This window comes from Rousettus aegyptiacus, unplaced genomic scaffold, assembly GCF_014176215.1.
Source record: "Rousettus aegyptiacus isolate mRouAeg1 unplaced genomic scaffold, mRouAeg1.p scaffold_m13_p_9, whole genome shotgun sequence".
Lineage (NCBI taxonomy): Eukaryota > Metazoa > Chordata > Mammalia > Chiroptera > Pteropodidae > Rousettus > Rousettus aegyptiacus.
The window spans coordinates 101972878-102033825 of NW_023416312.1; the positions used below are offsets into that span (position 1 = coordinate 101972878).

A 60948-nucleotide genomic window follows, 5' to 3' on the forward strand; every position below is an offset into this window, starting at 1 on the left:
CTGGAGGAGCTGCACGCTTGGAGTGCAAATGTCAAAGGTCCGGGGCGAATGGGGGGGGGCTGAGAGTGAAGGACACAAACCTCACGGAGATGGGAATCATGCGGCAGAGCTTAAGAGGACTGCCGAGTGGAGGACTTTGTGGAGGAGTGTCCATTTTATTTGAGGACACGCTGACTGCACGGAAGCAGGTGTCTGGGCGGGTGAGAGGTGGGGGAGAAATGTGGGGGAAGCCATGGCGGGCTGAGGAGACGCATCACCTCCCGGGTCTCTCTTCATGTCTCCTTCCCCGGCATCCTCAGGAATGCGACGCGGTTGTGCTGCGCATGCGCAAGGGCAAAAGTGGTTCATTCTTCAGCACGGCTCCGAGAGGATGTGTTTGCTTTAAAGATATTAAAATGGCTTTGTTGGGTGTTTGGTCTTAAATTTCCTTCCCCCACCCCCACCCCGAAAATTCGTCAAATGGTTTATCTCGGTGATCATGTCACCTTGTAGGGCTCTGAGTCGGGCTCATAGAGTGTCTATGCCCCCAGTATGCCTGTGAGTGGGGGAGGAAGGCCTGCTCTCTTACTCAGCAAATCTGTCACTCCTGCCCTCCAAGGTGGCCTAAATAGAGGTGGTTATGGGGGGGGGAGGACCGGTCATTTCTATCTTTTGCACATGTTAAACCCTTAGGATCGCCTGGAAGAAACGTGAGATCTTGTCTAAAACAACTTTTAAATGTGTCCCTGTCAGGACAAAGCTGGGACCGCGATTTGGTGAACTTTCTTCTGGAACAGCATTGTAAAGACCACCCCAGAAATGCAGTTGGCCAGAGTCCTTGGAATTGATTATTAACACCCCTTCGGATTTACAGATATGATGCTTAAAAATGCCCTAGGGGGCTCTGTTTCGACAGGTGACACCCGAGTCGACCGTTTCCATACACTAATTGTAGGCAACCTCGTCTTCTTTTTGAATCATCCCTTCGGGGTTACCTTGAGAGAATGTTTGTCCCCGCGAAAAAGGATCAGAGTTATTGTTCGGCAGTCTTCCCCCTACCACCAAAAACCATCTTTGGGCCCACCCCGACCTCGGGAAGATACGGAAGCAGCGACATTCGTCTTTGTCTTGTGAGTGACCACAAGTCGACCTTCGGAGGGACTCTGGAAATTCTAAGATCGCCTAATGTCCCGTGGAAATTCGATGGGAACGTGGGTGTGGGGGAGGGGCAAACCAGAGCACCCAGAGTCCAGACTGAGTAAATACGATTTATTGGTGTCACGGAGATTGTGTCTCCCTCTGGGGCACCCCCCAACCCCCCCCCCCCCTACCCCTCGTAGGTATGGTTTCGCACCCCCAGCCCCCAACCCTGGAGCGAGCCGGGCTGTCACTTGGCAGCGAGGGTGCTTGCGGGGCCCTCGGAGCTGGTGCTCTGCTCCCCACTGCTGCTCTGCTCCCCACTGCTGCTCCGCTCCCCACTGCTGCTCTGCTCCCCACTGCTGCTCCGCTCCCCACTGCTGCTCTGCTCCTCACTCGGTGGAGCAGGGGTCTCTGCACGCCGTGCTTGGATCTCCTCCTTCCCCTTGGGGTCGCGGGCCTGGGGCTCGGGTGGCGACTGTGGGCGGCAGCGCAGGCCCCTGCAGGCACTGGGTCCGTAGCGCATCACTGGTATGCACTGCAGGGTACCGGCGTCCCAGCATCTCCCCACGACCCGCGCTACGGGCTTGTGGCCGGTACCCGCTGCGCCCCGGGGCCCCGGGATGGTGTTGCGCCACGGTGCCTGACACGGCCAGGCGTAGCCGGGGACCGGGCCCCCGCGCGGTAGCCCCGCGGGCGGGGCGGACCAGGGATGGTGAGCTGCGCGCGGGCCGCAGGGGGGACGAGAGCGGCGGTACTCTGCGGGCGCCCTGCGCGGCGGTGGGAAGCGGCGCGCGTCTTGCTCTTGGGCCTTGTCGGGCGCCCGGCGGCGAGGGCCCTGGGCCGTGGCGCCGCTGTCTTCGCCGGCGTGCGCGACGGGCTCGGCCTTGGCGGCGCCCGCGGGCCGCTGCGTGCGCCCGCGCGGGCGCATGGCGAAGGCCCGCGGGTAGTGGCGGCTCTCGGCGGCGGCGGCGGCCTGCTCCCCGCCGCGGTCGCTGGGCCAGCGGGGGCCGCGCGGGGCCGCGCGGCGGCGGACGTCGGAGCTGCAGCGGAAGCTCGCCGAGTCCTGCGGGGCCCGGTCCTGGTCGGGGGCGCGATGGAGTGCGCTCCTGGGACCGCCCGAGGACGCGCGGCCGCGGCCGGCGGCGATGGCCCACTCGGGGCGCAGGGGGCGCTCGGCGTCCCGGGCGCCCTCGTCGCGCGCCGCCTGCGGGCCCTTGGCGCTGTGGGCGCAGCGGTAGGTGACGCGGCGCTGGCCGGTGCAGCCGCGGGGCGCGCGCGGGCGGTCCGCGGCGTCTTTGTCCTCGTTCGTGTCCTCGGCGCCCCGAGGGGCGCGCGCGGGCGCGCGGCGGGGCCCGGGCGGGCCGCGGGGGCGCGGGGCGCGGTCGGCGGGCGCGCGGCCGTGGTCGTCCGCCTCGGGGTGCTCTCGTCCGCGGGGGCCGCGCGCGCGGGCGCGCCGGCAGCTGGGCGACCTCGAGGGGCGGCGCGCGCGGCCGCCGTCGGCCCGGCGGTCCGGCCGCTCCGGCTCCCTGCCCGGGCGGCCCGGCGCGGGCGCGGGCGCGGGCGCGGGCGCGGGGTAGCGGCCGCGGGAGCCGTGGCGGGCCCGGGCGCGGTCGCGGTCGCGGTCGCGGTCGCGGTCGCGGGCGTAGCGGCTGCCCTCCACCTCGGAGCCCGCCGGCCCCGTCACCGCGGCGGCCTCGGTGCCGCGCTCGCTCTGCACCAGGTCGAACTCGACGGTCTCGCCTTCGCCCACGCTGCGCCGCGACTTGAGACGGCCGTTCCGGGAGATGGCGGACTGATGAACGAACACCTCTGCGTGGGTATCGCTCCTGATGATGAAGCCATACCCCTCCTTGACGTTGAACCACTTCACCGTGCCCGTCATGCGCCTGGCGAGGACCTTCGCCTCCGCTCGCTCGCCGCCCGCGGCCTCCGCCGCCTTGGGGACCACGTCGCCGTCCACAGGGGCTGCGGCTGCGGCCTGCGGAGGCTCGGCGCCGCTCGAGGCCCCCGGGCGCTGCGGCGCGGCCGGGGGGCAGGTGGAGGCCGGAGGCGCCCCCGCGGGGGTCGCCCGGTCCGCCTCGCTCATGAGGTCGCCTTCTCGCTCTGGCGGACGAGAGTCGCCGGCGCGGTCAGCCCTCCACTGCCGGGGTGGCGGCGGGGGGCGAGCGATCTCAAGCCTGGGCCCTCGGCCCCGGAGGGCGGCAGCTGGGGGACCCGCACGCCGAGGCCGGAGTGGTCACCGGGGGCAACGGCGCGAGCGGTACTGGACACCGCGGTGACGTCTCAATGAGGTCCTAGCCCTGGCCGGGGGGAGGGGCGGGGGCGGTGCCACGGGCTCCAGACCCCTCGCGACCACGCCCCCGGCCCCTCGGAGGAGTGGCCGCCCCGGCGCGGGGGGGGGGGGGGGGGGGCGCCTGGGCCCTTTCAGGACCCTCGGGGTGGAGGCCGCGTGGACGGGGGCCCCGCGCCGCATCCCTCTCCCGAGGCTCGGGTGGTCCGCACGGGGCACTGTCACGACGCCCTCTCGCATAGCCGTCCGGGTCTTCTGGTCCCGCAGGCTCGTGGCCTCCAGGTGGATGGGGCGTCTTGCGTCCCACGGAGTTGACACAAGACGACAGCCACCTGGACCGGAGACTCAAACAGGGAGGCTCTCTTCCTCGGAGGGGCAGGGCCGCCCTCCCGGAGCACGAACGCCACCGAGACGGCGCCGAACCCGCACGGGCGCATCCAGGCTCGGGCCGCTCTCCTGGTGTGGGACGGCTTCGTGGGAGTCTTGCTGCGACTAGAGCACTCCGAAGCCCCTTCCCGCTACTGCCGTCTTGCTTGCGTACAGAACGCAAGGTGTGAGCAGAGTGAACGTGAACTTGGATTGGTCCTTCTGATGAATGCCGAAGCGAAACTTTCTCTTCTTTTCCAAATAGCTTATGACTCTTTGATCTTCATCCCAAATTGGGGTTTCGCTTTCATGATATTTGCTCCCCGAGAATTCACACTTAATTGCAGCATTGATATTGTGCTCGGGCACAGCCAGGGCTCTGAAATATCAACTTTCCGAAGTCATAGATCGTGTTAATAGATATTTTACATATATAAGTGAATAGGCATTTACTGGTCGGAAAACTCAGTTCCACGTATCAGTAAGAGACAGAAAGACAAGCTGAGTTGGTCTCGCATTTGATACAGTAAAGACTTTTCCCATTTTGTGTTTGATCCTTGCAATAAACCCCTTCTGTAGGATATGAGGCAGATGCTGATTTAACTTGAGTTTAGCTCATGAGGAAGCTAGAAACACATGGTAATTTTGGGTGAATCCCTAAGTCTTTCCAGAAAGATTTCACCCAAGATGCAGGTCTCTTCCCTAATGTACAGTCCTGTCTTTTGTTTCATCTGATGTTAGAAGCCTGAAACTTCTCACATAGACATCATTTTTTGGCACATTACAGCACAGCACCAAGAACCACCTCTGTCTGGATTGTCTCTCCTGCTCAAACTCTCCATGGGGATAAAAATTGCCTTCTCACCCCTTAATCAGCTCCTGCCCCCTCACATTGCAGGAGACTTCTGCCTTCGGCAGACAAGAAAGCAAACCCTGTTGTGGACCCTGGAAGATTTTCCTCATCATGCTCATGCATTACAAAATGGGAAAAGGGGGGGTCTAATATTTGATTTTATTAAGACACATTTTTTTTCAGGCATCATCTTTTCTGGTTTTTATAACATGAAATAAATTGGCTCTTATCACTATCCCCATTTGAATGTGACTAAGCCAGGACTGTGATTAAATGATGTAATTGTGGCCACCACCTAGGCCACCTACTGAGGGCAGAAACAGAAAAGTTCCTGAAGCCTCGGGTCCTCTGGGTTCCAACCCACTTTGCTCCCCTATGGCAGCCCCTATCATGTCTTCAAAGTTTCTTCTTCCTGTCCACGTAGTTCCCTTTGCTGCTTCCCATCCAGGCCATGCTCGTCCTCATCTCTACACTATTGTTCACCTTTCCATCATTTTGCCTTTATCCTCTCCTATGTTTGTGTAAAACCCCCCTGCCTTTGTAGGCTTAGTTTTACAACCCCCTCCTACTACCTTTCCAAATGCTCCAATCCATGTTGATCCCTTTTCTCTCAAAATAAGTTTTATGATTCCTGTTCAAGGTAGCTAATTAGGTGAACACTGTGCTTGCCTCCTTCCATGACTATATCAAAATTGCAACTAAATTATAGAACAACCATCATTGAGAATCACCCGAAGACTAAGTAAAGAGAAATCCTATAAGGATATATAGAAGCCAAGTTGAGACTGGTTGTGGGGGATGGAGTTGTGGAACATGGTGTGGTGATTAAGAATCAGGATGGAGGAGGGCTTTCTAAGCTGTGGAAGTCCTGGCCCCTGAGGAGCAAGGGGTCCCAGCTCTGCACCAGGGTCCCAGTCTGAGTCACCAGTGCGAAAAAGAGGAGTCCCTATAACATCTGGCTATGAAAACCAGTGGGGATTGCATACTTAAAACAATAAGAAAATACATATATGAAAAATTATTCATTGAAACCTTGTTTCCAATGGCAAGATATTAGAAACAACCTCAGTTATCATACATAGGAGAGTGATGGTGTAAAATGTGGTACATCAGCTAAGTGGAGTACTACATAGCTGTCAAAGAAGAAAGGGGCTCTTTACGAACTAACATGGAGTGATTTCCAGGATATATTGTTAAGTGAAAAATGTTCTGTTAAAAAAGAATATGTTATTTATACTTTATATAAGAAAAAAGAGGAAAGAGGCAAATATATGAGTATGTACTCACGTGTACAAAAATGTAGAAATGATAAATTAGAATCTTGTGTGATTGATTGCCTGCATGGTTTTTGTAGGAATGAAAAGTGTAGAAAGAAGGGAGGGCCTCAGTATTTTTTACAGAATTTTCACTTACTGTGCCGCATTAAATTTTTACATTCTTCACATATTTAAATACATAAGTAAAAGCAAGGAGGATAGGAGAAACTCTAAAATGGAATATAACCAGATAGGATAAACTGGATCATATTTAAAATAATAGTAAACCATTGCAGAACCACAACAGAAGTTTGGGTGGCGGTGGTGGAGAATAACCTAAATCATTAGAGCACATTATATGGACTATATGTCCCCCAGAATAAAGAATTAATAACTTCAAATAAATTATTGGATATTATTGTGTGGGTTTATCATGGAGTCATGCTTGGCAAATCTGAAACTACATGATATGTATTTTAAGACTGAGCAAATAAATATGTAGTGAATAATAGGAGCCAGGTTTCTCACTGTCAGAGAAAGGAATCAGAAATATGGAGGAGAAAGGAAAAATATACCCTTTGATGGTATCTGATAATTGGAGATAACAGTTGGCACTCATAACCAATACAACTGTCCCAGGCCAGCTTTCTTAGAATGCAGACCCTGAGATGGAGATTTGTATGCAGGAAAATCCGGGTGTACTTTTGGGATGAACACCTCTGGGGAAATGAAGGACATGTGGTGGGTAAGAAATATGTCACTGCTCTGATGCAGTTATAGCTGAAGTCTCAGCCAAATCCACAGGGACCCCTGACCTCTGATTCTGTCATGAAGAGCATCCAGCCTTTGCACCACCCCTTCGCCATCCACCAATATTCGCATGTACGCTGTCCCAGGTATGAGTTTTATCCTTGGAGGTAAGCAGATTCTGTGACCCAGGACAATTATGTTTACTTAAACACCAGTAATTTCCATCAAATTTAATACTTCAGTTGTTAAAAATGAGATGTTTGACATCATTGGTCTGATGTCATGTCAATTTAAATGTGATCTTAATAACTTAAAAAACTGCAAAATGACCTAGGTGATACAAAGCAGGAATAATACAGGACACATCTCAGCATATGGAATCTTATTCGTGGCTTTCATGAAAAGAATATTAGATTTGTCACAGCAGTCCTGTACACTGTTGAACACAGCTTTGAAAGAATACATTCTTTTCAAATTTAGTTAAATTAGGGTCTGAGTCAATAGTCGCTAATTGTGGTAAAATAGCCCAGTATTTATACAAGTATGAATAGTTTCTATTGTTTGATATGCTTGTGAATGTAAGTATAGAAAAGACTATTAAACGTATACTGCTATAAAAATTGAAGTCAGCCCATGTTGAGAAGCAGACTGTGGTGGGCAGATGTTTAAAGGTGGCCCACCCAAGATTCCTGTCTCCTAGTTACTCAACCAAACACTAATGGAGGTATTGCTCTGAAAAGATTTTAGATGTAATTAAAGTCCCAAATCATTTAAATTTAAAATACTGAGATGATCCTTTGTGGAACTGATCTATTCACATGAACCCTTTAAAAGATAAGGGAAGTTAGGTAGAAATTGGAGTGTGAGAAGGACTCAATACATCTTTGCTGGTTTGAAGATGGAAAGACTCATGAGGGAAGACAGCTGAGAGAGGCCCCTGGCTATGTGCGGGGTACCTCAGTCCTACAATGAAAAGAAACTAAATTCTGCCAATTAAGTTTGGAAGAGGACTCTGAAGCCCAGACAAGAAGCAGAGTCAGCTAACATGTTTAGTGTGAGATTCTGAGTAGAAAACATAGCTAAGCCATGATATCCTCTTGTCCCACAGACTATAAGATAATAAACTTGTGCTAAGTCACTAAGTCACAATGCTGTCACTCATTCCCACAAATCTGCTTCCATAACTCTTAAACTTGTTTGGTAATATAACAGTGTTTTTATTTTTCTCCTGTTCCAACTAGTATTCATCAAACCAAGGGGTGGCTTTCTCGCCAGGTTTCACTTTGATGTGGAACTGTGCCAGTATCTCTTCAAGCTGAGTTTGATTGCCAGTAGAATAAGCATAAATGGCATTATGAAAAAGAATTAGCTGACTGCGCAATACTTTAACCTATGAATAAGGATAGAGAGAGAAAAGTAAAACATTAACATTACAATGGACACTGAAATTTAAGATTATGTACTTCTAGTTTACCTCTCCAAAAGCTAAGTTCTATTATAGAGTATTTCACATACATCAGTTGTAAACTGCTTGCAGGATTACTGAGTCTATGATAACATTTTAATCCCCCACCTTACTTACGGTGAAAAAAATAAATATGAGTCAATTTAAAAAGCTAAATGTAGTACAATTTCCAAACATTAATTAATGCATTAGTTTAAAAAGATCACCAAATTCTCCTATCAAACCAACTGTATACAAGATAATGCAGAAGATGTAAAATTATATAATTTACCATCTGTGCTATAAAAATTAGGACATTATTAAAATCAGGCTATATGTAAAATCCATGAGATGAATTATTTCAAATACAGAATTACTCTGTATATAGTTTATAGAGAATCAAACAAGTAGCAATGTGAATTTCTCAGAAATTTAATTTACTTAAAGCTAATATGACACACATTTTCAATTGTTTAAAACTTCTTTCATGTTAAGAGATATAATTTAACAGGGTAACAGAAGAACAGCTTCATTTACTGTGATAGCCTTAAGCATGTTGTGTGGAAAAGCACAATCATTTACAGTTATAAGATTTTAGGTTTTAAAAATATTAATTATACTATGATTAAGTAGAAAGTATATAATGTTTTTGTTACAATTCCCTTGTATATGTAGCTTAAAAATAAGTAATTAAATAATTCACGTATGTGATTCTCTGTCACTATTAACTCAGTTTAATTTTTATTCAGCTCAAATTTAAGAAAACAAGAAAAACTTGGTTTTGAGTTAATGCAATACAGACTGAGGAAAGCAACCAATATGACAGTCAGGTTTTAGGCTTAAAGACGTGCTTCTTTTCTGTACCCTCATCTTTAAAGGTAGTAAATACGAATGGTAAAAGTTGCTGAACAATGTCAAAAAACAAAGATAAACTATGCAATAATAACAAGTAGTTAAAGCCCTGACCACTCACCCAAACTTTAAACCCATATTTTTAACCTCTTACTAGTTGTTTCCACTTGAATATCTTCTCATTATTTCAAACTCAATAAATGTCGAGTAGAACAATTTTTTGTCCCTTCTCCTTACACCCCAAGTGCCACTCTTACGAAAGCTAAATCGGAGTCCTATTTTGATTTCCCAGTCTCCATCAGCGGTAATATTGTGTTCCCAGTTAGGCATATTGGAAATAAATCACCATCTATATCTGTCCTTTTATTTGCCATTGTAATTACCCCAGGTCTGTGTCTTAATCATTTGATCCTGCTGTCAAAGATTTTCACTAGTTTTTGTGCTCATACTTTCTTTATTCTTCTAAACTATGGTGCATACCAATAGCCTGGAGAGTATTTCCAGAATAAAATATTTTCTGTCACAAGGCGGTACTATGAGGTCCCAAGGAAGTGTAGTATTCTGACGGGGAAAGTGCAGATATTATGACAGTGAGCAGGCTTTAATGAAATAGAAGAGAAAACTGAGGATATTGGCAGATAATTTCTTGGGAATTTCACGTGATAAAGTGTTATAAACATTGCTACCTTTGGGTATACGCAGCAAAAGTTTTGAGAATATTTACTGGCAGAAACTGTGGCTGAAGGCATGTGATGACTTTAAAAGGGTTTAAGGAGTACAAATTTGTAGTTACGAGTAGTTTTGGGGATGTAAAGTAAAGCATAAGAAATACAGTCAACAATAATGTAATAACTATGTACAGTGCAAGGAGGGAACTAGATTAATCAGAGTGATCACTTTGTAAGTTATATAAATGTGTAATTATCATGCTATACACCTGAAACTAAGATAGTACCTCCTTGGGACTATGCTCTCCTAACTTTTATAGCACTCGCTTTTAGCTCTTTCATTCTTATGACTGAAGGCTTCATATAAAACAGAGAATGCATGAAATGACAGAAAAAACCCTCTGCCTATATAGTAACCCAGGAGCTGGACATTAAGCCATCTCTTGGTAAAGCCTATAAAAGTTATATCAGAGCCCATCACTTCATATGCTTAAGAAATGTTTATGGAACATCAAAACCACGTTGACAGTTAATTTTTGAATGTGTGCTTTAGAGGATAGCTGATTATGTTCTTGCAAGTTAGACCACTTGGCCATTCCTCATTTAGCAGTAACTGGAAAGAATGCTTTACTTTTTCTCAAATCTGCATTGATCCATTACATGAACTATAACAAGCTTTAAGATTTTAAAATATTATTTAGAATACGGTTTGGCATTATTAAAAATTTTGAAGTAATTGCTACTGAGTCCACATTTAATATCAGATTTTTTTTTTTTGCTAACTGTCAAATATAAAAGTGTGGAGAGTGGAGCTGGTGATTTCTTTTTGGACAGAAAGGAAAGCATAGTTTGTGTACTTTTAATGACCCATTAATTGTGACTGGGATTCTTTACTGTGAATCTCATAAAGGAGAATAACAGAACCATCAGATTTTTCTATTTAGTCTCCTTTGTCATGGCAACCTCATTTTAAATCTCTCAGAAAGATCTTGGAAGTTAAAAAATAAATTTACCTTGTTTTCTTCTAGAAACTTGAGTTTGATAATAACATCATTGCGCAGCTGTTCATATTTTTCCTTATATGTCTGGAAGAGAAGCTTTGATTCCTCAATCTTTGGCAAGCTGTGTGGGCCCAGTGGTCCACGATTCAGTTCCTCTAAATCAGTGCGATATGCATCATATTCAATCCTTAAAGGAGAAAAAGTGAAGTATCACAGAAACAGAGTACAATATATTTAGTAGAGAGGAAAAAGACTCATACTGATTTATTCATACATATGGTATACCAGGGATCTTTTTAAGTCATTTATTTCTGTGACTACAGCAGTTATTAACATGGTAAAGATAAAAGACTATTTTTCTTGTTTCATAACTACCCCTTCTCTACATAATAGTATTAAATGACAAGTGAAAAATCAAAAAATTTAGTATACTACATTAAAATAAATTACTGTATTCAATAGAATCTAAAATTTATTTCATGTCTTCTATTTTAGAAGGAAATAAAAAGTGTGAGTATATTTCTATTTGAAAAAAACTAGTTTTAATGACTGGACTTGAAAATCTAAGAGTTATAGTCATGTAATCAATCCCAACTTGGTGGAATAGGTAATTTTAAGGAAGCTAAAGCAGGTGTGAACTGTGGGGTAGCAAAATGGTACCACTAAAATATCTGCTAGAAGGAAAATCATATTTAAGTTACACTGAGGGTCAAATAAATTACCTGTGTCACACATAATAAGTGATATGTAAAGTATTACCTATGGATTCTCATGAAATTGGCATTTACGCTATGAAAGTAACATGTGTTGTAACTGAATTATCATCTCCTCCCTGAGAAAGCTCCACTTCTATTTTCCCATCAGCACCCAGTCTATCACTCTGTCTTAGCACATGTGAAAGTGCCATATTAACTTATTTAAGAGAAAAAACTTCAAAGTAGTCATTATAAATATATTTAAAAAACTAAAGAAAATCATTCATCACGTGGTTAAAAGACAAGAAGCAGAAACACCTCCAGTTTAGTAAAACCAGTGTTACAAAGTTCATGCTGTAAAGGTGATGTTTATTCAAATATTTATACTATAGTTTTTATACCCTATTTTTAATCAACCATTCATTAAACAACAAAAAGAAATAACATTGTAAATGTAATTTGTGAATAAATTTATCAGTCTATCACATGGAATGAGTTACAATGCTAGAAACTGAAACTATAAATGGATTTACTTCAGTGTGAAGAGAAACATGGACTTGATCCTCAGTAAAAATGGTGAAAATTATTTAACAAAACCAATAAAACAACCACTTAAAGGCTCTGAAAATTGTCCTAAGGGCATACAGCAAATAAAGAAATATTTATTCAAGAAATCTATGAAAATGTGGTTAAAAAGTAAGAGTATGATATTTTAACAAAGACCATTCCCATTCTCCTCCCTCCTGATTGAGTAAGCCATAGACTCCATTCAAGACTGTTATAGCCAAGAACATAGACCTTTCCAGTGGAAAGGTAGAGGACTTTCTTTCTGGGAGTAGTTATTATCTTGCTCCCAACTACCTGTTACTGAAACTAAGTTCTGGGTGAGTATGGTCAAGAGGTGAGGGTTCCCTTCTTCTTCCCAATCTCCATAATGAAATGAAGACTCTAACTTAGGCACAGAAAATACTGGGACCTGATCCTCTCTTCCCTGGCTCCTAAGGTTGTGCCTCTACTCCAGGAGATACAGGTCAGGAAGGCCTCAGTTTACCACCTTTACTCCACTGAGAAAATTTGTTTCTGGCAGAACTACCTCACAAGAAATATTAAAGTACTTCAGGCTGAAAGAATGATCCCATATGAAAATCTGAATCCACATGACAAAGAGCACCAATAAGGGTACATTTGTAATTATATTTAAAAAAAAGTATAAATATATTTTTTCTTCTTTCTTCTGTTAAATGATTTTAAAGTATTGTATAAAATATCTATATATAGGGTTGTTGGACCCATAAGATACTGAAATGTAATATATTTGCCAACAATAGTGCAAAGGAGCTAGGTGAGAGCAAAGGTGTATTCGGCTAAGGAAATCACTACAGATGCTAAAGCAACAATTATAACAATTCATTCTTGAGTTTTTAACATTAATATATATAATATGTATTACAATAATACCACAAGAGAAAAAGGAATAGAGCTACATAGAATTAGCATATTTATGTTGTACTAGAATTCAGCTAGTAGAAATCTGAAGCTGATTCTGATAAGTTAAGATGTATATGGACAGCCCCAGAGCAACCACTAAAAATAACTTAAAGAGTAGTGAAAAATTCAATAGTAAGATTAAATGCCATATTAGAAAATACCGAATGATGTAAAATAATGTGGTAAGGTAAGATAGAACAAAAAGATATGAGACACAAAACAAACAAAAATAAAATGGCATGTGTAAATCAAACTATTTAATAAAACATTAAATATGGATCAATAAATATAATCACATGTAGAGATTGTCACACTGGATTAAAAAATCCAACTATATTTTGTTTTTTGGAAATAAATTTAGATTCAAAGATATGTATATTTTGAAAGTAAAAGATTTTAACAGATAGACCATGGAAACAAAAAATATTTAAAAAGTTTAGCTATACTAATATTAGACAAAGGAGACTTTAAAATAAAATATATTACTAAAGATAGTGACATTTTATAATGATAAAATGTTATTTATCAGAGAGAAATAATGCTGTATCAAAAATATGAAAATTATAAACATATATGTATCTAAAACCAGAACATAAATACATAAAGCTAAAACTGACAGCAATGAAGGGAGAAATAGACAACTCAAAAATAATAGTTGTTGACTTTAATACCCCAATTTCAATAATGAATAGAACAACTAGGCAGAAGATAACAAAGAAATAGAAAGCTTGATTAATACTATAAATCAACTAGACCAAAAGATGACCATAGAACATTTCAAACAGCAATAACAGAATATACATTCTTCTGAAAGGCACAGGGAATATTCTACAGGGTAGACAATATGCTATGTTATAAAGCATGTTTCAATTAATCAAAAAAGGAAATAACACTATTTTCTTTGAACATGGGAAAAATCAATTTAGAAAGAAGTCAATTGATTTTGACTAAAATCTATTGATTTGGAATAAAATTATAAATCAATAACAGAAAAAATATTGGGAAACTCACAAATGTGGAAATTAAACAACACATTCCTAAATAATCTGTGAGTCAAAGAAGAAATCAAAATAAAAATCAGAAATTTGTTACGAAAGAAAAATAAAACAGAATAACAAACATATGGAATATAGCTAAAGCAATGTGTGGAAGAAATTTATCTCTGGGCATGCCTACATTGGAAAGAAATATCACAAATGAATAAACTAACCTTCCATCCTAGAACACTGAAAAAATGACAAAATTAAATTTAAAGAAATTAGAATAAAGGAATTATTTAAGATTACATCAGAGATAAACTAAATGAAAATAATAACCAATGGTAGAACAAGTTTGTTTTTTGAAAAGATGAACAAAATTGACAAGCCTTTAGTAAAACTGAACAAGAGAAAAGAGCAGACTGAAAAATTGATCTAGGTGAGAGAGGAGACATTACTACCAACCTTATATAAATAAAAAGTACTATGAAGAAATGCTAAGTGTCAACCAGGCCCATGTCACATTCCTGCCTATTGTTTCTTATCCTAAGCAGGTAAAGCTCTTGGGATTATGTACTTCCCAGAGCCTGCAGTGATTGCAGGCATTGCAGACATGCACATTGGTCAGCTGCATTAATATGGCTGTAAATCAACCCAATGCTGAGGACCTGAATCCATGTGGAAACTGTTCTTCTCTGCTGTCAAGCCCAAGAATCATATAGACATTTTAGTGGCATTGAGTATATTGTTGAAAAGAAAAAATTGTGGCATTCTAATTTCAGATAAATCAGTCTAAATCATGCTGTGTTAACTGCTAACGTTTTTGTAACCAATCTGAGTCAAACAGATGAAATTCCTATGTTGACAATAAAAGATACAGTCATGCACTGTTTAATGACAGCGATATGTTTTGAGAAATGTGTTGGCAGGTGATTTTGTCATTGTGTAAACATCATAGAATGCACTTACACAACCCTAGATGGTATAACCTACTACAATATCTATATGGTATAGCTTATTGCTCCTAGGCTACAAACCTGTACAGCATGAGACTATATTGACTACTGTTGGTAGTTGTAACACAATGGTATTTGTGCATCTAAACATATCTAAATGTAGAAAAGGTAAGTAAAAATATGGTATAAAAGATGAGACACTCCCGTAGAGGACACTGACCATGAATGGAGCTTGCAAGGCTGGAAGCTGCTCTGGGCGAGTCAGTGAGTGAGTGGTGGGTGAGTGAATGTCAAGGCCTAGGACATGACTGTGCACTACTGTAGATGTTATAAACACTGAAATCTTAGGCTACACTAAATTTATAAAAAAATATTTTTTTTCTATCTTTAACCTTAGTTTAACCTTAGTTTACTATAACATTTTTATTATATAGACTTTAATTTTTTAACTTTCAACTTTTTTTGTAATATAGCTTAATACACAAACACATTGTACAGCTGTACAAAAATATTTTTTCTCTATGTCCTTATTCTATAAGCTTTTTTATATTTTTATTATTATTTACTTTTAAATTTGTTTTTTTTTTTGGTGAGAACTAAATCACACACACATTAGCCTTAGGACAACACAGGATCAGGGTCATTAATATCACTGTTTTCCACTTCCACATCTTTTCACACTGGAAGCTCTTCAGGGGTAATAATACACATAGAACAGTCATTTCTTATGATAGGCAATTGAAGACATGCACGCAATATTTATAAGCATCACATGAACTGTTTTATCTATGAGATGTTTTATGTAAGCCTTATGGTAGCACAAAACAACAAACTACAGATTTACACAACATAAAAATGGGAGACAGAGTAGGTCATCATGAAAAACTACCAATTTACAAAGATAGGTAGAAACAGAGGGAAAAAATAAATATACAAAACAAGCAGGAGGCAAACAATAAGATGGGAGAACTAAGTCCTTATATCTCAATAAACGAAACAAACAGATTCATATATACAAAGAACAAACTAATGGTTGCCAGATGGGAGGTGGGTTGGGGGGCTGGGTCAAAAAGGTGAAGGGATTAAGAAGTACAAATTGGTAGTTGTAAAATAGTCGTGGGGGTGTAAAGTACAGCATAGGGAATATAGTCAATATTGTAATAACTATGTTGAATCCCAGGTGGATACCAGACTTATTGAGGTGATCATTTTGTAAGTTATATAAATATCTAACCACTATGCTGCACATATGAAACTGATATTGAATGCCAACTGTAATTGAAATTAAAATTGAAGGAAAAGTGAAGACCAATGTCCCTAATGAGCAAAGATACAAAAATTTACAACAAAATATTATAAAACCAAGTTTAGTAATACAGTAAGAGAATCATACACTATGACCGAGTAGGATTTATTCTGGGGTGCAAAGAGGATACAATTTTCAAAACGCAATCAGCGTGCTACACTATATTAACGACAATGACAAAAAAGATAAAAATCATATGATTATACAGATATATGCAGAAAAACATTTGACAAAATACAAGATTCGTTTATGATAAAAACTCTCAATGAAGCTGAATAAAGGGAACATATCTCAACATAATAAAGGTTATATAGGTTATATATGACAAGCCTACAGCTAACATCACACTCTGGTTAAAAGCTGACAGCTTTGCCCCTAATATCAGGAACATGACAACAATGCCTGATATTACAGCTTTTATTAAACATAGTATTTGAAGTCTTGTCTACAGCAATCAGAGATAAAAAATATGTAAAGTTCTTCATAATTGGAAAGGAAGAGATAAAACTCTCTATTTACAGATACCATAATACTATATGTAGAAAACCCTAAAGACCCCACCAGAAAGCTATTAGAACTAATAAATAAATTTAGTTAAGTTGCAGGATACAAATTAATATACAAAAACCAGTGGCATTTCTAAACACTAATAGCAAGTTATAAAAAAAAGGAATTAAGAAACAATCCTATTTACCATTGTATTAAAAGAAATAAAATTCTTAGGAATACATTTAACCAAGGAGGCCAAAACCTCTACTCTGAAAACTGTAAGACATTGATGAAAGAAATAGAAGACTCAAAAATTGAAGGATATATCATGCTTATGGATTGGAATAATTAATATCTTTAAAATGTCCATACTACCTAAAGCAATCTACAGATTCAATGCAATCCTCATCTAAATACCAATGGAAGTTTTCACAGAACTAGGACAAATTATCCTAGACTTTATATGGAACCAAAAAAGGACACCAAATAGCCAAAACAATCTTGAGAAAAACAGAGCTGGAGTCATCACACTCCCTGACTTTAAACTGTACTACGAAACTATCGTAATCAAAACAGTATGTCACTGGCACAAAAACACACAGATGAATGGAACAGAATAATAAGCCCAGAAATAAACCCATGCTTATATGGTCAGTTAATCTACAACATAGTGTAAAAGTGGAAAATTCTCCAGTAAGCTAGTCCCAAGGACAAGACAGGGAGTGATATCTTCAGGCATCAGCTCCCAAGAGAAAAGACAACATTGCCTCCGGGGTGCAGATAACAAAACTATCTACCAGACCCCTTTTGCTACAAGATTTAGGAGTCCCCCTGACACAATATATCTTTGTGCTAAAAGCTAACAGCCATTTTCTGTTTTTTGTAATCTGCTTGCTTGATCAAGGCCACCAAGACATAGTTTCAGGCTTTATAAGCTGCCCCCTCCGGAAGAGAAAATCCCCACTGGAGAATCTGTTGCTGGCCAGCTAATAAAGGCTCAAAATTAATCTCAATTGGCTCCATGAGTCTTAGATTTGAACATGCCACAACAATAGGAGGCAGGGGTTTGCAATGGGGAAAACAAAGTCTCTTCAATAAATGATGTTGGAAAAACTGGACAGACACATGCTAAAAATTGAAGATGGACCATTTTCTTACACCATATACCAAAATAAAAAGGAATTATACATTTACATGTAAAACAAGAAATCATAAAATTCTTAAACAAAAAACAGGTAGTATGCATTTTGACATTGGTCTTAGCAATATATATATATATATATATATATATATGATATATATATCATATATATATATGATATATAGGATATGGCTTTTCAGGCATGGGCAACAAAAGAAAAAATATGCCAATTGTATATTCAATAGGGGTTAATATCTAAAATATATACACCTCAACACCAAAAAAAACAATCTATTTAAAAAATGGACAGAGGTTCTGAATAGACATTTTTCCAAAAAAAGACATACAAACTGCCAGTAGACATATGAAAAGATGTTCAACAAAACTAATCACCAGAGAAATTTAAATCACAACTACAATGTGATCACCTCATACCCATCAGAATATCCATCATCGATAAATAAAAAAACAACAAGGGTTGGCAAGGATGTGGAGAAAAGGGAACCCTTATGCACAGTTGGTGGGGTTTAAAATTGGTGCAGCCACTATGGAAAACAGTTTGGGAGTTCCTCAAAAAATTAAAAATAGAACTGCATTATGACCCAATATTTTCACTTCTGGATATTTATCCAAAGAAATCTAAAACACTAATTCAAAAAGATACATGCAATCCTTTGTTCATTTGATCATTTGTTTTTAAAAATCTTTTCTATGCACAAAACACCAGAATTTTGTGCGTTATAAATTTGCATTATACACAGTGCATAACAGGAAAGACTAAAAGGGCTTCCAGGTATTTGCTTTTATTAGCACTTTTTAAAATCCTGATCAAACAGATGACTTCACCCTAAAAGTCAGTGTATTCTGTCTTTCACAAAGAAGAAAATACAACTACTGAGAAATTTTCAATGTGGAATTTTTATATCTTTGTCATTCAGTAAGCAGCATTTCAGTCTGGGTGTTATCTTCGGTTTTGCATCAAGTCAATTCTACAGCTAGTTCATAAGCAGAAAATGTCATCAAATCCAAAATTAAGTTATTGGATGAAACCATAAAGAGAATTTTAAATGAAAAATGATTATTTATAAGATGAGATGGCAATCTGCATTTTTAAGTGAGTTTCCCTTACTTAACAGCTATGAAGAACATATAACATATAACTTGATCTATAATTTACTTCATAAGGTTTACATAAATCTATATCATATGAATTGAAAGGATTTATTCCACATTGTACTTTAACAGATTTCTCATAATAAGATGTGAAATTATTTCTTATAAATGGGTACAAATAAACTATCTAGTTCATCTGTTTCAGAATTAAGGTCAGTTGAATAATAATAGAAAGTAGGATGTGCCCACATTCTATCTTGGTTCTAAAAAGTGACTAAAATTATGCAAATCATGGAACCTCTCCTGGGCTCATTATTTTATTCTGTAAATTGGAAGGTTGATCTCTTGGGGCACTAACAGCTATAAAATTTGATAAATCTAAGTGTTATCTACTTTGAATAATGTACATAAACAATAATTTTCTGTTAAATCTAGCAATTTTTATATATTTTAATTTTAAAAAGTATTCAGGGTGCTAGAGGGCTGAAGAGAAGGGATTCACTACCTGCTGTATAACTAAAACATTTCACAATAGATAGCCAATTTCAAAAGGATAAATTGGGGATAGGTTCACACAGCCCTAATCTGGGATGCTCTGGCCTTTTCACCCATGAGAGAGGGACATTTGAAAGCGTATATTTAAAATAATCAGAAAGTTTTTTTTAATAGTCAGAAGCCACAAGTATTAAATCATTTTGAACACCTAGAAAAGAATAATATTTAAAATAACTAATTAGAGTAGTTAAAAGAAAGGTATCTATCATGAATGCCTAGAATTTTAGCAAAATAGAAGCAGATTTGAGAAAGACTCAAGTAGAACTTTTAACGATAAAAAATTAAATGTAGATAAGGAAACCTTTCAGAAATATAATGTCCATGGAGATGTATAAGCAGAGATCAGAAAACTAATTTCTGGGAGTAATATAAAATAGGTTCCTTTGTGGGTGGCCATTCCTGTTTCTTCTTTTATTTCTACCTCTGATTTTTAAATGTACTGACTGTAAAGATTTCAAACCATAAAGGAGAATAAAACAATAATCTCAAATTGTCCATAATTTCTCTATGCAATTTCACTCCTCCTTCCTCCCACTAGACAGGACTGTTGTTTGGATCAAACTTCTTTTCAAAAAATGATGAATTAGTATATCATAAATTAATGCTTAAATAGCTGATAATGACTGTATGGAACATAAACATCTAATTCATGTGAAAACATAAAAACTTAACTTTTCTGAGTAACTTTGGATTTTACTTATTTAGGAAATAAAACAACATGCACTACAAAAAATCAGATAAAATTAACATTTCCATAATCACTTATTATCTAGAGCAGGAGGCCAGAAAGTCAAGTTACACTTTCTAAATATAAAATTTTCCCTTTATACGATAGCACTTTAAAAATAAGGATTTTAGGAATTTAGAGCAAAAAGAATTCATCAGAAATCAGAGTAATTAAATGAATGAGACATCATGAATGGAGAATAGTAGGATCAGGTGTTAAAATTTGAGAATGTTATTTATATTGAGTGTGCTACTTTCTAGTGGCACGTAACAATTTCTCTACACCTCACTTTCTCCATTTATAAAACACACATACAGTCAATATGTGTGTATATATAAATATGTAATATATAGCATATATCTCATAAAACAATACATATATACATATAATGAATTACATTAAAATACCTTTAAAATATTGTTATAGTCCTATGTTGAAATGTTACTATGTTAAAGGTAAAACTCTAAAGGGGTTGAAAGCTGAGTATAACTTGGATAAAAAAAAGATGAGAGAATTAATGCCCACAACATGAGGAAAAACCCGGAGGCAAAATGATCTTTATATATGCAAGATAGATTAAAATAGTGAATTTGGATATCGTGGAAGGGTGACATTTGCAAGCAGTGAGAAATCAGGTTGAAAGGTAGCTTAGAGCAGATTGTAGAAGGTCACCTAGCATCCAGCTAGTAAGACAAGGAGCACTGGTACTCTCTGGGAATATAGTTGGGGGATTTTCCATCTCCCCATGCCCTTTCAGGAAGGGCATGAGCACATGACCTGGGCTCAACTTATTAGACACTATCCCTCAGGACTATACATTTCCAAATAATTATAAAGAGATTCAGGAGTTACTTTAGAAATCATTTTAGAAATTAGTCACAATTGCCATGGTAAAATTAAGTACTAGTGGTATCCAGCATCATCTGAATATGGCATGTCCTTGGCTCTAATTGCTGCCTATTTTCTAAGGTTTGGTTTTTAACCTTCTTTAACTCCATAAGCTATCAAAGGTAATAACTATAAATTAACCTGCCTTTATCAGTCTGAGATAGTTTCTGTTGTCTGAAAACAAAAACGTTTAATTATTTCATGTCGAAAAAGAGATCATAAAGTGAAAATGTATACCTACCTGGCAGTTTCATACTGCTTCACAGTCAGCAAGGTGTCTTTAATTGTTTTGTTTACTAAAGTATTGACATTTTCAATGAAAGAATTAATGGCCACACAAAGAATTTCGCCATTTTTTGCCACCATCTTCTGAGTATCTGCATTTCTGCCAAATTCTTTCTACAATAAAGAAAAAAAATACTTATTTACAATTGTATTAGCAAATACAACTAAAAAGTGTGTCCCTAATTGGAAATTATTTAATACAGAGACTTAACTTTAAGATTTTGTGATAATTTTTTTTTTCAATTACACTCTTTAAATAATTGAGAGTTAAAATAAATCGAGACTACCTAAATCATTGTTGGAAAAAAACAGGTAAAGCAAAATTATTTTTAGCTCAAAAAAATAGCTGTGTTCAAAGCCCATGTTTTTCACTGCTATAAAAATTCTGCTTTAAAAACTCATTGAATTGTACAATTTAAATATGAGCAACTGATTGCCTATTATACTTCAATAAAGCTGGGGGAAAATCTGCTTTAAAAAATGTCACCTATGAGGTTTTCTGAACTGGAAATTTATTTACCAGAGAAGAAAGGTGAGAGGAGGGGTATTGTAAACATACATAGTCAAATGGTAAGCAGTTTTGTATATCATGGTGGTAAAATGCAGGAACACTAATGCAAGATTGTTTGGGTTCAAGTTCCAGTTATATCACTTGTTAACTATGTAACCTCTCTGCCCCTCCTTTCCACTTCTGTAAAAGGAGGATCATAATAGGACATATCCTCTAATATTGTTGTGAGCATTGAAGTATAATAAATATAGATCTCTTTCACAATCACAATCAAAATACTCAGAACAGCATTCAATTTTAAACTTACAAATTACTTCTAGAATTTCTCACGTAATATTTTTAGACTGTTTTTGATTGTAGGTAACTAAAACTGCAAAAAAGGGAAATCACAGATATACAAACAGCCAACAGACATATGAAAAGGTGCTCAACTTCACTAGCTATTAGGGAAATGCAAATCAAAAGCACAGTGAGACATCACTTCACACCTGTTAGAATGGCTGTCATCAACAGGACAAGTCAAAACAAGTGTTGGAGAGGGTGTGGGGAAAAAGAACCCTCATATACTGCTGGTGGGAATGTAAATTGGTACAGCAACTACGGAGAAGAGTATGGAGGTTCCTCAAAAAATTAAGAATAGAGTTACCATATTCCTCTTCTGGCTATCTATTCAAAAACTTTGAAAAGATTTATTCAGAAAGATATATGTACCCCTATGTTCATTGTAGCACTATTCATGGTGGCCAAGACATGGAAAATAACGGAAGCATCCTTTGATTGATGATTGGATAAAGAAGTGGTACATAGAGAAAATAGAATATTAGTTAGCCATAGAAAAAAATAAAATACTGTTCTTTGAAACAGCAAGGATCGATCTTGAGAATAAATGCTAAGCAAATAAGTCAGATGACAAAATTCAAGAGCTTTATGATTTTACTCATATGTGGAAAATAACCAAAAGCAACAAATGAACAAGATAAACAAACAAACAAAACTTATAGACACAGACAACAGTTTAGTGGTTACCAGAGGGTAAGTGGGGAGAGGGAAAGTAAAGAGGATCCACTATATGGTGACAGAAGGAGATTTGACTTTGGGTAGTGAACACATAATGTAATCTATAGATGTTGTATTATAGAATGGTACACTTGAAACCTGTATAATTTTAAAATAATAAAATTAAAAAATAACACTTAGAAACAATGTATCAAAGAAGAAATCAAAATTAAAACCAAAACCACAACATATCAGAACTCCCATGATTTTGCAAGAGTATTACCCAGAGGGAAATTTGTAGCTGAAAATGTCCACATTAGAAAGAGAAATATTTCAAATTAATTACCTAACTTTCTAATTTATAGAAATAGAGGAAGAACAAATTAAATCTAAAATTACCAGAGAAAAGAAAATAATAGAAATTAAAGCAGAAATTTTAAAAATGGAGAATTAAAAAACAATAAAATAATTTTAAAAACTGAAAAGTTGGCTCTTCGAAAAGACTCACAAAATTGATAAAACTTTAGCTACACTAGGAAAATATAGAGAAGACTGACATTTCTAAATCAGAAATAATAGTGGAGCATTACTCCAACCTTAAAGAAATAAAGATAATTAGAAGAGAATACTATGAGCAATTTTATGCCAAAATTAAATAAACTGAATGGAATTAACAAATTTCTAGAAGCACAAATACTACTAAAACTGACTGAAGAAGAAATAGAAAATCTGAATAGACCAATAACGAGATTAAATAATTAACTTAAAACTCCCTCCCCCAAAAGTCCTGAGCCAGACAGATGTCTTAACCGGTAAATTGTAATTTAAATAATTGACACCAATTCTTCTTAAATTCTTCCAAAAAATAGAAGGATGGGGGGACATTTCTTTACTAATTCTATGGGACTAGAATTACCTTAATATCAAAGCCAGTCAAAGGTATCACAAAAAAATAAAAGTAGAGACCGATATCCCTTATGAGTGTAAATGAAAACAGCCTAACCAAAATGCTAGCAAAATTCAGCAGCGTATGAAAGGATTAGACTGTGATAAAGGATTTATAGTAGGAATGAAAAGGTGACACAACACAGAAAAATAACACTGCAATATACAGCATTCATACAATTAAGTAAAAAGAAAAAAGACATAATCATTTCAAATGTACAGGTAGTGTTTGACAAAATGCAGCAGTGTTTCATGATAAAAAGTGTCAAAATCTAGGAATAAAAGGGGAGCTTTTCAACAAGATAAGGGCTATATATGAAAAACTTACAACTAAGATCATACTCAATGGTGAAAAACTAAAAGTTCTCAACCTAAAATCAGAAATAAGATGTTGACTTTCCACATTTTTATTTAACATTATACTAGAAGTTCTACGTAGAGATTAGGAAATAAAAAGAAATAAGGCATCCAAGTGAGAAGGAATGAATAAAACTATGTCTATTTATAGAAGACATAATCTTATATGTAGAAAAGCTTAAATAATTCATGAAAAAACTTATAGGGATAATAAATTTAGCAAAGTTTCAGGGTACAAAAGCAACACACAAAATCAGTTGTATTTGTATACACTATCAATTAAAATTCTGAGAAAAAAATTAAGAAATTTATTTACAGTAGTATCAAATTTTATAAAATATTTTGAAATACATTTAGCAAAGAGGTAGGTACAAGCTTTACATGGAAAACTATACAACAAACATCTGAATAAATCGATGATCTAAAAAAATGAAAAGACATTCCATGTTCATAGATTAGAAGACTTAAAACTGTTAAGATAGTAATACTTCCAAAAGTGATCTAACAGGTTTAATATATTTCTTATAAAAATCCCAATAGCATGTTTTTCATAAAAGAAAAATCCAATACTAAAATTTGGGTAAAATTGCAAAAAAAAATGAGAAAGAAGAGTGAAGCTGGAATACTCTTAGCTCCCAATTTTATAGTTTACTATAAATCTACAGTAATTAGAACAGTCTGTTACTGGCATAAGACAAGACATATAAATCAATGAAATGCAATTGAAAATCCAGACATAAACTCACATACATCTATGGCCAATTGATTTTACACAAGAATGTCAAGATTATTTAATAAGTAAGAACAGTTAAATGGCAGAAAAAATTAGACATCCATCTGCAAAAGGAAAAATAAATAAAGCTGACTATTTTCTCAGTTATATACAAAGATTAACTCAAAAATTTAAAATTATAAAACACATAGGAAAAAACACTGGGGTAAATCTTTATGACAGCATATTTGCAATTGTTTCTTATGTATGACATGCAAAGCACAAACAGCAAAAGAAAAAATACATAAGTTAAACCATCAAAATTAAAAAGCTTAGTATTTCAAAGGACACAATGAATAAGGTAACAAAAACAATATACAGAATGGGAAAGTATTTTCGAATCATATACAGTAAGTCTTCACGTCATCGATAGGTTCTTGAAAACTGCAACTAAGCAAAACAAGGTATCATGAAACCAATTTTACTATAGGCTAATTAATATAAACATGAGTGAAGTTTCTATGGTATATTTCTGGCCACAAAAACATCACCAAATTTCAAAATAAAGACCCACAATACTTCTTATATTAAACATTGAAATAAATGTGAGCTATACAAACATTTAAGAAAGATTAATAAAAACAAGTAAGATAATAATTTTTCAATTCTGTTGTTCTAGCTCAGGGTTGAAGGTGGCTGGAGCCTATCCCAAAAGCTTAGGGAGGAAGGTGGGAACCTACTCTGGTTCAGATACCATTTTATCTCGGGGTACACTCACATACACACCCCCACTCACTCCTACTGAGACAATTAAGACCCACAAATTACCCTAATGTGCACATATTTGGGATGTGGGAGGAAACCAGAGTACCCATAGAAAACCCACACATATGTGGGTAGAATGTGTAAACTCCACACAGACAGTGGCTCTGGCTGGAAATTATTATGTTTCTTACGCATCAATGTTATAACAAAATCCAATTATAGCCCACGTACATTAAGATTTCATATTTATTAAATATGCAGAATGGACAAATCTATTGATACAGAAAGTAGTTTTGATTTCTGAGGTCTTGAAGAACAGGAAAATGGGAAATGATTGCTTAATCATTATGGGGTGTCATTTTAGGATGATGAAAATATTAAAAAATCAGATCACGGTACTAGTTGCATATATTTTTGAATGTACTAAATACCCTGAATTGTACATTTTAAAATGATTGAAAAAGTGTTTTATACATTTTACCACAATAAAAAAATTCAGCCAGTACACTAATCATCTAACAGTTAAAATTAGGTAACCCTAATCACTCTAGTCTTAAGTAGAAGAGGCAACAGAAGAGATATAAAAGATATCACTATAAAACATTTAAAGAATCCTCATACATTAATGATTTTAGTTACTGTGCATCACGAAAGAAGTTATACAACTTACGCTACTTTGAGGCCATAATTGGATTCCTACATTCCTAGGATTCAGTTGGCACTTCTTAAGGATAATCTCACAAATTCTAATTTTAGTAAGAATTTAATAAATTACCAATTAAACATATTACCTCAATTTCTACTAAATATATTACTTCAATTTATCACTCCCCTCCCGCTATTCCTATAGCTATTATATAATAATCTTACTTGTAGTTCTAGTGACTTTAGGCTTAAGTCGCCGAAAGCATTTCCGAGTTGTTTCTGGATGTGCACCATGTGGAAAAGATGACTGGAAAACATTTGAGCCAATCTTAGGATATTGTTATATTTTTTCTTGTTATCCTTTAATATGTCAATCTGGTAATCCAGTTCGAGATCGACAGTTCTTGAGCCATGTCCCAGCTTCTCTGAGATAAGTTGCCGGGTGTACTAAAAGTTAAAAAGTACAATTATTTTTTTAGTTGAAAACATAAAATATATAATATAGCAACCTACAAGTACAAAAGCATATAACACATTGGTTTTTTGTCTGTTTGTTTCAATTAAGCTAGCTTAAACATCTTAACTTAGCACAACACAGTGTAAAATAGACATTGATTTTTATTAAGATATGAGTAATAAAAATATTAAAACTCCACTTTTCTATTTTAAAATGCCTCAATATTCTCATAACTTTACCTTAAATAGCTATCATAGCTATTTTATGTGTTTGATGTGTTTCTCTGTGTGTATTCATGTGTTTGTGTGTGTAAGAGAGGCAAGAATTTTTTTTTGTCAGAGTATGTTGTTAAGAGGCATGCTATCCTATTCTGTCCTGTAAGAAATATTTAACTTTCCATATGGAAAGTGGTCAAAACAAATAACTTATCAGACCTGTTGTGACCAAATAACCTTTGATACCCAATTAGTGCTGTAACAAATTATGTCTAAGTAGAACACCTTAAGAATGTATTGACAGGGAAGAGAAACAGGAACTTCAAAGTAGGAATGAGAAAATATTCCTGAATTCCACACAAGAAAAAAATCAGTCACCACCAGAACAAAGTTATCTAAGGGAGAATTAGATAAATTATACACTCCTATATCAACCAAATCAGAATCGGTAGCTGAGGATTTGTCCATATGACAAAGAATGCCTAAAGTTAAGAGTCATAATTGTACCAAAGAGTTCAGAAAGCCTGAAAAACACAGATTTGTGTAGAACCAATGATTATAACAGGCTCTGGACTTTACTAGAGGAAGAGGTTTTTGTCAGCTCATATGTGTTGTACAACAAGCTCATAAAAATTATTTAATCAGTATTTTTTGGCTTGCTTAGACCTACATTGAAATACTCAAATTAAGTTATAATAAAATATATATTTCCTTTACAAATGGAAAAAATAACTTGAAGGAAAATGATGCTTAAAGTAATGCCACAATATATTAACTTATGATGAACATAAATAAGGGGTTCTTAATTCTTATATGAGGTAATATTATTGATGTAAAATACATCAAAAATAAGAATAAAACAAATAGTATACATACACAGGTAAGAAGAAACAGATAAACAGATGAGCACCAAAGGAAAAGACCAATTCTGTGAAACACCAGAGAGGAGATCAATTTAACAAAGACTGAAAGCGGCTACATCTACAAAAATGTAGAAAAAGCTTATACACCATGATCAAGTGGAAAAAAGAATGGCTTATCACTGGAAATCAATTAATGCAATATATCATATTGCTAGAAGGACAAAAATATATAATCCTCAACATAAAAAATGGCATTGGACACGATTTAACACCTAATCATGATTAAAAACTCTTAGTAAACTTGAAATAGAATGAACTTCCTCAAGTTGATATAAGATATCTATAAAAATATACATTTGGCATCATACATAATAGTGAAAAATTGAAGCACAAGACAAGGATATTTGACGATACTACTTATTTTCAAAATTGTAATGGAGGCTCTATCCTGACACTCTTGCAAGAAAAAAAACGCTAGACATTTACATTTAAGTGAATAAGTAAAACCATTTGTATTTGAAGACCATGTCAAATATAAGACCCTATGGAATACACACACACACACACACACACACATACAGAACTGTTAGAATTAATAAACAATTAAAGCAATAGTATAAGACACAAGATCAAGATACAGAAAGAAATTGTATTTCTCTATACAAAAATGAACAATCCAAAAATGAAATGAAGAATATAATGCCTTACACAATAATATCAAAAATAAAATACTCAGGAATAAACTTAACTTAAATAGGTTAATGCAAGACTTATAAAGTAAAAATTATAAAACACTACTAAGGAAAAATTTTAAATCTAATTAAATTGGGAGATATTTCAGATTTGTGGATTGGAAAACTGAATATTGTTAAGATGGTAATATTTCTTTGATTGCTCTACATAATCAAAATTCCAGCAAGCTTGTTTTTGTAGAAATTTACAAGTTTATCCTAAAATATATATGGAAATTCACGAGATCTATAACAGGCCAAAATGATTTTGAAAAATAAAAACAAAGCTGGTAGATTTTACTTCCAAATTTCAAAGCATAGTATAAAGCTGTAGTTATCAACACCGTGTCTTGGCACAGGGTTAAAAACATAGATTCATGGAATAAAATTAAAAGCCCAGAAGTAAATCCTTATATGTATGGTCAATTAATGTTTTGCAAGGTTGAAAAACAATTCACTGAAGAAAGGATAACCTTTTAAACAAATAGTACTGGGACAACTGGATATGCACATGACAAAAAAGTTAATGTGAATGCTTATCTCTCACTGTGCACCAAAATAAATCAAAATAGATTATAGACTTAAATGTAAGAGCTAAAACGATACATTTTAAATTGGCATATAACATTATACTAATTTCAGGTGTATAACATGATTCGATACATGTATATGTTGTGAAATGATTATAATATGTTTAGTTAACATCCATCACCATACGTGTCATACATTTTTTTCCTGTGATAAGAACTTTTAAGATCTATTCTCTTAGCACTTTCAGATATACAACACAGTATTTTAACTACAATCACTACGAAGTACATTACATTCCCATTACTTATTTATTTTATACCTGAAAGTTTGTACATTTTGATCCACTTTGTCCATTCCACCAACTCCCTAACACTTGTCTCTGGAAACCAATAATTTGTTCTCTGTTATCTATGAGCTTTTCTTTTTGTATAGATTCCAAATATAAGTGAGATCGCATGGCATTAGTCTATCTCTGTCTGAATTATTTCACTTAGCATAATACCCTCATTATTTATTTTAAACAAAACATAGGAGAAAACAATTCAGATTTTAGTTTCAGCAAATATTTCTTAGATACAATACCAAATGCATTACCTATAAAAGAAAAAAATGATATATTAAACCTTACCAAAATTCAAATACTTTGCATTTCAAAAGACACCATTTATTGATAAAAAAAGGAGAGTCTGGTTAAGAAGGCAGAGTGGGTAAGTGCTGTGCTCACCTTCTTCCATGACCAAATAAAAATTACAACTAAATTATAGAGCAATTAACTTGGAAAACCACCTGGATTTGATAACAGAACTCCTATAACTAAAGATACAAAGAAGAGGCCATGTAGAGACCAGTAGGAGGGGTGGAGACACTAAACTTGCTGGTCCCACACCCACATGTGGCAATTGAGAATCAGGAAAGGCTATCAGCTGCAAAAGTCCCCACGGAGGGGTGTAGGGGCCGAGACCCACACCAGGCTCCCTAGCTTAGGGATACAGTACCAGGAAGAATAGTTACCATAACGGCTGGCTGTGAAGATCAGCAGGGATTCCTAGATGTCCTCTTAAATGGATTGTGCACAGACTCACTTGCTCACAGCCACTCACCTTCAGCTCCAGCGAAGGGACTCCAGCTCAAAAGACACCAGCGACATATGGGAGAACCTGAATTGTGTGGCTACAGGGTGAGGGCCACCATTGTTCCTGTGTGGAGCCCTCCCACTTTGCAGCCTACGGGGGCAGGTGGGTGCCAATTTGAATCTGCATTAACTGGGTAAACACCAATAGCCCCACCCTAGTGATTCCCTGAGACCCTGCCCCACTCAACTTGGTGGAGATTCACTTCAGGTGAGACAGAGGGCAGCTGGAAACCCAGATATCCTCTTAAATGGCCTGTGCACAGATTCAATTTTGCTGTAAACCTAAAATTGCCATAAGAATAAACTGTATTTAAAAAAAATTAAAGCAGCAAACTGGAAAAAAAATTCCAAAACAGATATCTGATAAAAGAGATGTACCCAGACTATATAAAGAACTCTTAAAATTAATAAGACAAACAATTAAGCAATTGAAAATTGAGCATTCTGAATAAATATTTCTCCAAAAATGTATGTGTGTATATATATGTATGTATATATATATGAATAGCTAATGAGCACATGAAAAAATGCTCAACATAGTCATTAAGGAAATTCAAATTAAATAAGATATTATTTCAAATCTATAATAGTGAAAAAAGATACATATCAACAAATAATGGCAAGGATGTAGAGAAGTAATATCTCACACGTTGCTGATAGGAACAAACAATGTTACAGTCACCTTGGAAATAATTTTGCCAGTTTCTCAAATGCTGAAAAATAAATGTATTATTTGGCCTATCAATTCCCACTTAGGAATCTATCCAAGAGATTATTTATTTTTATGTATAGAATAAATATACATAATAAGTATATATTTATTATATTTAGCTAATACATATATATTTATCATATATTTATATAATAAATACATGTTTGTTATATAATATATAAATATATATCATAAATATACAAAACAAATTTATTATATATCATATATAATAAATATATATGTATATATCCATACTAAGCCTTGTGCCTTAATGTTTTCAGAAGAATTATTTATAACAATCAATAACTGAAAAGAATCAAAATGTCTATCAGCTGGTGATTTCTCTAAGTATTTTTAGCTAAGAAATCCTGAGCAGTTGAAGCAGTTAGCAATGAGAATGAAAGCTAAGAATTTTTCATCCAGCATGTCTAATGTTCATCATATATGAGTTTAAGAGGAAGTAGAAATTATTTATAGAAAGAGATCAAGCAACTGAGGAAAAATTTTGTTCTCATGGGATAATAAAAGATTTACAATTAGAGATTTACAGAACGGAAAACAATGACTTAAAAAACTAAAGTGGATTCTTTACAGCAGTATGTTTTAGAGGCTTTAATTTCTACTGAATATTTATTGAGATGCAGTGTTAGGACTTCTCAGATTTATTATATTTTTATCAGCAAAATTCATTTCTTATTACTGTTAGGAAAATGCTCTGGGAAAATCTTGGGTGAGGCGAGACAATACAAAAAGAAGTTAATTCATATTAATTGGATGAGGATAATTGTGGAATGCTAGAAAAAATATCCTCCCAATCTGACAATTTTGAGTTCTCTTAGACATGAAGCCACCATTTCAGCAAGACTTAACAAAGACTTGATCATTACGGTTTTGTTTTTGCATCTCTATGAGATTTTGTGTCTTTTATCAACAGATGTGTACCCTTACAATAAAACACTTTATTATGGATACAATTCTTTATTGGTAACTCAGCAACTCTAATAAGTGCAGAAGACACCTTACTCCAGGGAGCTACTCTACCCTCTGTTCCAAGTATATGATTCTTGAAGGGTTGCCAGTCATAGTACCCCATCTAATTCATAAAAGCAGCTATGCGGTACAGGTCTGGCAAAACAGTTTATTTCCTCACTACAGGGACTGATCTCTGAGGCAGACACCATCCAAGCCAGAACAGAGGGTAGAAGTTATGTATAGAAAAGATTATATTATTGAGTCTCTGTGGGATTTTAACATACAGAAGCTTGAAGGAAGTGCTGTCTCTTTCTCTTGTGATCTATGGTAATTTTTCAGTGAAGAATGCCTGACTGAGATAAAACAGAATAAAGCCAAGTGGAGGTGGTAGACAGCTAAGGGAAGTCTTTTGGTAAGAGCTCTTAGTTCTTGACTTTGAGGTCATCAGAACTTCTCTGATTCCTGGAGCTCTTACTGCGATTTATTAACTACCCAACTATGTTTCCAACAAAACTAGTTATTACTCAAACTAGTTTGAGTTAAGCTTCTAAAACCTAATGTATGGGGGGAGGGGTAATGTTACTAAAGCTTGCTAAATGAATCTTTTTTTCTGCAGACTAATTAAAATAATAACAATAAAAATAAAATAGGAGGTTAAAAATTTTAATGAAAACAACCTAGATTCCAAAAAAGTGAGTACTTTTCTTCCAAGGATCACATTTTAAAAATAATCATTTTTCTCAAGACTTATTTAAAATTCTAAAGCAAAAAAAGGTTAGTATTAAAAAAATTTAAATCCCCCACCACAACTATTTATTCATACTTTCCTAAAATAATTAAGTAATATTTAGTTGCATGGAGACGTTAAAATAATAAGAGAATGGAATAAATATAAACATATGAAGACTTGAGATGGCTTCTTGATATACCTTTTAAATTTTTCCCTAGGCAGTAAGCAATCAAGCTCAGCATTTACTGCACTAAACTATAGCAGGTTCATATGATTTGGGCTAGCCAAACTGAAACATAATAGAGGGTTTCTGAACGGCGTACACTAAAAAAGAGTGACAAACTTAATAGCTTAAAAGAATAAAGTAATCTTGGAGAAACAGACCTATTGGGGAAATAAAAATAATAGCACATTAATTTTCTCATTTAAAGCCATTAAATCAGTATTATGAGTACAACAACTCATGCATAATCCTATCTGCTAATGATTTATAAAACAAGGAAGTAGTCTTATGCTGAAGATTTTTCATATAACAAGATCAAAATGTGATATGTTCTTCAGAAACTAAGCCACATGAAAAAATAATAAAATAAAATAAATACGTTCATGTATAGGGCATATGAAAAATATTTCTCTGCAGTTGAATGTCAGATTGTTAGTCATAGCTTAATTAGAAAACCAAAGTTTCCAATATTTCTTAATGCTTAAAACACTTTTTTAAAAAAGAAAGGCACTTTAAAGTTCTGAATTGTAAGATAAAAAAACCCTAAGATTATAAAGGAAGTCAGATAACCAGTAAGAAAAAAACTAGTCCACATAGGAAGTCCAACCCTCTCTGCCAGTTAGCAGAAAGGGGAAGGATTTATCCTCTCCAGTTTCCTCACATTAATTTTTCCTTTTTAGTTCAACAGTTACTACTTTAATAAACATTAAAAAATAAAAATAAAATTAATTATTATTCATCTTAGAAATACTTTATAAACAAAGGAAAAGCTCAGAAAACTTCTGTGTAGCTTCTCTGTAGATAGAACATAAGCTCCATGAAGACAGGAATCTTTTTCCATGTCATTCACTGCCATATTTCAAACTCTACATCCAGACAGCATATTATATAGTAACTGTTTAATATCTATTGGGTGAGTGGACAGTAAAGATATATGGACTAAGTATAAGGTAGACATAGAAAAAAATTCTCATTAAAGGCTAAACATACTTTTTAAAATGGTAGTAAATATACAAAGTTTATTTTCTATCATGAAGACATTAACTTATGTCCATGTTTTAAAGGTATTAACCAGAATATTTGTCTTTTTTGTATCTTTTTACAATAAATCACATAAAAAGGACCTGGTCTTTATAAAGATACAATTTCCTTATGAAGCACCCAACCCACAACCAACATATAAATATAAAGAGTTGGTTGCTCTCACCTGTGCCTCTGCTTATTCTACCATAATTCCAACTCAGGATGGCAAAGGTACTTAGATGGATTTGGGGATTGACTTATTAAAACTATTTCAGCCATATTTTGGATTAAATAAACTTTTTGTGAAGTCATAAGAAAAAATTAATTATTGCGAGGCATTATAACTGACAACTGAAAAAACACATCCTGTTTATATACTGGTAATGCCTATACTATTAATTCTCAGTTATTTTGGTGTCAGATAACTTTAAATTTGGGGGAGCTAGTACTCCTCACTTTCCATTTCTATAAAATACCCAAAGGAGAGTTATAAATATTACCAAAGCACCAATAAAACTAAATTTATTCAATTATCTATATCATCTCTATTTCAATAGTTTGAAAAATCTGAAACTAACTGTTTTGTTAATGATTCTCTCTACTAGGATTTTTTGGATATCAACCATAATATGAACTACTTTATACCTTAATTGCATTTTTCTGTTTATATGACATCAATCTTAACATAATAACTTAAATAAGAAATGAAAGTTTCTAGATCCACTTAGAGTGAAGAAAATATAATAATTATTTCAAAATATACAAACCTTGTATTTGTTCAGACTCCATTTTAGAGCTAGTTCTAATTTCTCAGTCATTGGGTTGGTGATTTCATTCTCAATAGTGATAGTCCCACATTTGTTTGGAGTAATCCAGCAATCTGCATTATTGTAACAAAATATAGAAGTAAAAATCAAATGAATATAAGTATAGAAAGGAAATTCTGTTTAAATTAAACTAAAGATTTAAAAACTAGTCTCCACAAATAAAAAGACTAAAACTTGCTAGAATCTTTGAGGATAATTTTGCAATTATCCAGAAATAATTTCTGTCAATTAATTGCAAATTATATATGGTTTGGCTTTCTTTCTTACAAATTTCTGTTGTAATTGGTCTTCTTTATATATTAGCTGCTGTTAACCTCAGGTAAAATTTCACATATCATCTCATAACATAAAGATCCTAAAACAAACAACCTTTGTTAATTAGAGTCTAGTATTCTTCACAGTAATCTTTGTTTCACTGTACACTGTAGACCATAGCAAAAATGGGGCATTGATATACTTGAGGATTTGGAAATGGAACTCTAATTTTACAGAGCCATTAAAAATAATTCACAATTACTCTGAATTTGGATTGAAAAATACCTACATTTGACTTCCTTCTTTTTGAAAGACAAAAAAATGACAGTAAATGAGGATACTAAAATACTAACAATGAATAATCATTCATTGATCCAAAAAATAATAAAGTATGACATAATTTTAGAATTGCAATTAAATGATTCATTTAATTTAAAGTATTTCTTATAGCATGAAAACATTTGCTAAACATTTGTGATACTGGTTTCTTTACACAGAAATGTTCTAATATATTTAAGAAGTACAATGAAATGATGAGAAGAATAAAAGTTATAAATGGTTAAAATATGAGGTCAGCAGAAAAATTTTCTTTCCTCAAACACAACTATTGCTGGATCAGTCTTTAGTACTGCTGCTTTGTATTTGCTACAGTTAATGATCAAAAAGGGTGTAAAGTCAATCACTTTTTTTGAATTTTACAAAATTCCCATATATATGAAATATAAAATATTAACATTTCATATATAAATAAATGTGGTATTTATTTTTTCAGTTCTTAAAACATATACCTACATTTCTTTGACATTGCAAGAGGTGGGGTCTATTTTGCCTTTCCTTGAACCTTGGCAAGTTTGCAACTGCTTTGACCAATAGCATATAGCAGAAGATATATATGACTTCAAAAGCAAGGTCATAAAAGGCCATTCAACCTCCACATGATTCTCTCAAAATGATCGCTCTGGGGAATCTCAGCTAAGTGACAAGTTCAGTGACCCTGAGACCACTGGAGAAGGCACTGTGGAAGTATTTTGACCAATAGTCCAGCTGAATGAATATTCAAGTTGTAGTATATCCATACAATGAGTTACTACTTAGGACTACAAAAGAATGGACCACTAATTAATGAAAGAACATGTATAAATTTAAAACATTATGTAAAATAAAATAAATCATACAGAAAGGAGAGTATACTATATGACTTCATTTATATGACATTCATAAAAAGACAAAACTATAGTCACAGAAAAGAGATTAATGGTTACTGGGGGCTTTGGTGGAATGGTGAGGTTAACGACAAAGTTATATGAGGAAAGTATTTGGGATTATGAATGTGTTTCATATGTAGATTGTGAGGGAGCTTACATGATAGTATGCATTCTCAGCCCTCATACAACTGTACACATAATGGTATACTACGTGTAAATTATACCATAATAAACCTGATTTAAAATAATAAGAAAGCTATGTTGCGATTGTTGATACAAAATATTATTAAAATAATCCCTTGATTACTTTACCAAAGAGCAAAGTAATGACTTTCAAAATCAATTACTAATTATAAAACAATGAAGCTTTAATTCTTGTGATTTCTTAATAAAGGTAGTATTTTTGGTAGAATTAAGTCCTTTTTACAGTAAATATACTGTTTTTTTTAAAAAAAGATTAGTTTCAGGTGTACATCATAGTTATTCAACATTTATAAACCTAAAGAAATGATCACCATGATAAATCCAATAACCATCTAAAACTACAACATTATTACAATATTATTGACTATATTCTCTATACGGTACATTACATCCCCATGACATTGATTTCATAACTGGAAATTTGAACTTTTTATTCCCCTTTACCTTCCTCCCCTCCCTTTCAAAAATTCTTCAGTTACAGTTGACTCAGGTCAGTAAATAAACTCTTACCCTGAAAATGTTCTTCTTCATAACCTACATCTTTGCTGGTTTCAAAGACAGAAAGAAAAGAGTTCTTCCACTCCTTAACAACACTTGAATAAACTGGGAAATCCATGTGGAGATCCCAAGCCACATCAAGCTTAGGAGCAACTGACTCCTACAACTGAAAATCAGTCTGTAGTGTTAGGTCTGTTGCCTAGCAATTCTTTATGCTGTCACAGGATTCTGTTGCTATGTATCAGAGGCAGATTTGGTACCATGTACTACTAGGTGCTGCCATATATTTCAAAAACAAAATACTTTTTTTTAGGAAGTAAACATAATGAAAATATTAAAAATTCAATTTTTAAATTCCTAATCTACTGATTAATCAGGAATATGATTTAAGCATAAAACATAAGATGGCCAACAGACCATGTTGTCCATTTAATGTAAAAAGGTTAATTATACAAGATATTGTTAATAAGCCTGATTATGGATCGATAAAATAAAAATTATTCACTCTCAAAGTTAATTCCCTTTTATTTTGTGGCAAACCATTCACAAACCCAAAAAAACAAAGGATAGGAACATTCTTTTATAGAGGAAAGGAGGAGTTCAGAGGGACTTTTGCAAACAGAATCCGTTGGAGGAAACTGGGAGTTTGTAGTGTAGTGGCTTTTCATTGGCTGAGTTGTCAACAGCCTTTCATTGACCAAGTGATTGCTTGGCAAGAAAAAGAGCTTCCTTCTTCCTACTTGATAGAATAGAAAACCATCTTTCTGTTGGGAATAGAAACTATGTCTCTTCCTGAAGGGTGTGAGAGCTCCCCCTATATGCCTTTCCAACTCCAACTTAAATAAGGTTTCTCTTTATTAATTTTCATAATTTCAAAGTTGAAAGATAAACAGCGTTGCTTTGGTTTCAATAAGAGTGAAGTTAGCATTTTTATTTGGCCTATACCAGGGAGTGAAATGTCATCACAGAATATGCATACAATCCATTTAATGAATATTGTCAAACATTTTACACAATTGTTAAACCAACGCACACAAAAATAAGTTTATGAAAGTTACGGTTACTTTATATAGTCATCAAAAACCTGTATTTTCTTTTTAATTTTATTAATGTTTATGCATAAGCACTGGTACCTAATTATTTTTGCATTTTCTGGATGAATAATGAAATTGAATGACTTCATGGTTTTTTTTTGCATTTGAATATTGGCTTTAATGAGGCGCCTGTTCAAATTTTTGGACATTGTTCTTTTGAGGTTTCTATTTTTTTATTAAATCTTAAATTATTGATATATTTTGTATGAACAATTTGTGCTGCATGTATATTTTGCAATGCTCTTTCCCCATGCGTACACATTTTTACCAACTTTAATAAAAACTCAATGAAACAGGTGTGAGAAGTGACTTTGAGCATGTTCTCATATATCTGTTGGTCATTTTCATGTCTTCTTAGGATAACTGTCCGTTCAGGTCCTCTGCCCATTTTTTAATTGTTTTTTTTTCTGTTGTTGTTGTTGAGTCATATGAGTTCTTTATATATTTTGGATATCTGCCCCTATTAAAGGCATTGTGTGCAAATACCTTCTCCCATTCAGTTGGTTGCCTCTTTGTCTTGTTGATGGTTACTTTGCTATGCAGAGGCTTTTTAGTTTGATTTTTGGCTTGGATGATTTATCCATAGCTGTCAGTGGGGGTATTTAGGTCCCCTATTGTGATTATGTTTTTGTAAGGTTCTCCCTTCAGTTCTATTAGTAGTTGCTTTATATATTTTGGTGCTCCTTGATTAAGAGCAGACATATGCATAAATGTTATGTCTTCTTGACATATTGTCCCCTTTATCATTATGAAATGTCCATCTTTGTATCTTATTACCCTTTTTATCTTGAAGTCTATTACGTTAGATATAAGTGTGGCTACATCCGCTTTTTTTTCTGGATGCCAGTTGCTTGGGGTATCATTTTCCACCCTTTCACTTTGAGTATATATTTGTCCTAGCAGCTGAGATGTGTCTCTTAAAGGCAGCATATGGTTGGATTTTGTTTTTGATTCAATCCGCTACTCTGTGCCTTTTAGTTGGTGAGTTCAGTCCATTTACATTTAGGGTGATTATTGATATATGGGATTTTCCTATAGCCATTTTACCTTTTGTTTTCTGGTAGTTTGATGTCTCCACTGTTTCTTTTCCTTTCTGTTTCTGTCTGTTATTTTAGTTTGATGGTATTCTGATTTCCCTGTTTCCTCTTTTTTTTATGTTGTGTGTCTCAGATTTGAAATCTTTTTTGGTATGTACCATTAAGTTTATGTAAAATAAAGTTTCATATATACAGTATTCATTTTTTGGTGTATATGTCTTATCTCCCTTCCCCTTTGCAAATTCAGACTTTTACCCACCCCCCTCATTTTCTGTTTTTGTTGTCTCAAATTTTCCCTATTTATGCTGTGAGTTCATTTCCAGTTGCAGTAGCTATTGTCTTCTCTTTTTAAACTGTCTTACCTTCTTTAACCATTATATAATATTTAAGTGGATAATACCCTATTCAAATAAGGTTTACAATTCCTTGCTTCTGTCTGTTAGTCATCTTACTCATAGATTTGTATATTTTTGTCTTGTTGTTTCAGGTAAATTAACCCCCCTCAGTATTTCCTGTAATGCAGGCCTTGTGGTGGAAAATTCCCTCAGCTTCTGTATGTCTAAAAAGGTCTTGACTTCTTCTTCATATCTAAAAGAGAAGTTTACTGAATATATTATTCTTGGCTGATAGTTTCTCTCTTTCAATAGTTTCAATATTTGATTCCATTCTCTCCTAGCTTGTAGAATTTCTGCTAAAAAAAATCCAATGATAATCAAATGGGTTTTTCTTTATAAGTTACAATCTTCTTTTCCCTGGCTGTCTTGAGAATTCTTTCTTTGTCATTAATTTTTGACAATTTTAATATAACGTATCTTGGAGAAGGCCTTTTTGGGTTGAGATAATTAGGTGTTTTGTTACAATAGCTTTTATCAAGAAGACGAGTGCTGGCAAGGTAGTGGAGAAAAGTATACACGAGCACTGTTGGTAAGAATGTAAATTGGTGCAGTCACTATGAAAAATACCATGGTAGGTTTCTCAAAAAATTAAGAATAAAACTACCATGTGATCCAACCATCCCTCTTCCAGCCATTTATCTGAAGAATACAATTACACTAACTCAAGAAGATATATACACCCCTATGTTCATTACAGCATTATTTACAATAACCAATATATGGAAACAACTTAAATATCTATCAAAAGGTAAATGGATAAAGAAAGTGTGGCGAATGTAATATTATTCTGTCATGAGAAATGAGAACATTCTACTATTTGTGACATGTATGAAACTTGAGCACATTATCCTGCGATAAATCAGACATAAAAATAAAAGTACTGTATAATATCTCTTGTGTGTGTAATTTAAAAATCCAAGCTTAAAAAAAAAGAGAAAAAAAATAATGGTTATCAGGGGATGCGAGTTGGGGGTACAGGACACATGCTGTTTAAAGGTACACACATTCAATGAGTAGTAAATAAGCCCCAAAGATAAAATGCACAAGAGAGTGAATATAGACAACAAAATTATATTATAATCATCAAATCACCAAATTTGCTGAGACTAGAACTTAATTATTTGAACTACTAAAAGGAAAGGATAAATATGTGATGTGATAGAGTTGCTAATTATCACTACAAAGTAAATCATATTATACTATATAAATGTATCAAAATATGCTATGCATATTAAATTCACATATTTTATGTCAAATATATTTCAATTTTTAAAAGTTTGGGCAAGTGATTCTCATGAATATATATGTAAATATCCTTGCCAAAATAGTAGCAAACTGAATTCAAGAGCATATTAGAGAATATATCATAATGAATGGAATTTATCACTGGCATGCAAGAATAGTTCTATATATGAAAATCAGAATATGGTAGCGTAGAAAGATCCTGAGCTCACATCTTTCCACAGACATAACAAATTTACAAATACATTGGGAATAATTCTCTCTGAAAGGGACTGGGAGACTGGATGAAAAGTAACTCCACTACAACAGACAGTACCACAAAGAGTAGGAAAAGCAGAGATATGACCCTACTAAAGGGAAAAACATACTCAAACAGGGATGTTTCATGATTGGGAGAAATCTCAAAGGTACAAATTTGTTCCTGAGAAGCAAGAGATTCAAACTCCATATCAAGCATATCAAACTCAGATCCTGTGCAGGAGAGACAAGTCCACAAAACACCTAGTTTTGAAAATAAATAGGGAATACAAAGCAGGAAAACTATAGAACTGCAAGGAAAGAAAAACCCACTTTGAAAGGTCTCATGCAGGGACCCACTTGACCCAGAAAACATGGCAAAACACCAGAGAGAAAAGCCCATAGACATAGGTCTAATCTTATGGAGTACCTGAAAGAGAGGCAGGAGGCACCTGGGACATTCTACAAGGCTGACACACTGGTTGCAGACATTTTTGTGATCTTCTGCTATGCTGTTGTCAGTGCTAGTGGATGCCACTTTGGACTCCTCCCTCTAGCATACTAGTGCAAAGGGATATGCTCTGCTGAGAGCCTCATAAATCCGTATGCATTGGCTGGACCTCCCAGGCAGATAGATAATAGCCCAGCCAAAAAGCTTGTCCACAACAGGCACAGGCTAGGTCTCACATCTAGCCATGCCAAGAGCTAGCCATGCCCAACATTATGCCCACTGCAGTTGCAGCCAAGCCACAATAGAAGAGTACACACAGCCTACACAGAGAACACTCCTGGAGCACCTGGCTCTGGTAACCAGAAGAAATTGTACTGCTGGCCCCCATGGAATATTTCCTACCTACAGACACTTCTTTAACACAAGTAGATGCAGCCAATCTCCCTCATACATAAAAACAAACAAGATAATTAAGTAAAATGAGGAATAAAGGAATATTATACAAATGAAAAAAGAAGAAAAAAACCTCTGAAAATATCTGAACGAAATGGAAGTAAGCAATCTATCCAATAAAGAATAAAAAGTTAGGTCATAACCCGAAGTCTGAAAAAATATAAGAACACAGTGAGAACTTCAACAAAGAGATAGAAAATATAAGAAAGTACCAACCAGAGATGAAGAATACAAGAACTGAAATAAAAAGTAAATTTTGTTGAGAGTTTTTTTCATAAATATGTTGAATTTTGTCAAATACTTTTTCTGCATCTATTGAGTTGATCATATGATTTCAATCTTTCACTTGATTAATGTGTTGTATTTTGTTGATTGATTCATGGTGTTAAAGCATCTTTGCATCCAATGAATGAATTCTCACTTGATCATGGTGTACAATCTTTAAAAATACATTGTTAAATTTTCACTGCTTGTATTTTTGAATTTTGTTGAGGATTTTTGCATCTATGTTCATCAGGGATGGTGGCGTGTGTGTGTGTGTGTGTGTGTGTGTGTGTGTGTGTGCGCGCGCGCGTACCTATTTTGAGTGTCTTCACTTGGTTTTGGTATTAGGGCAATGCTGGCCTCGTAAAATTAATTTAGAAGTGTTCCTTCCTCCTTGAATTTTTGGAATAATTTCAGAAGGACAGTCATTATTTCTTCTTTAAATGCTTTGTAGAATTCACTTGTGAAGCCATCTGGACCAGGATTTTTGTTTGTTGGTAGTTTTATGATTATTGACTCAATTTTATTACTAGTAATCAGTCTATTCAGACTGTTTTTCATGATTCAGTCTTGAACAATTGTGTGTTTCTAGGAATTTATCTATTTCTTCTAGTTTGTCTAGTTTTTTGTCATGTAAGTGTTCATAGTACTCCATTATGATCCTTTGCATTTCCATGGTATTGGTTGTAGTTTCTGTTTTATTTTTTATTTTATTTGGGTGGCCTTCTATCATTTTTTCTTAACAAGTTGGGATTAAGGTTTATCAAACTTATTTATGTTTTCAAAGAACTAGTTCTGGTTTCACTGATCTTTTTTATTTATTTTAGTTTCTATTTTATTTACTTCAACTATGAGCTTTATAATTGTCTTTTTTTCCTACTAACTTTGGGCTTTTTTTTCTGTTTCTAGTTCATTTAGATATAAAGTTAGATCGTTTGAGTTTTTTTTTAATCTCTTGAGGTAGTCATGTATTGCTATGAGCTTTCTTCTTAGAACTTCTTTTGCTGTGTTCCATATAGTTTGGAACATTGTTTGAATTTTCATTTGTGTCAGGCTTTGACCTCTTCGATTTCTTCATTGACCCCTTGGTTATTTAATGGCATGTTGTTTAGTCTCCATGTGTTTGTGGTTTTTTTCCTAGTTTTCTTCTTGTTGGTTTGACCCCTTTATCATTATGTTATGTCATTTTTTGTTTTGTTTTGTTTTTACTACAGGATTTGTTTTAAAGTCCATTTTGTCTGATAGACATATTGCTATCATAGCTTTTCATTTTCATTAGAATGGGATACCTTTTTCCATACATTCACTTTCAGTCTGTATGTGTATTTGAGGTGAGTCTCCTGTAGGCAGCATATACATGGGATCTGTTTTATTTTTCCATTCAGTCACCCTACATCTTTTGATGAGAGCATTTAGTCCATTTACATTTTACATTTAAAGTAATTATTGATAGGTATGTACTTATTGCCATTTGGCTAATTTTTATAGCTGTTTTTGTAGTCTCCCTTCCTCCTTTTCTCTTTCTTTCTTCTCCTTATCTCTTCCCTTATAGTCTTTTTTTTTGGTGGTATGTTTAGATTTTTTTCTCATTTTCTTTTGTGCATTTACTGTTTTTATTTGTAGTTACTGTGATGTTCACATACAACATCCTAGGTACATAACAATCTCTTTTATCTTGATAGCAACTTAAATTTGAACACATTCCAAAGCTTTACATTTTTACTGCTGCCCAGATTTAATATTTCGATGACACATTTTAATCTTATTTTTATGCATCCCTAATTATTGTATTTTCAATTAATTTTACTACTTTTGTCTTTTACCCATTATACTTGCTGTATATGTGATTGATCTGCTGCTATAATTATTTACTTCTTCCGGTGTGGTTGTTATGTTATGTTTTTTTTTCTCATTAATACCTTTCCTTTTTATCTTATAGAAGTCTGTCTGGGGTTGTATGGCCTGAGAGATTTAGACAATTTAAGGGGACAATGGAGGCCATGGTGTAGACCAGTACTCACCTCAGGAGAAGCAGGGACAACCATTGGTGTTAAGAGATAGTGAACCTCAGACTGTTCTAGGCAAAATGAATGTGAAAGAGTAGATAAATTGGTCCAATACAAGTATATATCAGTTCATGCAGTAAACTGTGACACTGAGAAGCTAACTATGAAAACTTTCTACTTTGTAAAAGCAGTTTCTTGTACCACAACTTTCTAATGTATACCACTTAATCCTGCTATACATTGTACTCCCACAGATGATGAGTCTATGAATGTCACTTTATCTCTTTTCCTTTTTCTCAAAACCAGGCCTATAGAATTTCTCCATTCCTGAAGGTGTTTTCCAAAGAGACCCGGAGAATCATCTAATTGTAGGCTAGGCCAACACTTTTACTGACACCTTTCTGTCAATTCCGCTAGGAGTAGTCCTCGCTCATGTTTAACACCTAGATTTTGGTGTTGATATACATGGTTTCTGGTATGCCTTTGGCTGTGCCTGTAGCTTTGGTATGCATCAGCAATAATGACTTTAATTCATTTCTACTTTAATTCTCTTCAGAAAAGTTCCCTAGGTCACATTATTTAAGGCTGATGGTTGCCTTCTAAGCTTGCTTTTGTTAAATGCGAGACTCACAGAGATATTGCAAGCCCTAAGAGAAATGCTTTGGCTGATCCTGTATTCTATCCTCTCTTCAGACAGAGTCTAAATGAGTTCCCAATTTTAAATTTTAAAAACTTGTTATTACTTGTCCTACTGATGATGGCCATTCTAACAGGTGAGAGATGGTATCTCATCATAGTTTTGATTTGCATTTCCCTAATATCTAGTGAAGTTCTGCATCTTTTCATATATCTGTTGGTTATTTGTATGTCTGTCTTCTTGGGAGAAGTGTCTGTTCAGGTTCTCTGACGATTTTTTAATTGGATTGTTTGTTTTTTTAATTGTCGAGTTGATGTTGAGATTATTATGCTAAGTGAAATAAGTCAGACGAAAAAGTTGAGAACCATATGATTTCACTCATATGTGGGATATAAAATTGAAAGCAACAAATGAATAAGACAAACAGAGAATTATTGACACAGATAACAGTTTAGTATTTACCAGAGGTAAGGGGGAAGGGGGTCAGATATATGGTGATGGAAGATTTGACTTTGGGTAGCAAACACACAATGCAATATGCATATGACATATTATTGAATTGTCCACCTGAAACCTATATAATTTTACTAACCAATGTCACCCCAAAATTTAATAAAAAAAGAAAAAGTAGTAAAAACTTGACATTTTCACAAAATGAAGCTCCTAAATTTAAAAGAGAACAGTATGGAAGGGTAGAATTATACATAGTATCTCAATAATCTGTGGTATTCCCCGAAAGGCTGCCTATTTGTTTAACAGATATTACTGCCAGAGCTTCCTTAAGTATATAATTATCATTATATATGAGCAAAGGAGTAACGATACTAACAGAAAAATGTGATTGGCATGCTTCATATTTTCCCCAAATAACTCAGGATCGTTGTTTAATGTACTCTGCCACACCCAAAACATGAGTAAACCTGTAAATAATTTAGGTCATGTCTTAACTGTCTTGGTCTCTTCCTGAGCCTTCAACTAACTACCACTTAATCAGTTTCCAATAGTTAACTCATAATTAATGTTACATTTCCCGTTATTTGTTTTCTGGATAGATTGAACTCTTTCCATGTCAAAAGTTAAACATCAACATCAGGAAATATCAAGTGACAGATGCACTCATTTCCCTAGAAAGTTTATAAAATATATCAGAATTTTGCAGACTCCATGCTGCCCCTTTAATCTCCAGAGTATAAGAACAGTCAAAAAAATTGAAAAAGAAGACAAGTTAGATAAAATGTTTGTTAAAACAAATTTTAAGTGGCCTGAAGCACTTTAGTTTGTTCTCAGGGGCATGGGAACAATCCCAAAGAAAATGGAAACCTGAGATCATACAAAATTGTCATGCAAATATTGATAAATGAAATTACTCTCAATTTACCTTCTCAATACAGATCAACGTCATGAATAATTATGCTGTAAATTATTACAGATTCCTTACAATTAGTGAGAACATGAGGGTTTTGGAAATAGAAATTAAAAAACAGCTATGATAAGCACATTCAAATATTACTCTTGCCTGCATGCTTGTTGCTCAATTAGTGTGTGATATAATCAATGTATATGTTTACAAAACAAAGCAACTATGGAAACCAACTTAAACAGCATTCAAGGTGCTATAAAATCTTTGAAAGTCACACCAGTCAGTTGGAATACTGGCCCTTTCTTTCTACATCAGGGACTGTTTGGAAGACCTATCTCAGAGGAATAATGTTGTTTATGCTATTGGTTTCTATTTTGAGAAAAATGTTACCTTGAATGCTCTGCAGGCAAGTAGAACAAACTGGCAAAAATGAAAAGTAAACCAAATGTAAGCACAAATTGAAAAGAAGAAAATACTTTGAAATTACTCTTATCTAAATACCCATAGGAATAATTTGTTTTTATGGAAGTACATTTTAGTTTACAATACCTATTCAACCATTTCGAAAATTAGTTTTCTCTCAGGCTTCTGGTCAAGATGGCAAAGTACATGCTGTGCTCATCTCCTCTCACAACCATACCAAAATTACAACTAAGTTACAGAACAGCCATCATTGAGAGTCACCTGAGGTCTGGCTGAACAGAAGTCCTACAACTGGGGACACACAGAAGAGGCTACCTCGAAACTGTAGGAGGGCTGGCAATGTGGAAAGGGCCGGTCCTACACCTGCACAAGGAGGGACATTTGGTTGCAGAGGCCCCCCTGAGATGTGAAGGGTCCTGGCCCCACACTGGACTCCTCAGCCTTGGGTTCCAGTGCCAGCAAGAGAAGTCACCACAACTTCTGGGTGTAAAAACAAGTGGAGAGTGTGGCTGAGATGGAGGGCTGGGGAAGCCACAGACACTCTTTTTTAAGGCCCTGAGCAGACTCACCGCTAATGGACTCTCTGGCTCTGCACTCCAGCGCTGGGGCAGCAGCTTCAAAGGCACCAGGAACACATTGGGAGGGACTGAGTTGTCTGGCTTCAGGGTGAGGGCTGGAGGGGCTGCTTTTTCCCAAATAAAAGTGCGGGCAGGAGCCATTGTCCCTCTGTTGAGCTCTGCCCTCTCTCGGCATGCGGGCGGCCGCCATATTTCAGTGTCCATCAACCGAGCTGACCATGCGCCCACCCACTTCATTCCCTGAGACCTCCCCCCTCCCAACTTGCAGGCCCACACGAGCAACTTCTAGTGGCTTTTCCATACAAACGGCCTGTATTAAGAGAGGAGAGGAGACACACGAAAACTATAAAGGAAAGGGCTTGCAAAAATGACCGACTCAGCTGGTTAAAGTCCTTTCCTGACCGCCCTCTCCCCCCTCCAGGACTTTCCAGCTAACATGTTTTCCCACAGCTGCCTCCCCCACATCAAGGACCCTCCAGCTTACATTTGTTGATTCACAGCTTGTTATCTAACTAATGTTCTTCCTTATCTCTGTAGCTGTGTAGGAATAACAAGTTTGTGTAAAACTGCTTGTTATGTTACAACTGGGGCTCAGCCTTTGGATAGGAATCCGCTGAGCCAGTGCCCACATCAATAAATGCTACTTTCTGCTTATAGCCTCAGTGTTCCCTCTCTATGAGAATCCTATAACAGTGTTGATAACAACAAGGCCGTTGGTTCTTCAAGGCAAAATGACTTGTAAATAGATAAGGCCAGTGGTCTGGAAATTCCTCCCCTATTACAGCCCCTCCACCCTGAGCTCCCCCTCCCATCCTGAGTCACGAAGTACACATACAACCTCAGACAAAGGAATCACACACTCCTTGCATGGACACTGCAAGGTTATATAAACTGTAATAAATCTAACCAAGGGGAGATCATGCATGGTGTTGTTAACCTGATGCACTCCATGGGCCAATAAATCCTCCTTCCTCTAACAAAGTTCTCTGAGTATCCAATTTCCTCCGTTGGGTGTTGCTTCCTGCAACATTATTGGCTCATGCTATGGACTTTCCTATAACCTCTTAAAGGCCCACAAACCCCAAACAAGAAGCATCTGACCATGGCGTGCCCCATACCTTTTGCTGAGCAGCCCCAAGCTGGGCACTAGTGGCAGCTGGCCTCGGTTTGCATTTTGGTCTCTCGAGGCACCTGCAAGCCCAGCGTGGGTGGCAGCCATATGTGGATTGCTTAGTGGCTCATGCCAAGTGACCATGGGCAGGGCACAGGCGACAGCTGAACTTGATCTGTGGCAGGGCTCCTCCCAAGAGGCCTCGGCCTACATATCTGGTGGCTGGCTTTAGTTTGAGCTGGAGCATCACCAGGAGTCACATCTGAGGATGACACACCCAAAGGTCAGATTGGGCAGGCACCAGATCCCTGCCAAAGCGAATCGTGCTCCAAAGGGTCAGTCCCGGCACAACAGCTCTTTCAGTGGTCATGATCAATCAACCCGCGGGTCAATCACTCCCTTTGAAGTACAAGCAGCAACCAAGGCCCAACCACAACAGGAGGGCACACATAACCCATACAAGGGACACACTTGGAAAGCCCAGCTCAGGTGACCAGGGAGATTGTGCCACTGGGCCGCACAGCACACCTATTACATAAGCCAACTTTACTAAGACTGGGAGACATAGCAGTCCTACCTAATATGTAGAAACAAACACAGGGAGGCAGCCAAAATGATAAGACAAAGAAACATGTCCCAAATGAAACAACGGAAAAAGCTCTAGAAAAATAACTAAACAAAATGGAGACAAGCAATCTACCAGATGCAGAGTTCAAAACCTTGGTTATAAGGATGCTCAATAAACTTAGGGGAAGAGTGGATGAACTCAGTGAGAACTTTAAGAAAGAGATAAAAACATAAAAATGGAGATTAAAATAAAATAAAAATGATCCAATCAGAAATGAAGAATATAGCAATTGAAATGAAGAATACCTAAGGAGGAATCAACAGTAGATTAGATGAAGCAGAGATCTGAATCAGCGATTCAGAAGATAAGGTAGCAGAAAACACCCAATCAGAACAACAAAAAAGAAAAAGAATGAGGATAGTTTAAGGGGCCTCTGGGACAACATCAAGCAAACCAACATTTGCATCACAGTGGTACCAGAAGGAGAAGACAGAGAGCAAGGGATTGAAAATCTATTTCAAGAAATAATGACAGAAAATGTCCCTAACTTCATGAAAGAAATAGACACACAAGCCCGGAAAGTGCATAGGGTCACAAACAAGATGAACCTAAAGAAGCCCACAGCAAGACCCATCATAACTAAAATGCAAAAGTTTAAATACAATGAGAGAATCTTAAAAGTAGCAAGAAAAAGCAATTAGTTACCTGCAAGGGAGCTGTCATAAGACCGTCAGCTGATTTCTTAACAAATGTTGCAGGCCAGAAGGGACTGACATGAAATATTCAAGGTGATAAAAAGCAAAGATCTACAACCAAAATGACTCTCTCTGGCAAAGCTATCACTCAGAGTCAAAGAACAGATAAAGAAAGAACTTCTCAGATGAGAAAAAGCTAAAGGAGTTCATTACCAGCAAACCAGTATTACAGGAGATGTTGGAGGGACTTCTTTAAGAAGAAAAAGGGGAAAAAAGATAAAAAATATGAATAATAAAATGGCAATAAATATATATCTATCAACAATTACTTTAAATGTAAATGGATTACATGCTCCAATCAGAATATAGGGTAGCTGAACGGATAAGAAAGAGAACCCTTACATATGCTGCCTATAAGAGACTCACTTCAGACTGAAAAATGTACAGGGACTGAAAGCAAAGGAATGAAAAAAGATGTTTCATGAAAATGGAAACAAACAAACAAAAAAGTTGGGGTAGCAATACTTACCAGACAAAACAGACTTTAAAACAAAGGCTATAGCAAGAGACAAAGAAGGACCCAGTGATCCCACTTCTGGGCATGTATCCCAAGAAGCCAAAAACATTACTTTGAAGGGTCACGTGCATCCACATGTTCATTGCAGCATTATTTACAGTAGCCAAGATATGGAAGCAACTTGGTTGTCCATCAACAGATGACTGGATTAAGAAAAGGTGATATACGCATAAATAGTACTCAGTCATAAAAAAGTATGAAATCTTGCCATCTGTGATGACATGGGTAGACTTAGAGAGTATCGTGCTTGCTGCGTGGAGTAAGTCAGACAGAGACAGACAAGTGGAATCTAAAGAAGAAAATAAACAAATTAGAAACAAATTTATAGATACAGAAAACATTCTGATGGTTGCCAGATGGGAGGGGGTTGAAGGTTGAAAAAGGTGAAGAGATTAAGAAGAACACATTGCCAGTTAGAAAATATTCACGGGGATGTGAAGTACAGCATAGAGAATATAGTCAATAATATTGTAATAACTATGTGTAGTGTCAGGTAGGTACAAGATATATGAGAGTGAGCACTTTGCAAGTTATATAAATGTCTAATCACTATGTTGTACACCTGAAAGCAGTATAATATTATATTCAAACTAATTATAAAATTTAAAAAATTATTTTTAAAAATTAAATATTTTTAAAAAATGAATTACGATGGAAAGAATATTTTTATTAAAAGAAAACTAATATCAATAGGACCAGTGGGATCTTTGCATAAGCTCCTGAAGGAGGAAAACTGTGCAGTACTTAATGATAATAGGCAGATTCTTTTAATGCCAGTCTCTTTGTGGCAGGGAGTAAATGATGATCAATTCTATTACTGTGAATGTCACTTTAAGGGTTGATGAGAAAATACTGTAATTCCACACTGAAAAGACCCCACAGAAGGAATGAGTCTGTTTCCTCTGTTCTTTACTTTTAATAACTTCAGCTCTGACCAAAGTTGGCTGATTTTTAGAAGTTCATAAAAGCATAGCTGTCCATTATCATGAAGATAGAATATTCATGAAACCAAAGGGTTTTGAATGCCTCATTTGTAATACATTTACTTTGCTCTAAAATAAATTTTTCCCTTTCTCACAAAAAATATTTTTCTCTGGTCTTTGCAAACAATAAAAACATTATTGCCATGTATTTATATATAATATTTAAAATTACATATGGCATTTTATCTATTCCTGTTACAAATAATTATAATTATATAATATATATTATAAAATACATAAAATATAATATATTTTATAATGTATATTATAAAATATATTATATATTTTATAATATATATAATATCACATAATTACATATTCACATATTTAAATGCATATTTCCACTCTTTAAGTGTGAAAAATACACACAGTATTTTCCAGATAGTCAGCAATACGAGTTTTCCAAATCATAGAGGAAATGGGCTATGTCACAGATTAATTGTAAAGTAACACTAAATGATATAGTATGTAATTCTGTATAACCTGACATTGTTTGTCTGGTTATTTAAAACTGTACATTATATTGTGCTTGCTTCGGCAGCACATATACTAAAACTATACACCAGAGAATCCAAAAGATTCCCTAATCTCAGGTTCTACCTGATGATTGACTCTCTCCTGTAATATTGCTGCAATTAAAGCCACATTTACACAACAGTTTCAGCAAGGAAGAGAATTCTTTATTTTGTTTCAATGTTGGGGTAAAATTATTTTTGGTTCCTTGAGTCTCTTATTTCCATGTGGAGCTTGAGTATTGATGGTAAATAGAAAGCAAGAGATGTAAGCATTATTGTCTATTTGGTTTCAGATATTTTCTTGAAATTAAACTTTTTCTTCATAAATCCATAGAAATAAAATGAAGATATAGAATAGTCATTTTTGGTAGTTTCCACATTTGAAAGATCTTCACTTCTGTTATTAGTAATCTTTATTGTGTTTAAAAGTAGGGCCATTAAATGAAATGAAACAAATTTTCAAAATGCTAATACATCCTAATTGACAAGATGATCAATTTCCTGGATTTTCTAATGACATAAACAGGAAGTTACAGAATACGTATAAAGGGAATCTCAGATCTATGCTATCCAACTTCATTACCACTTGTTCTTCATCCTTTTCAAAAGTAAGAATTTTATAACCAGTTGTTTTGCTAAAACGTGGTTTTCCCTTAGAATTGAAATATACTAAAGTTAGTTTGAACACGATATTTCTTAGAAATTTTAAACAAACCAAATTGTCACATGAATGATTGAAAGTATTTTGCTTGAAAATTATATAATGGCTGTTGAAGACAACATGTAATGGAAAGCCAAAGTTGTAACCTGACCACTTCCAGGAGTATTTTCCATCTTTGAGAATCTTTTTACCACATCTCATGCTATACTCTTCAAGCTCTGTTTCATTGATGTCTTGGGGCCCAATTTCCCTATATTGTTCTGCTTTAAGCAAGGTAAACCATTGTTGTTTATAAACAGATGATAACCATTCAGAAGGTATCACAGTATCTTGCTCAATAACCTTTGTGGAGGCAAGGTCACAGATCATATGGTGAAACCTCAATTTTTTAAACACTGGTTGAAATGCTATACCTTCTGTGGTGTCAAGAAAGGCAATGGCATCAACAGCTTCCCTGTGTCTGGAAAACCATTGGTTTGCATGAACTAAAAGCTGTCTTATTGAACCTTTCCAAGCTGGGTTAAGACGAATGAACATCCACTCTTTAAGTGTGGTGTACACATCCATTTCCTTTTGCATTACTAATAAATTAGAAGAAGAAATAAGCATTTCCATGAGATCTATACTGAGTTCTTTGTACAGTTGAATACTTGGATGTGTCATCAAATTGTGGAGAAGCCATTCGAAGCACTCTGTCTTTATAGACAATAACCCATAGGTTTCTGCTGCTGCATAATAGCTACACACAGTTTTTGCATTAATTGTTTCCTTCATGGTCTCACCACACTGCCGAACTAACTTCTCTACTTGAAGCAGGCACGCTGTTGCCAAAATTCGTGGAACTCGAAGGGGCTCCCTTAAGACATATTCATCCCAATACAATGAGCCTAGTACGAAGTGCAGGGATTCTGTATCTATTCTCTGGTCATTAATCTCCAGGTCAATAATATCTATGTGAGATTTTTTCAAAGAACCTCTCAACACAGTTGCAAAATAGCCCGACTGCCATAAAAACATTTTGTGTAAACACCATACTTGCCCCAGGGCACGGATTTTAATGTCACTGTTTTCCCCAGTCAAAAATAAAGTTTCGTAAGCATACTGAGATGTGATCTTAGCCTTTTTACCACGCCTCGTGCCGACGTATTCTTGTCGATTCTCTTCTGGATCTAGAAAACTGCGATTGTTGTCAGACTCTGAGCCCAAGAACGTCCCACTGTTCCGCTCCCGTTTGCGTTTATGGCTGCCAGATGCGCGACTGGGGCCTGCCTGGTCTTCTGGCGGATGCAGATCAACTACTTCAGAATCAGGGCGTCTCAGCATCCGACTGCCCAAGGACCCCATAGATGAAAGCTTTCAGAGCCCCAAAAAGAGGCTGCTTCAGAGACTTCCTTGCTATGATATTGCTGAGGCCCGCCACCTCCGTGTAGTCTCACCTGGACCCGCTGGCTGGCGCAGTCACAAACGTAACAGAGGCCCTACATTCTTCATTGTGCTCCCACCCCCACCCCCACCCCCACCCCCACCCCAGCCCCACCCCTATGGCCCCACCCTCTGCCTTCAGTCGTCCATTGATACTGGCCCCTTGCCAGGGCCTCAGCCTCCAGGTTTTCCTTGAGAATTTTTTTTAAGGGAAAGGACTGGTCTAAAGGCTTTTTGATCAGGGTGTTAAAGATTGTACACATTCACGCTCCCAATTCCAGCAGTATTCAATGTAACCATTTACTTAAAACATTTAGCAATTAAAAAAATGAACAGTAATATCTCATTATTTTATTTGTCTTTGATTACTAGAGGGGGGAGATTTCAAAAATTTTTTGGTAAGCTACATCTTCATATTAGCTGATTTCTGAAAGGTTTACATATACTTTCTCCTTATTGATTGCTACAAGCTTCTTATAAGGCAAAACTAGACAATGCTTGTCATGTATATATATACACACATACACATACATATACATATATATTTAATGTATTACACATGTTATATATAAAACATCTTTCTTTTAACTATTTTCATTTACCATTTAATTTTTATGGGATTCTTTGCTGTAAAGATGTTTTCATTCTTGGGCCAAATCAAATTTTCCAAATATAGGTTTTGACATCTCTGCTTAGAAAGCCTTCCCTTATCTGGAATTAGATAAATACTGTTCTATATTTCCTTGCTTAACTTCATGGTATTATTTAATCTTTTTAAAATTCCAAATATTAAAGTTTAATGCACTTGCAAATTGTCATGATTTGAAATAACAGTGGCATGACACAAAAAAGTGTGTACATTATAAGATAAATATTTAAAATAGAAAAAGTACACATATGTAACTGCATGCATAGAGAAAATATTGAAAGAAATAGATAATACTCTACCATATCTTATCTTTGGATATTGAGTATTATAGGTACTGTCAGAACTAAGCCCAGGCATCAGGTACAGTGGGGCCTATAAATAGTGAGTGAGTGGTCTTCTCCATCCTTGTTATCTGCAGTTTGTGTGGCTCTTGTGCCCTCTTCATCCAATGAAAGCTCCTTTCCCCCTTCAGTAAGCGAAACAATTCCTCTCACTTCCAAAGAATAGGAATAATGTGCATGGACAAAGATAATGAAATATGCAAGATTATTTTTATAGAATTATTTTTGTCTGTTTCATTCACTGTCAGAACCCCAGCAACTAAAACAGTGTCTGCTGGATTCCTATTAAATATTTGTAGAATTAGCGAACATATATTTTGCCCCAACTATTGGATGAATATAATTAGTTTACATATATTTTCCATTTATAAACTTGAGACATTTTATGTCCTGCTTATAGAAGGCATGGTTCTTGATTTACAAAACTATTAAAGCCCTTTTAGTCTTTGAACATCCCCAAATTGTTTTTAAGAGGTTCCCTATCATCTGGGATACAGTTGCATGTCAATTGCCTTTGTAAACACATTAACTCTATGTCTATATAGGAGTACTCAGACACAAGGTACTTCTTTGTTTACGCATCTGCATTATTCACTCTTTGGTTGCTCTCAGACATCTGATTTTGGCTGTACCTAAGTAACCTTTCTTAGAATTAGGGATGCCTTTCTGATTCCCAATGGTAGGTGAACAGGATAAATCTGTGAAGAGAGTAAAGAATTTACTACACTCAGTCTTAAAGGGGCATCTTATCCATAGTGTTAGAACTGACCCTAGCTCACAGCAGCAACACAAGTTACTGTCTTGCTACCCTACTGGAGGGAGAGTCATTTCTTTCTCTAATAATTCTTGTCTCAGGTCTTCTCCAATCCATACTGACAAAGGTTTAAACTGTGGTAGTGCTTAGTACCTGCTAAAGAAGAGGTAAAAGAAGGAAGCAATTTGTGAAAAATGGGGTAATGACAGCAGCTTTGAAAAAGCAGTAGAAGTTGTTGTATAAGGGTTTGAATAAACACATTGTCAGGAACACAACCAGACAAAAAACCAGTTCCCCTGCTAAAGTTTCTTTGTTTCAGAGATGTCTGGTTGATATAGATATCTGATTGTTCACCCTTTTGTTTTTTCCCTTTTTGCACTTTAATTCCTGCTCTTATGTTTTAAATTCACCAATAAAGAGTGAACTCATGAAACCCTAGGCCTCATACACTCAACTCCAATAACAGTACAGCCCCGGGTCTGTTCTCTCTTTCCCTACCTGTCTGTGACTTCATTGTATGACCCCAAGCATGCTGTGTACCCTCCAGAACCTACAAGTACTAAACTTTTTTTTCAGTTTCGTGATGATTATTGCCAAGAGCATGTTACCACCATAATTGGGACCACAAGGGCCAGTCCAATCACAACATTGGTTAAAAAAGAGCACATGTCTAAGTGCGATGCTCACTTGGGCTTAGGTGAGTACCCCAGACATGTCTAGTTGAGAGCATCGCCATCCATATGCTGAGTTCCACACAGGGCAAATGGGTGTAGTCAGCAGGATTGCAAGATTTCCCTTGTGATTAACTGAGGGGAACGCCCTTTAGCTGCAGCTGTTTTACTAACATCATCTGGAAAAGGAGCATCACTTGTCAGAGGTGCATTTTCCTGCTATACACTTCCATTTATTGCCACTGTCATAAGTGGTATCCATTCCAAAATTTCACTGCTGCCATAGTAATTCAATACTCTCCCCTGAGCAGCATGATCAAGGCAAAATAGTTTAACAAGATGATGAAATTAGACTACTAGTTCTAAAGGCCTCAATTGTATGTGACGGTCCCCCGTGTTTGGAGGCAAAGGAGTGTGAAGGGGGGTGGACTGGGTTGCAAGGTTATCGTCACTGTTCAAGGAAAGGCTGAAGGCTAAAGGCACATGGAAAGGACATTCTAATAGTTAAGTAGAACGCAAGATCTAGCCTGTGACCACTGAGTTGGTGGATCTTACCTGGACTGCATGTGCTAAAATAGAGTAGTGAACTAGCCTTGCAACAGAAAACCAAATGGCATCCTGAAAGGGGAAAAGCGACAGAGGCCTATGGTCTCTGTGTCACCACTTTATTTGCTGCTGTTGCTCTCTGTCCCCTGACCCAATGGGATATTGTGGGTCCAATTTCTGGTGTGGTGTTGCTAAAAATAATGGACAATTATAAATGTCTTGAATATCTGCTGCCAGTACTCCTAAGAACTGTGAGGAGATACACCAGCTTATTGATAAATGCAAAACCACTGTGGAAGTTTTGTGGGTGTTGATCAGTGCCGCGGCATACCAACATACCAAGCTTCTGGTATTGTGTTCCAGAGGCGTAAAGGCTTTCCCCAAAGACTCAGTGCATAAATCCTGGGGAGGTAAATTGGGACACCCTAGAAAGAAAAGTGGCCTTCTATGAAAACGGTTCACAGGGATATCATCTACAAATTTTCTGATAACAACGCGTAAGATTAAAGTAACAAGAAAAAATAACCAAATAGATTTAAAAAAAAAACCTATAACTTAACTGAAATAATTTTTAGTTCATAAACAGGAGCTACAGCAGCAGCAGATGCAGTAGCAAGCCTGAATACCTGTACCTTCTATAAGACAAAGAATAAAGTGTAACTTGTTATTATGTCACCCTTCCGAGACCTAAACTATGAAGATAACCTTTGGGTGAAAGAAAGTTCAAGGTCTGATATGGTGCTTGTTTATGTCTATCTTATCCAAAACAGGATTTTTGTAAGATGATGGTATAACTTTGAGCCTGGTGTAGAATTGGGACTTACTTACTATTCCCAAGAGACAGGAGGAACAGCGTCAGGAATGGGAGGACTTGGCAAGGGAGGTTCTTTCCTCTAATTATAAGAGCTGCAGTGGTTTTCTGTCTGTCAGTTAACATGCATGCGGCTTGCAGATTTGGTGCAGGCGGTGAATATAAGGCATGTTGCCTGAGGGGTGAAAGCACCAGAATCATTTGCAATGAGAGCAGGTGGCAAAAGACCACGTTGCGCTCTTGGTGTCAGTTTCTGTCCACAGAGCGTGTGACCCAGACTTCGACAGGATCGATGGGGACCACGTTAGGTGGCTGGGACACACTGCACTCTCTGGCAAAAAGTATCATATCCGAATTGCTGGAAGTTGCCAATTCAACCCCCATTCAGGTGTCCCTTCCCCTGGTTCAATATCTCCAGGAGCTCTGAACAGTAGCTGACGTTGGCCCTTTAATCAGCTCTGGTGCTAAGGCATCAGGCTGTAGCCTTTTAACAGACGTGGCTGGAGGAACTTTCTTTACAGCATTTCCTAAGCCCCAATAAGGAGCCAGCCCTCTTCAATTTTCAGCCCAATTTATTTTTCTAACTCCCTTGGCAGTAACTTTCATCTGCTCTCACAAGGTAGGGAGTTGTGAAAGAGCCCATAGATGCTGGTTAGGTGTGTAAACTTAGGGACTTAAGGAATGGAGCCACTTTGCATCTAATTGCTAATATTTACACATGCCTGGTTGGGCACCGTTGTCCAGCATGAGTAGCCTTTTGATGTCCTGGTCTACCGCTCTTGAGCAACAGTTGACCACTGCACAGGTACCACCTTGTTCAGCTAGGATGTAATCCAAAGCAATTCTATTATCCAATACAACTCTGGCCAGAATCTAAGGCCTCCTTTTGAGATGCTATGGCTTGAGTGGCCTCGTTGGCCATTATTCCTAAAGTCATTGACTAATTTCTAATCATGTGTTCATGGTCTCCTTTCTCCTCCCAAAAAGATAAGGTCCTACCAGACATTGACCAGAAACCCTCTTCCTGATAGCCAGGTAGATAATAGTCAGAATATTGGGGAGCTTCTTTTTTGAGTCAGTCAAATTTAAAGGAACCTAATTAAAATTTTTATGTGCAAAGGACATGGTTTAAAACAAGTGGAATGTTAGAAATACAGGCAAGTAAAGGATGCACAATAGCGAGGGTGCATTACTTATCTTTTGTTAGTTGTCTTCTAAACAGTAACTTGAGATCTGTTAGGGGTTTACATGAGTATCCCTACTGTAGGGGCACAGCTATGGCCAGAACAGGAGCATTTCTCCCTCTGATTTCGGGAAGCTTTCTGAATACATTTTTGTCAGTGGTGGGGCTATCCTGGGCGATCTTAAGAAGAGTTGGATCGATTTAACAGAAGCATGATTTATTAAAAAGAACCTGTAGGGTCCCACCTACTTGGGCTCAAGCTAATCATCAGGGTGTTTGTTTTTCCGTGATTTTACTAATACCCGGTCTCTGGGACTAATATGATAGAGAGGTACATCTGTTGGGTACATCATCCTGCTAGAAGCAAACTTATGAATAACTATTAAAGTCAGACCTAAGAACTGTCTGTAAATGACAAAAACCTTAAAATGACATGGTTATAGATCTGATTATAATGCAATTGACAAAGAAATTGGATTTTCTCTGTAACATATAAGATTTTAAGATAGCAACCAAAATTACAAATAATCCAAGAAAACTATCTCCTTTGTAGCAGAAAGAGAAAACCAAACTCTAATTTTGCTCAGCTCATTTTTGATATTTAATCTCACGTACTTCATTACATTTACTTCAATCTTATTCACCTTGAGCACACATAAAAGTTTCCTTTCTCAAGATTCCTTTTCTACAAACCTTCTACAATTTTCCTTTTTTTACATTTGGATTTTGTTCTGTTTTTTCCCCCCTCTTTCCTTCTCCTGTGGTTTGTGTGTTTTCCTATCTGGCATTTTTATGCCGGTTTCCACATTGAGTAAGTCTGTGCATGAGATCTTTAAGAGCAGGTTTTCATTTCCCTGCAGTTCTATAGTCTTTCTTGATGTATTCCCCGTTGGTGTTCAAAAGCAGGTGTTCTGGGGGGCTTGTCTCTCCTGTGCAAAATCTAAGGGTTGAAGTGACTGATGTAGAGCTCAAATCCTTTACTCCTTAGGGAAACATTCTGTACCTTTGAGATCCCTCCTGACCATGGCACTTTTCAGTTGGGCTGTGTTTTTGTTTGTTTGTTTGTTTGTTTTTTGAATAGGAAGACTGTATCCCTGCCTCTTCTATCTTTCTTGGTGCTGTCTATTGTCGCAGAGGCTGTGTTCATCCTTTGTCCAGGCCCCCTTCAAAGGGAATTCTTTCATATGTAATTGTAGATTTGTTGAGTCTATGGGAGGTGAACTCAGAATCTTTCTACACCTTCTTGAACTCCCCTGATGCCATAACATTTCTATATTTAGAGATAAATATACATTTCAAATGAACATGTAGATTTTAAGATATTAAATGTAACAAAATAGTCATGAAATCTTGTACACTAAAGACCAATTTTTTTAAGTAGAAATCCTGAAATTGGTAATTATCTAAAGTTTCTGAATCATGGTTTCTAAATATATATTTTTAAAAAGCTTCGAAACAGCTGCATTGTAAAGAAAGCAGAGAGTCACACGTATATCTAGGGCAAAATGTGACACACGGGAAGTCAACAGACAGAGGCTACTGATTCATATACTCTGCTTTTCTGAAATATCCAAGAATCGTAATTATGAAGGTATTTTGGACAAGATATATTTTCTTCTTGAAAGATATCAGATTAGTCTGACGGATTAGATGGTTTACTTCCCAATGGAAGCACCACTTAACCAGTTTCCAGAGAAGATGAACAAAGTTCCCATGGCCATCTAAAAGATATAAACAATTTTTAAGTTTCCGAAATGAGACAAGTTGTTTATTTTTAGTTTCAAAATGTGTAGGTAGGAAAATGGCCACAATCCCTATTCCACAGTAAATTATTTAAATGCTATTCTAATATTCAACCTTCTATGAAGAGTGTACTATAGTGGAATAGTTCTGAACATAGGCTCTGAGTCAAGTCATCATTTTCTTAGCATTCAAGACAAAATGGAAAATTAATATTTTTTTCTTTTATTATATTTCCAGTTATTTCAGAACCAATTTTAACAATCAGTGTCAGTGATGAGAATTTTCTTAGATTATTGGACAGTATCTCCTAGGAGTCCACTCTGAATAAACATTTATTTTTTCATTTAATACTTTACTATCCCACATCTCAGAATCAAAAGACCTTGGCATAATACTTTATATGAACTTTTTTTTCCTGCAAAATCCTCAAGCTGCTAATATAGGAACAGGACTAATTTTTTTCTCTTAGAAACAAGGAGAATGAACTGATCATGAATTTTCCATAAAGTTTCAAGACATCATAAGATTGAGGACTTTATCGAGGACTTTATTATGTTCCTTGTTCTTTCCAAACATACTGCTAAACTACATGGAAACGTTTTGTTGGAAAAGGCAAGTGCTAAATGAGATATTCACAACACATGTATCTGTCAAATGACATATACAAAATGTATAATGAACTGCTACAGAAAATTAAGAAAAACCCAAACAACTCAGAATAAAATGGGAAAAAGACTTGAATAGGCACATCACATACACACAAAATGCAAATTAAACAAGTATATGCTACTGGACCCCAACAGAATCGATAAT

At 36.5% G+C, this 60948-nt stretch overlaps 2 protein-coding genes across 3 annotated transcripts; both read right to left on the reverse strand.

Annotated features, from left to right (window-relative positions):
* Window positions 1–6751: 6751 nt before the first annotated feature.
* Window positions 6752–47316, reverse strand: LOC107521500 (arfaptin-1). Of its 2 annotated transcripts, none has more exons than XM_016166254.2 (6): window positions 46897–47316; window positions 34507–34619; window positions 26376–26597; window positions 21176–21333; window positions 10612–10786; window positions 6752–8024 (listed from the first exon to the last, which is right to left on the reverse strand). In XM_016166254.2, the coding sequence occupies exons 1-6, from the start codon at window positions 47093–47095 to the stop codon at window positions 7872–7874; spliced, it is 1020 nt and encodes a 339-aa protein (XP_016021740.1). In that variant the 5' UTR covers window positions 47096–47316; the 3' UTR covers window positions 6752–7871. The 2 variants fall into 2 exon arrangements, with proteins under 2 accessions (XP_016021740.1, XP_016021749.1); XM_016166263.2 differs by lacking the exon at window positions 46897–47316 and adding an exon at window positions 36741–36872.
* A 4531-nt stretch (window positions 47317–51847) lies between these two features.
* Window positions 51848–53359, reverse strand: LOC107521530 (germ cell-less protein-like 1). Its single transcript, XM_016166315.2, has one exon. The coding sequence runs from the start codon at window positions 53357–53359 to the stop codon at window positions 51848–51850; it is 1512 nt and encodes a 503-aa protein (XP_016021801.1).
* Window positions 53360–60948: the final 7589 nt, after the last annotated feature.

Bases quoted from the DNA above. Each gene is read 5' to 3' on its own strand.
- LOC107521530 (XM_016166315.2), bottom strand. From the start codon at position 53,359: ATGGGGTCCTTGGGCAGTCGGATGCTGAGACGCCCTGATTCTGAAGTA.
- LOC107521500 (XM_016166254.2), bottom strand. From the start codon at position 47,095: ATGGCGGCCGCCCGCATGCCGAGAGAGGGCAGAGCTCAACAGAGGGAC. The intron at 34,620-46,896 runs GTGAGTCTGCTC...ACAATAATGCAG, and splicing joins AGCCAGAGAGTCCATTAGCG to ATTGCTGGATTACTCCAAAC. The intron at 10,787-21,175 runs GTAGGTATACAT...TTCTCCTTTAAG, and splicing joins AAGCAGTATGAAACTGCCAG to GATTGAATATGATGCATATC.